Source organism: Phodopus roborovskii, unplaced genomic scaffold (assembly GCF_943737965.1).
Source record: "Phodopus roborovskii unplaced genomic scaffold, PHOROB, whole genome shotgun sequence".
NCBI lineage: Eukaryota > Metazoa > Chordata > Mammalia > Rodentia > Cricetidae > Phodopus > Phodopus roborovskii.
The window spans coordinates 2,802-74,890 of NW_026125846.1; positions in this window are offsets into that span (position 1 = coordinate 2,802).

Consider the following 72,089-nt stretch of genomic DNA (forward strand, 5'->3'; position numbering starts at 1 on the left):
ATAGGTTTAGGACTTTGGTGCCATCTCGTCAGTGTTACTATAAAAGGCCCACTAATTAATTATCAATTTAATTTTTTAAAAACATCATTATTCCAGGAAGAGATCATTCTGACTACTCCATGTGGGATTTAAGTGTGCACCACCATGTCATTTTTCAATCATTTTTTCATTATATATTAATTATTTCAATCGATGACGATGTTGTTCTTCTTGACGGGAGTCGGGCCATTCCTCCATGGGAGTTAATCACGTGGCATTATTTAATCATCTAAGTACTACTTCCTTGACAATCACTGGAGTATGGTTCCATCTTTTGAAAGTTAAGTATGGAGGACTATCCAATTTTTAACTTACTTGATTGTGTAAGTAATGATGGTGTCATCCCTCATGTGGCTGTTGTGGGATTGACAGAGCAGGAGATCGGTACCAGAAGCAGTGCCCAGAGAATGGGGGACACTGCCTTATGCAGTGATTACTGATTACGTAATAGTAGATTTTTAACAATCGAATGATTACACGATTTTAAAAAACTGTACTGTTTCGCATCATCAGTTTCTGAGAGGTTGCAACAGAACTGACCCATGAAGGACACAGTGACCACCTATTTTAAAAATGGAATAACTGAATAATCTCCTGATCAGGGAATCTCATCTAATGAACTCTGTCGGGCTGATAACATGACACACCACCAACAAATAATCACTCTAAATAACCATATTAGAAAGCAGGATACAGGACTTAATAGAGAAAAGTCAATTGAGGAATCCAAAATGACCGAAAGAAACATAAGACACTGCTCAAAATCCTTAATCATCAGCCTAATGCAAATCTACACAACTCTGAGAAACCATGGGGTCAAGCTCCTCTAATGGTAAGAGGATGAAGAGGAATTTATTTTATTTTCAAGAAAGGGAAAAGGATGATGGTAGAGGCGATTAACTGTATTGTTTCCATTTAGAAATTAGCAAATTGCAGCATAGAAAACAGGTTTAAAATACTCATCACTGTACTTGAATGGCACAATGATGCTTTCGTTTTCATGCTTATGTCACTATAGCCATGTTGTAGCTTGAGAGACGGGTAAATATGTAGAACTCAAAAGAAAGAGCCCTGCTTTGTTTTTGTGAGAAACTCAGTGAGGCTGTAAGGTTAGTTCATCGGTGCGTATACTCCTTTAAGCCTGTGGGAGGGGCACTAGAATGTGACAAAATGTTGGTTCATAAATGTAGCCTGGCAACCCTGCTTGCATTCTGTATCCTGGTATCATGGGCCAAGGACGAGAGAGCAGCTTCGAGAAAGAGTTATCTTGGGACATTACAGTCTCCCAAGATAACTATCTCCTAAAACTTTTCATGACAGCATTTGATTCGCCTAACCAAGTCATAGCCATACCTCTGGAAGTTTGCCTACGGCTTTTACTGGTTACCAAATGCAAGATTACCTCATCAGAGGACATAGGCTGTGGAGAAACAGTTCAGAGACTTCTGTTTATGAATACTCTCTCTCCTCAGAAGTAAAACTATGGAACAAAAGATAATAAGACTCACGATTATTCATCAAAAAGGTGAGTTTGACATTGTTGAATTCCTTCAGGAAGGTGATAATCCGTTTGTTAGAGTAGACTTAGCGATTGTTAGATTTCAGTCCATCTCTTTTGAGGCAGCCGTCCAACATTAAATATGTGATATCTTCTAAAAACCCTGCATACACAATGACAGTTCAGCATTTAAACATGTTACTACTCTGCTCTGCGATTAAATAAGGGATGAAACTTGGAATTTCCCACAATCATGTGGGAGTCAACTGAGACTCAATTGTGTGGAGCATGGCAGACCATTTCATCCTCTGGTTATGTTGTTATTTGTTTATTAAAATTGGACATTAGATAATCCATGATCAGTGGATTGTGGTGACGCGATGTGGGAGGCAATTATTATAGACCATCTTAATATCAATTATGTAGTTAAAATATTTAAATTAATCACGACAGCATCGTTCATGAGCCTGGTTTGGAGCCACCTTAGGGAAGTGGATGATGTTACATGAACTCATTATTTGATTATTTAGTTATATAAAACAATGATTTTATCGTCCATGACACCTGGAATCTGGTGCCACAGATCACCTAATTACGTAATTAATTACTTTAAACTGATAATCTGTGTTAATCCCCAGGATAATGTAAATATTTGTATAGTTATGTAAACAACAATCCTCCATTCCATGAAGAGTCCTGTAAAGCTCCCTCTTGTGGAGATAATGTGCAATATCTACACATATTATGATTCATTGACTCAATTGGTGATGATGACATCCTTCATGAATGGAGTCTGGCCATGCTTCCCTGCCAGTAAAATGCTACATCCCCTATTTATTGTGACAGTTAGCTATTACTAACTTATTTAATTCTTTTAAATTATGCAAACGAAGGACAGTGCCATCACCGATTACGGTTAGGGTGCAAATACCTGTCAGGGACAAGGTTAGGAAAGTTGTAGACATGGGCAGAGCGTTTTCTGAATGATCTATGCATCTCCCAGAGTACGAGGGATGCTGGGTGATTGAGTCCAGAATGTTGCACGGTGCCCTCCGAGAAGTACAAGGACTTCATCAAGGCCGGCACGGTGGTCTGGGTGTTGACTACCTGCTCTTCCTCCACATCTTCACACCGGTTGTGATCTGCCATGAGAAGAAGGAGTGGCACTAGGAGGTCGGCACCATCACCGAGACCTGGCAATAGGATGACGACTCAGAACACGGAGGAACATCTCTCTCTCTCAGCTATGCTGGTGATGCCCCTGCTGTAGCCATCTTTTCAGCTGTTATCAACATTGTGGCTACTACTGCTATGCCAGAATTGGGCCCATTATCTCACGTCCTGCCACAACACAACAGAGATTCAGGCGCTTGTGATGAGTTCAAGCCAATTCATCACGCAAGACAGTATGATTATCTGACGATTAACTGATGGCATTTTAAAATTGTGTGATGACAGCATACAGTTTCATACCTGGCAAGTCTGCCCAGGAATTGATGTTACAAAAAAAGGTCAACGGCTTACATATTTAAAGATGTAATTATTAAATTCTTTCATTATATAATCTGTGATCCCTGAAGTTTGGCGCCACCTTGTGTGACTCAAGTGTGACAGACTATCTAAATATCTGATTATTTCATTCTTCAAATCTGTCTATTTCTACTCCAGGAAGAGTGTAGTCTTGATCCACCATGTTGGTGTTAAATTGTATCTTGTGAATTCTTTCTTCCTTTCTTCCTTTCCTTATTTAAATCAATGTTGATATCATTTTGTTATCTCTCTAAGGGTGAATTATGAGAAACTTTCTCTTTATTCATTCATTTTTTGTTCAAATCTAAGATTAAGAACTCAATGTCTATTCAGTATTGAGCAATCATTTAGGCTTCACATATAAAACACCATCCACTTGTTTAATGTTTATTCATTTTATGATGAAAATCTGTCATTATGTATTCAGTGATCACTGGAGTTTTGAGCCTCCTTAGGGGAGACCATTGTACCAGACCATCACATAATCTAATACTACACTTGCTTCTTTAACTGTTAAACTAGGAAATTAGGTAATAATTCATCATTTAATTGACGTATTTACAAGACAGGTAATGTTATGGACCCTAAGTCCCTTTTGGAGTCAGATTGTGGGAGTTGATGATGTAATATCATCTCATTACTTCATCATTTAGCTGTGTAAATAGATCTTTACATCAGCGATAGGTTTAGGACTTTGGTGCCATCTCGTCAGTGTTACTATAAAAGGCCCACTAATTAATTATCAATTTAATTTTTTAAAAACATCATTATTCCAGGAAGAGATCATTCTGACTACTCCATGTGGGATTTAAGTGTGCACCACCATGTCATTTTTCAATCATTTTTTCATTATATATTAATTATTTCAATCGATGACGATGTTGTTCTTCTTGACGGGAGTCGGGCCATTCCTCCATGGGAGTTAATCACGTGCCATTATTTAATCATCTAAGTACTACTTCCTTGACAATCACTGGAGTATGGTTCCATCTTTTGAAAGTTAAGTATGGAGGACTATCCAATTTTTAACTTACTTGATTGTGTAAGTAATGATGGTGTCATCCCTCATGTGGCTGTTGTGGGATTGACAGAGCAGGAGATCGGTACCAGAAGCAGTGCCCAGAGAATGGGGGACACTGCCTTATGCAGTGATTACTGATTACGTAATAGTAGATTTTTAACAATCGAATGATTACACGATTTTAAAAAACTGTACTGTTTCGCATCATCAGTTTCTGAGAGGTTGCAACAGAACTGACCCATGAAGGACACAGTGACCACCTATTTTAAAAATGGAATAACTGAATAATCTCCTGATCAGGGAATCTCATCTAATGAACTCTGTCGGGCTGATAACATGACACACCACCAACAAATAATCACTCTAAATAACCATATTAGAAAGCAGGATACAGGACTTAATAGAGAAAAGTCAATTGAGGAATCCAAAATGACCGAAAGAAACATAAGACACTGCTCAAAATCCTTAATCATCAGCCTAATGCAAATCTACACAACTCTGAGAAACCATGGGGTCAAGCTCCTCTAATGGTAAGAGGATGAAGAGGAATTTATTTTATTTTCAAGAAAGGGAAAAGGATGATGGTAGAGGCGATTAACTGTATTGTTTCCATTTAGAAATTAGCAAATTGCAGCATAGAAAACAGGTTTAAAATACTCATCACTGTACTTGAATGGCACAATGATGCTTTCGTTTTCATGCTTATGTCACTATAGCCATGTTGTAGCTTGAGAGACGGGTAAATATGTAGAACTCAAAAGAAAGAGCCCTGCTTTGTTTTTGTGAGAAACTCAGTGAGGCTGTAAGGTTAGTTCATCGGTGCGTATACTCCTTTAAGCCTGTGGGAGGGGCACTAGAATGTGACAAAATGTTGGTTCATAAATGTAGCCTGGCAACCCTGCTTGCATTCTGTATCCTGGTATCATGGGCCAAGGACGAGAGAGCAGCTTCGAGAAAGAGTTATCTTGGGACATTACAGTCTCCCAAGATAACTATCTCCTAAAACTTTTCATGACAGCATTTGATTCGCCTAACCAAGTCATAGCCATACCTCTGGAAGTTTGCCTACGGCTTTTACTGGTTACCAAATGCAAGATTACCTCATCAGAGGACATAGGCTGTGGAGAAACAGTTCAGAGACTTCTGTTTATGAATACTCTCTCTCCTCAGAAGTAAAACTATGGAACAAAAGATAATAAGACTCACGATTATTCATCAAAAAGGTGAGTTTGACATTGTTGAATTCCTTCAGGAAGGTGATAATCCGTTTGTTAGAGTAGACTTAGCGATTGTTAGATTTCAGTCCATCTCTTTTGAGGCAGCCGTCCAACATTAAATATGTGATATCTTCTAAAAACCCTGCATACACAATGACAGTTCAGCATTTAAACATGTTACTACTCTGCTCTGCGATTAAATAAGGGATGAAACTTGGAATTTCCCACAATCATGTGGGAGTCAACTGAGACTCAATTGTGTGGAGCATGGCAGACCATTTCATCCTCTGGTTATGTTGTTATTTGTTTATTAAAATTGGACATTAGATAATCCATGATCAGTGGATTGTGGTGACGCGATGTGGGAGGCAATTATTATAGACCATCTTAATATCAATTATGTAGTTAAAATATTTAAATTAATCACGACAGCATCGTTCATGAGCCTGGTTTGGAGCCACCTTAGGGAAGTGGATGATGTTACATGAACTCATTATTTGATTATTTAGTTATATAAAACAATGATTTTATCGTCCATGACACCTGGAATCTGGTGCCACAGATCACCTAATTACGTAATTAATTACTTTAAACTGATAATCTGTGTTAATCCCCAGGATAATGTAAATATTTGTATAGTTATGTAAACAACAATCCTCCATTCCATGAAGAGTCCTGTAAAGCTCCCTCTTGTGGAGATAATGTGCAATATCTACACATATTATGATTCATTGACTCAATTGGTGATGATGACATCCTTCATGAATGGAGTCTGGCCATGCTTCCCTGCCAGTAAAATGCTACATCCCCTATTTATTGTGACAGTTAGCTATTACTAACTTATTTAATTCTTTTAAATTATGCAAACGAAGGACAGTGCCATCACCGATTACGGTTAGGGTGCAAATACCTGTCAGGGACAAGGTTAGGAAAGTTGTAGACATGGGCAGAGCGTTTTCTGAATGATCTATGCATCTCCCAGAGTACGAGGGATGCTGGGTGATTGAGTCCAGAATGTTGCACGGTGCCCTCCGAGAAGTACAAGGACTTCATCAAGGCCGGCACGGTGGTCTGGGTGTTGACTACCTGCTCTTCCTCCACATCTTCACACCGGTTGTGATCTGCCATGAGAAGAAGGAGTGGCACTAGGAGGTCGGCACCATCACCGAGACCTGGCAATAGGATGACGACTCAGAACACGGAGGAACATCTCTCTCTCTCAGCTATGCTGGTGATGCCCCTGCTGTAGCCATCTTTTCAGCTGTTATCAACATTGTGGCTACTACTGCTATGCCAGAATTGGGCCCATTATCTCACGTCCTGCCACAACACAACAGAGATTCAGGCGCTTGTGATGAGTTCAAGCCAATTCATCACGCAAGACAGTATGATTATCTGACGATTAACTGATGGCATTTTAAAATTGTGTGATGACAGCATACAGTTTCATACCTGGCAAGTCTGCCCAGGAATTGATGTTACAAAAAAAGGTCAACGGCTTACATATTTAAAGATGTAATTATTAAATTCTTTCATTATATAATCTGTGATCCCTGAAGTTTGGCGCCACCTTGTGTGACTCAAGTGTGACAGACTATCTAAATATCTGATTATTTCATTCTTCAAATCTGTCTATTTCTACTCCAGGAAGAGTGTAGTCTTGATCCACCATGTTGGTGTTAAATTGTATCTTGTGAATTCTTTCTTCCTTTCTTCCTTTCCTTATTTAAATCAATGTTGATATCATTTTGTTATCTCTCTAAGGGTGAATTATGAGAAACTTTCTCTTTATTCATTCATTTTTTGTTCAAATCTAAGATTAAGAACTCAATGTCTATTCAGTATTGAGCAATCATTTAGGCTTCACATATAAAACACCATCCACTTGTTTAATGTTTATTCATTTTATGATGAAAATCTGTCATTATGTATTCAGTGATCACTGGAGTTTTGAGCCTCCTTAGGGGAGACCATTGTACCAGACCATCACATAATCTAATACTACACTTGCTTCTTTAACTGTTAAACTAGGAAATTAGGTAATAATTCATCATTTAATTGACGTATTTACAAGACAGGTAATGTTATGGACCCTAAGTCCCTTTTGGAGTCAGATTGTGGGAGTTGATGATGTAATATCATCTCATTACTTCATCATTTAGCTGTGTAAATAGATCTTTACATCAGCGATAGGTTTAGGACTTTGGTGCCATCTCGTCAGTGTTACTATAAAAGGCCCACTAATTAATTATCAATTTAATTTTTTAAAAACATCATTATTCCAGGAAGAGATCATTCTGACTACTCCATGTGGGATTTAAGTGTGCACCACCATGTCATTTTTCAATCATTTTTTCATTATATATTAATTATTTCAATCGATGACGATGTTGTTCTTCTTGACGGGAGTCGGGCCATTCCTCCATGGGAGTTAATCACGTGGCATTATTTAATCATCTAAGTACTACTTCCTTGACAATCACTGGAGTATGGTTCCATCTTTTGAAAGTTAAGTATGGAGGACTATCCAATTTTTAACTTACTTGATTGTGTAAGTAATGATGGTGTCATCCCTCATGTGGCTGTTGTGGGATTGACAGAGCAGGAGATCGGTACCAGAAGCAGTGCCCAGAGAATGGGGGACACTGCCTTATGCAGTGATTACTGATTACGTAATAGTAGATTTTTAACAATCGAATGATTACACGATTTTAAAAAACTGTACTGTTTCGCATCATCAGTTTCTGAGAGGTTGCAACAGAACTGACCCATGAAGGACACAGTGACCACCTATTTTAAAAATGGAATAACTGAATAATCTCCTGATCAGGGAATCTCATCTAATGAACTCTGTCGGGCTGATAACATGACACACCACCAACAAATAATCACTCTAAATAACCATATTAGAAAGCAGGATACAGGACTTAATAGAGAAAAGTCAATTGAGGAATCCAAAATGACCGAAAGAAACATAAGACACTGCTCAAAATCCTTAATCATCAGCCTAATGCAAATCTACACAACTCTGAGAAACCATGGGGTCAAGCTCCTCTAATGGTAAGAGGATGAAGAGGAATTTATTTTATTTTCAAGAAAGGGAAAAGGATGATGGTAGAGGCGATTAACTGTATTGTTTCCATTTAGAAATTAGCAAATTGCAGCATAGAAAACAGGTTTAAAATACTCATCACTGTACTTGAATGGCACAATGATGCTTTCGTTTTCATGCTTATGTCACTATAGCCATGTTGTAGCTTGAGAGACGGGTAAATATGTAGAACTCAAAAGAAAGAGCCCTGCTTTGTTTTTGTGAGAAACTCAGTGAGGCTGTAAGGTTAGTTCATCGGTGCGTATACTCCTTTAAGCCTGTGGGAGGGGCACTAGAATGTGACAAAATGTTGGTTCATAAATGTAGCCTGGCAACCCTGCTTGCATTCTGTATCCTGGTATCATGGGCCAAGGACGAGAGAGCAGCTTCGAGAAAGAGTTATCTTGGGACATTACAGTCTCCCAAGATAACTATCTCCTAAAACTTTTCATGACAGCATTTGATTCGCCTAACCAAGTCATAGCCATACCTCTGGAAGTTTGCCTACGGCTTTTACTGGTTACCAAATGCAAGATTACCTCATCAGAGGACATAGGCTGTGGAGAAACAGTTCAGAGACTTCTGTTTATGAATACTCTCTCTCCTCAGAAGTAAAACTATGGAACAAAAGATAATAAGACTCACGATTATTCATCAAAAAGGTGAGTTTGACATTGTTGAATTCCTTCAGGAAGGTGATAATCCGTTTGTTAGAGTAGACTTAGCGATTGTTAGATTTCAGTCCATCTCTTTTGAGGCAGCCGTCCAACATTAAATATGTGATATCTTCTAAAAACCCTGCATACACAATGAGAGTTCAGCATTTAAACATGTTACTACTCTGCTCTGCGATTAAATAAGGGATGAAACTTGGAATTTCCCACAATCATGTGGGAGTCAACTGAGACTCAATTGTGTGGAGCATGGCAGACCATTTCATCCTCTGGTTATGTTGTTATTTGTTTATTAAAATTGGACATTAGATAATCCATGATCAGTGGATTGTGGTGACGCGATGTGGGAGGCAATTATTATAGACCATCTTAATATCAATTATGTAGTTAAAATATTTAAATTAATCACGACAGCATCGTTCATGAGCCTGGTTTGGAGCCACCTTAGGGAAGTGGATGATGTTACATGAACTCATTATTTGATTATTTAGTTATATAAAACAATGATTTTATCGTCCATGACACCTGGAATCTGGTGCCACAGATCACCTAATTACGTAATTAATTACTTTAAACTGACAATCTGTGTTAATCCCCAGGATAATGTAAATATTTGTATAGTTATGTAAACAACAATCCTCCATTCCATGAAGAGTCCTGTAAAGCTCCCTCTTGTGGAGATAATGTGCAATATCTACACATATTATGATTCATTGACTCAATTGGTGATGATGACATCCTTCATGAATGGAGTCTGGCCATGCTTCCCTGCCAGTAAAATGCTACATCCCCTATTTATTGTGACAGTTAGCTATTACTAACTTATTTAATTCTTTAAATTATGCAAACGAAGGACAGTGCCATCACCGATTACGGTTAGGGTGCAAATACCTGTCAGGGACAAGGTTAGGAAAGTTGTAGACATGGGCAGAGCGTTTTCTGAATGATCTATGCATCTCCCAGAGTACGAGGGATGCTGGGTGATTGAGTCCAGAATGTTGCACGGTGCCCTCCGAGAAGTACAAGGACTTCATCAAGGCCGGCACGGTGGTCTGGGTGTTGACTACCTGCTCTTCCTCCACATCTTCACACCGGTTGTGATCTGCCATGAGAAGAAGGAGTGGCACTAGGAGGTCGGCACCATCACCGAGACCTGGCAATAGGATGACGACTCAGAACACGGAGGAACATCTCTCTCTCTCAGCTATGCTGGTGATGCCCCTGCTGTAGCCATCTTTTCAGCTGTTATCAACATTGTGGCTACTACTGCTATGCCAGAATTGGGCCCATTATCTCACGTCCTGCCACAACACAACAGAGATTCAGGCGCTTGTGATGAGTTCAAGCCAATTCATCACGCAAGACAGTATGATTATCTGACGATTAACTGATGGCATTTTAAAATTGTGTGATGACAGCATACAGTTTCATACCTGGCAAGTCTGCCCAGGAATTGATGTTACAAAAAAAGGTCAACGGCTTACATATTTAAAGATGTAATTATTAAATTCTTTCATTATATAATCTGTGATCCCTGAAGTTTGGCGCCACCTTGTGTGACTCAAGTGTGACAGACTATCTAAATATCTGATTATTTCATTCTTCAAATCTGTCTATTTCTACTCCAGGAAGAGTGTAGTCTTGATCCACCATGTTGGTGTTAAATTGTATCTTGTGAATTCTTTCTTCCTTTCTTCCTTTCCTTATTTAAATCAATGTTGATATCATTTTGTTATCTCTCTAAGGGTGAATTATGAGAAACTTTCTCTTTATTCATTCATTTTTTGTTCAAATCTAAGATTAAGAACTCAATGTCTATTCAGTATTGAGCAATCATTTAGGCTTCACTCATAAAACACCATCCACTTGTTTAATGTTTATTCATTTTATGATGAAAATGTGTCATTATGTATTCAGTGATCACTGGAGTTTTGAGCCTCCTTTGGGGAGACCGTTGTACCAGACCATCACATAATCTAATACTACACTTGCTTCTTTAACTGTTAAACTAGGAAATTAGGTAATAATTCATCATTTAATTGACGTATTTACAAGACAGGTAATGTTATGGACCCTAAGTCCCTTTTGGAGTCAGATTGTGGGAGTTGATGATGTAATATCATCTCATTACTTCATCATTTAGCTGTGTAAATAGATCTTTACATCAGCGATAGGTTTAGGACTTTGGTGCCATCTCGTCAGTGTTACTATAAAAGGCCCACTAATTAATTATCAATTTAAATTTTTAAAAACATCATTATTCCAGGAAGAGATCATTCTGACTACTCCATGTGGGATTTAAGTGTGCACCACCATGTCATTTTTCAATCATTTTTTCATTATATATTAATTATTTCAATCGATGACGATGTTGTTCTTCTTGACGGGAGTCGGGCCATTCCTCCATGGGAGTTAATCACGTGGCATTATTTAATCATCTAAGTACTACTTCCTTGACAATCACTGGAGTATGGTTCCATCTTTTGAAAGTTAAGTATGGAGGACTATCCAATTTTTAACTTACTTGATTGCGTAAGTAATGATGGTGTCATCTGTCATGTGGCTTCTGTGGGATTGACAGAGCAGGAGATCGGTACCAGAAGCAGTGCCCAGAGAATGGGGGACACTGCCTTATGCAGTGATTACTGATTACGTAATAGTAGATTTTTAACAATCGAATGATTACACGATTTTAAAAAACTGTACTGTTTCGCATCATCAGTTTCTGAGAGGTTGCAACAGAACTGACCCATGAAGGACACAGTGACCACCTATTTTAAAAATGGAATAACTGAATAATCTCCTGATCAGGGAATCTCATCTAATGAACTCTGTCGGGCTGATAACATGACACACCACCAACAATTAATCACTCTAAATAACCATATTAGAAAGCAGGATACAGGACTTGATAGAGAAAAGTCAATTGAGGAATCCAAAATGACCGAAAGAAACATAAGACACTGCTCAAAATCCTTAATCATCAGCCTAATGCAAATCTACACAACTCTGAGAAACCATGGGGTCAAGCTCCTCTAATGGTAAGAGGATGAAGAGGAATTTATTTTATTTTCAAGAAAGGGAAAAGGATGATGGTAGAGGCGATTAACTGTATTGTTTCCATTTAGAAATTAGCAAATTGCAGCATAGAAAACAGGTTTAAAATACTCATAAATGTACTTGAATGGCATAATGATGCTTTTGTTTTCATGCTTTTGTCACTATAGTCATGTGGTAGCTTGAGAGACTGGTAAATATGTAGAACTGAAAAGAAAGAGCCCTGCTTTTTTTTTGTGAGAAAATCAGTGAGGCTGTAAGGTTAGTTCATCGGTGGGTATGCTCTTTTTAGCCTGTGGGAGAGGCACTAGAATGTGACAGAATGTTGGTTCATAAATGTTGCCTGGCAACCCTGCTTGCATTCTGTATCATGATATCATGGGCCAAGGGCCAGAGAGCATCATCCAGAAAGTGTTATCATGGGACATTACAGTGTCCCAAGATAAAGATCTCCTAAAACTATTTATGACAGCATGTGATTTGCCTAAACAAGTCATAGCCAAATCTCTGGAAGTTTGCCTACAACTTTTACTGGTTACCAAATTCAAGATTACCTAATTATCAGAGAACATAGTCTGTGGATAAACAGTTCCAAGGCTTCTGTTTATGGATGATCTCTCTCCTAAGAAGTACAACTATGGAACAAAAGATAATAAGACTCACAATTATTCATCAAAAGGTGAGTTTTCCATTGTTTACTTCCTTCAAGAAGGTGATAATCCATTTGTTCGATTAGACTTAGTGATTATTGGATTTCAGTCCATCTCTTTTGAGGCAGCTGTCCAACATTAAATATTTGCTATCTTCTAAAAACCCTGCATACAAAATGACATTTCAGCATTTAAACATTTTATTACTCAACTCTGAGATTAAATAAGGGATGAACCTGGGAGTTTCACACAATCATATGGGATTCAACTGAGAGCCAATTGTGTCGAGTATGGCAGACCATTTCATCCTCTAATTATGTTGTTATTTGATTATTAAAATAGGACATTAGATAATCCATGATCAGTGCATTGTGATTCCACGATATGGCAGGCAATTATTATAGACCATCTAATTATGAATTACATAGCTAAAATATTTAAATTAATCACAACAGCATCGTTCTCGAGTCTGGTACGGAGCCACCTTAGGGTACTGGATGATGCTACATGAACTCATTATTTGATTATTTAAATATATAAAACAATGTTTATATCATCCATAACACCTGGAATTTTGGAGCCAGAGATCATCTAATTACAGAATTAAAGTATAAAAATTGACAATTTGTGTTAATACCCCAGATAATGTAAATATCTCTATAGTTATGTAAACCAAAAATCCTCCATTAACTTCAAAAAAGCTCCCTCTTGTGGAGTTAATGTGCAATATCATCACATTTTAGGATTCATTGTTACAGTTGATGATGTTGGCATTCTTCATGACTACAGTCTGGCCATGCTTCCCTGCCAGTTATGTGCTACATCACCACTTTATTGAGACAGTTAGCTATTACTGACTTATTAATTCTTTCAATTATTTAAATGACAGTCATTGCCATCACTGATTACCATTAGGATGCAAATATCTGTCAGGGACAAAGTTAGGAATGTTGTAGACATGGGCAGAGCATTTTCTGAATGATCTATGCATCTCCTAGGGGACTAGGGATACTAAATGATTGAGTTCAGAAGATTGCATGGTGCCCTCCGAGAAATACCAGGACTTCACCAAGGCCGGCATGGTGGACTGGGTGTTGACTACCTGCTCTTCCTACACATCTTCATTCACATCAGTTGTGATCTATGATGATAAGAATTAGTGGCACAAGGAGATCGGCACCATCACCGAGACCTCGCGAAAGGATGACGACCCAGAACCCGGAATGGGCCAATTACCTCAGTTCCTACAGCAACACAATAGAGATTCAGGCACTGGTGAGTATACCAGGCAAACAGAATTCACCAGGCAAGACAGTATGATTATCTGAAGATTAACTTATGGAATTTTAAAATTCCCTGACTACACCATACTTTTTCATATCTGGCCAGTCTTCCCATGAATTGATGATACAAAAAGGTCAACGACTTACTACTTTAAAGATGTAATTATTAAATTGTTTCATTATATAATCTGTGAACTCTGAAGTTTGGGGCCACCTTGTGTGACTCAAGCGTGACAGATGATCAAACTATATGATTATTTCACTATTCAAATCTGTCTTTTTCTTCTCCAGGAAGAGTGGAGTCTGGATCCATCATGTTGGTGTTAAATTGTCTCTTGTGATTTCATTATTTATTGATTTATTTAAATCAATGTTGATATCATTTGTTATCTCTCCAGGGGTGAATTATGAGAAATTATGTATTTATTCATTCATTTTTTATTCAAATCTATGATTAAGAACTCAATGTCTTTTCAGTATTGAGCAATCTTTTAGGCTTTATGAATAAAACACTATCCACTTGTTTAGTATTTACTCATTTGATTATGAAAATCTGTCAGCATGTATTCAGTGATCACTGGAGTTTTGAGGCTCCTCATGGAGTCCATCTTGCCAGACCATCACATTATCTAATACTATAATTACTCATTTATCTGAGGAAATAGGAAATTAAATATTAATTCATCATTTAATTAACGTATTTAAATACAGGTAATGTTCTAGACCGTAAGTCCCTTTTGGACTTTGGATCTCTTCAGTTTTGATCAATATTGTAGGAGTCACGTACAAAACACCATCCACTTGTTTAATTTTTATTCATTTAATTATGAAGATCTGTCATTTTTTATTCAGTGATCACTCGAGATTTGAATCGCTTTGTGGGAGTCAGTCATGCCAGACCATCACATCATCAAATACTACACTTACTTATTTAACTGTAAAATAGGGAAAATAAATAATAATTCATCATTTAGTTAATGTGTTTAAGGTAAAGATGATGTTATGGACCATAAGTCCCTTCTGGAGTCAGATTTGGGAGTTGATGATGTAACACCATTTCATTTCTTGATTATTTAGCTATTTCAATAGATCCTTTGATCAGCCATAGTTTTACGAATTTGGTGCCATCATGTCAGAGTCAATATAAAACTTCTACTAATTAATTATCAATTTAATTTTTAAATAAATCATGATTCCAGCAAGAAATCAGTCTGACTTCTCCATGTGGGATTTAAGTATGCACCACCATGTCATTATTCAATTATTCTTCATTATATCTTAATTATTTAAATCTATGACTATTTCCTTTTCATGCTTATATAACTATAGGTTTGTTGTAGCTTGAGAGACTGGTAAATATGTATAACTCAAAAAAGAGCCCTGCATCGTTTTTGCGAGAAAATCAGTGAGGCTATAAATTTAGTCCATCTTTGGGTATGCTAAGTTTAGCATGTGGGAGGTGAACTAGAAAGTGACAGAATGTTGGATCATAAAGATTGCCTGGCAACAATGCTTGCATTCTGTATCCTGGTATCATGGGCCAAATACCAGAGAGCAGCTTCGATAAAGTGTTATAATTGGACATGAAAAGCTTCCAAGATAACTATCTCCTAAAACGTTTAATGTCAGCAACTCATTACCCTAACCAAGTCATAGCCAAATCTCTGGAAGCTTGCCTACAGCTATTACTGGTTACCCAATTCAAGATTACCTGATATCGGAGAATATAATCTGTGGAAAAACTGGTCAAAGACTTCTGTATATGAATGTTCTCTCTCCTAAGAAGTAACTATGGTTTAAAAGATAATGAGACTCACAATTATTCATCAAAAGTTGAGTTTTCCATTGTTAACTTCCTTCAAGAAGGCGAAAATCCATTTGTAAGTGTAGGCTTAGGGATCGTTAAAGATCTATTATTATGTGATCAATAATCAATTAATATCCCAGTGTCTGTCATTCTCTGTGCACTGCTTTTGATACCAATCTCCTATATGTGTCAATCACACAGCAGCCAAACCCATAATGGATGGTACCTGCATTATATAGGTAATCAAATAAGTAAATAATTTGAAAGTCATGCATACTCAACTTTCATAGGATGGAACCAAACTCCAGTGATTGTCCAGGAGTAATACTTAGATAATTAAATATGACACACATTTAACACCCAGGGAGGAATGGACAGACTCCAGTAATGAAGGACATCATTTTCATTGATTTTAATAATTAATATAAAATGAAATATTTGAATGATGACATGATAGTGCATAATTAAATCCCACATGGAGAAGTCAGACTGTTCTCTTCCTGGAATAATTATGTATATTAAAAACTTAAATTGCTAATTAATTAGTTGGAGTTTTATATTAACTCTGACAAGATGGCACCAACCTCGTAAAACTATTTCTGATGCAATGGTCTATTTAAATAGCTAAATAGTCAAGTACTGAGATGATGTCACATCATCAACTCCAAAAATCTGACTCCAAACTATCTTACGGTCCAAAACATCACCTTTATTTTAAATATGTTAATTAAATGATGAATTAAGATTTAATTTCCTAATTTCACAGTTAAGTAAGTTTAGTATTACATGTTGTGTTGGTCTGGCATGATTGACTCCCATAAGGAGCCCCAAATCTCATGTGATCCCTGAATAAATAATGCCAGATTTTAATAATTAAATGTAAAAATTAAACAAGTGGATGTTTTATATGTGACTTCTACAAGATTGCTCAAACCTGAAGAGATCATTGAGTTTTTAACCATAGATTTGAACAAAAAAAATGAATGAATGAGATAATTCCTCCTAATTCAGTCCTAGAGAGATAACAAATGATATCCCCATTTATTAAATAAATAAATAATGAAATCACAAGAGACAATTAAGACCAACAAGGTGGTTCCAGACTCCACTCTTCCTGGAGTAGTAAAAGACAGATTTGAATAATGTAATAATCAGATAGTTAAATCATGTGTCACAATTGAGTCACACAAGGTGGCACCAAACTTCAGGGTTCACAGATTATATAATGAAACAATTTAATAATAGCAATTTTAAATATGTAAGTAGTTGAACTTTTTGTATCATCAATTCCTGGGCAGATATGGGAGACATGATAAACTATGCTGTCATCACGGGTTTTTAGAATTCCATAAGTTAATAATCAGATAAACATACTGTCTTGCCTGGTGAACACTGTCAGCCTGACATCATCCCCAGTGCCTGAATCTCTTTTGGGGTGTTGCAGTACCTGAGATGATGGGCCTATACCTGGCATAGCAGTAGTTGCTAAAATGTTGCTATCAGCTATAAAGATGGCTGCAGGAAAGGCATCACCCGCAGAGCTGAGAGAGAGATGTTCTTTCATGTTCTGAGTCGTCATCCTATTGCCAGGTCTCGGTGATGGTGCCGACCTCCTAGTGCCACTCCTTCTTCTCATGGCAGATCACAACCGGTGTGAAGATGTGGAGGAAGAGCAGGTAGTCAACACCCAGACCACCGTGCCGGCCTTGATGAAGTCCTTGTACTTCTCGGAGGGCACCGTGCAACATTCTGGACTCAATCACCCAGCATCCCTCGTACTCTGGGAGATGCATAGATCATTCAGAAAACGCTCTGCCCATGTCTACAACTTTCCTAACCTTGTCCCTGACAGGTATTTGCACCCTAACCGTAATCGGTGATGGCACTGTCCTTCGTTTGCATAATTTAAAGAATTAAATAAGTTAGTAATAGCTAACTGTCACAATAAATAGGGGATGTAGCATTTTACTGGCAGGGAAGCATGGCCAGACTCCATTCATGAAGGATGTCATCATCACCAATTGAGTCAATGAATCATAATATGTGTAGATATTGCACATTATCTCCACAAGAGGGAGCTTTACAGGACTCTTCATGGAATGGAGGATTGTTGTTTACATAACTATACAAATATTTACATTATCCTGGGGATTAACACAGATTATCAGTTTAAAGTAATTAATTACGTAATTAGGTGATCTGTGGCACCAGATTCCAGGTGTCATGGACGATAAAATCATTGTTTTATATAACTAAATAATCAAATAATGAGTTCATGTAACATCATCCACTTCCCTAAGGTGGCTCCAAACCAGGCTCATGAACGATGCTGTCGTGATTAATTTAAATATTTTAACTACATAATTGATATTAAGATGGTCTATAATAATTGCCTCCCACATCGCGTCACCACAATCCACTGATCATGGATTATCTAATGTCCAATTTTAATAAACAAATAACAACATAACCAGAGGATGAAATGGTCTGCCATGCTCCACACAATTGAGTCTCAGTTGACTCCCACATGATTGTGGGAAATTCCAAGTTTCATCCCTTATTTAATCGCAGAGCAGAGTAGTAACATGTTTAAATGCTGAACTCTCATTGTGTATGCAGGGTTTTTAGAAGATATCACATATTTAATGTTGGACGGCTGCCTCAAAAGAGATGGACTGAAATCTAACAATCGCTAAGTCTACTCTAACAAACGGATTATCACCTTCCTGAAGGAATTCAACAATGTCAAACTCACCTTTTTGATGAATAATCGTGAGTCTTATTATCTTTTGTTCCATAGTTTTACTTCTGAGGAGAGAGAGTATTCATAAACAGAAGTCTCTGAACTGTTTCTCCACAGCCTATGTCCTCTGATGAGGTAATCTTGCATTTGGTAACCAGTAAAAGCCGTAGGCAAACTTCCAGAGGTATGGCTATGACTTGGTTAGGCGAATCAAATGCTGTCATGAAAAGTTTTAGGAGATAGTTATCTTGGGAGACTGTAATGTCCCAAGATAACTCTTTCTCGAAGCTGCTCTCTCGTCCTTGGCCCATGATACCAGGATACAGAATGCAAGCAGGGTTGCCAGGCTACATTTATGAACCAACATTTTGTCACATTCTAGTGCCCCTCCCACAGGCTTAAAGGAGTATACGCACCGATGAACTAACCTTACAGCCTCACTGAGTTTCTCACAAAAACAAAGCAGGGCTCTTTCTTTTGAGTTCTACATATTTACCCGTCTCTCAAGCTACAACATGGCTATAGTGACATAAGCATGAAAACGAAAGCATCATTGTGCCATTCAAGTACAGTGATGAGTATTTTAAACCTGTTTTCTATGCTGCAATTTGCTAATTTCTAAATGGAAACAATACAGTTAATCGCCTCTACCATCATCCTTTTCCCTTTCTTGAAAATAAAATAAATTCCTCTTCATCCTCTTACCATTAGAGGAGCTTGACCCCATGGTTTCTCAGAGTTGTGTAGATTTGCATTAGGCTGATGATTAAGGATTTTGAGCAGTGTCTTATGTTTCTTTCGGTCATTTTGGATTCCTCAATTGACTTTTCTCTATTAAGTCCTGTATCCTGCTTTCTAATATGGTTATTTAGAGTGATTATTTGTTGGTGGTGTGTCATGTTATCAGCCCGACAGAGTTCATTAGATGAGATTCCCTGATCAGGAGATTATTCAGTTATTCCATTTTTAAAATAGGTGGTCACTGTGTCCTTCATGGGTCAGTTCTGTTGCAACCTCTCAGAAACTGATGATGCGAAACAGTACAGTTTTTTAAAATCGTGTAATCATTCGATTGTTAAAAATCTACTATTACGTAATCAGTAATCACTGCATAAGGCAGTGTCCCCCATTCTCTGGGCACTGCTTCTGGTACCGATCTCCTGCTCTGTCAATCCCACAACAGCCACATGAGGGATGACACCATCATTACTTACACAATCAAGTAAGTTAAAAATTGGATAGTCCTCCATACTTAACTTTCAAAAGATGGAACCATACTCCAGTGATTGTCAAGGAAGTAGTACTTAGATGATTAAATAATGCCACGTGATTAACTCCCATGGAGGAATGGCCCGACTCCCGTCAAGAAGAACAACATCGTCATCGATTGAAATAATTAATATATAATGAAAAAATGATTGAAAAATGACATGGTGGTGCACACTTAAATCCCACATGGAGTAGTCAGAATGATCTCTTCCTGGAATAATGATGTTTTTAAAAAATTAAATTGATAATTAATTAGTGGGCCTTTTATAGTAACACTGACGAGATGGCACCAAAGTCCTAAACCTATCGCTGATGTAAAGATCTATTTACACAGCTAAATGATGAAGTAATGAGATGATATTACATCATCAACTCCCACAATCTGACTCCAAAAGGGACTTAGGGTCCATAACATTACCTGTCTTGTAAATACGTCAATTAAATGATGAATTATTACCTAATTTCCTAGTTTAACAGTTAAAGAAGCAAGTGTAGTATTAGATTATGTGATGGTCTGGTACAATGGTCTCCCCTAAGGAGGCTCAAAACTCCAGTGATCACTGAATACATAATGACAGATTTTCATCATAAAATGAATAAACATTAAACAAGTGGATGGTGTTTTATATGTGAAGCCTAAATGATTGCTCAATACTGAATAGACATTGAGTTCTTAATCTTAGATTTGAACAAAAAATGAATGAATAAAGAGAAAGTTTCTCATAATTCACCCTTAGAGAGATAACAAAATGATATCAACATTGATTTAAATAAGGAAAGGAAGAAAGAAAGAAAGAATTCACAAGATACAATTTAACACCAACATGGTGGATCAAGACTACACTCTTCCTGGAGTAGAAATAGACAGATTTGAAGAATGAAATAATCAGATATTTAGATAGTCTGTCACACTTGAGTCACACAAGGTGGCGCCAAACTTCAGGGATCACAGATTATATAATGAAAGAATTTAATAATTACATCTTTAAATATGTAAGCCGTTGACATCTTTTGTAACATCAATTCCTGGGCAGACTTTCCAGGTATGAAACTGTATGCTGTCATCACACAATTTTAAAATGCCATCAGTTAATCGTCAGATAATCATACTGTCTTGCGTGATGAATTGGCTTGAACTCATCACAAGCGCCTGAATCACTGTTGTGTTGTGGCAGGACATGAGATAATGGGCCCAATTCTAGCATAGCAGTAGTAGCCACAATGTTGATAACAGCTGAAAAGATGGCTACAGCAGGGGCATCACCAGCATAGCTGAGAGAGAGAGATGTTCCTCCGTGTTCTGAGTCGTCATCCTTTTGCCAGGTCTCGGTGATGGTGCCGACCTCCTAGTGCAACTCCTTCTTCTCATGGTAGAATACAACCAATGTGAAGATGTGGAGGAAGAGCAAGTAGTCAACACACAGACCACCATGCAGACCTTGGAAATGTTCTTGTACTTCTCGGAGGGCACCATGCAATCTTCTGGACTCTATTCTCCAGCATTCCTAGTGGTCTGGAAGACGCATAGGCATTCAGAAAATGCTCTGCCCATGTCTACAAGTTTCCTAATTTGTCGCTGACAGATATCTGCAACCTACTAATAATCGGTGTTGGCATTGTCTGTCGTTTAAGTAATTTAAAGAATTAAATAAGTCAGTGAATGCTAACTGTCCCAATAAAGAGGTGATGTAGCATTTAATTGGCTGGGAAGTATGGCCCGACTCCAGTCATGAAGAATGTCATCATCATCCATTGAAACCATGAATCATAAACTGTGATGATATTGAACATTAACGACACAAGAGGGAGCTTGACGGGTCTCTTCATGGAGTGGACAATTTTTGGTTTACATAATTACACGCAGATTTACATTATCTTGGGGATCAACACAGATTGTCAATTTAAATACATTAATTATTTAATTAGATGATCTGTGGCACTAGATTCCAGGTGTTATGGACGATATAATCATTGTTTTATATAACTAAATAATCAAATAATGAGTTCATGTAACATCATCCACTTCCCTAAGGTGGCTCCAAACCAGGCTCATGAACGATGCTGTCGTGATTAATTCAAATATTTTAACTACATAATTGTTATTAAGATGGTCTATAATAATTGCCTCCCACATCATGTCACCGCAATCCAGTGATCATGGATTATCTAATGTCCTATTTTAATAGACATATAACAACATAATCAGAGGATGAAATGATCTGCCATGCTCCACACAATTGAGTCTCAGTTGACTCCCAAATGATTGTGGGAAACTCCCAGATCCATCCCTTATTTAATCGCAGAGCACAGAAGGAACATGATTAAATGCTGAACTGTAATTTTGTATGCAGGGTTTTTAGAAGATATCACATATTTAATGTTGGACTGCTGCTTCAAAAGAAATGGACTGAAATCTAATAATCGCTAAGTCTACTCTAACAAACGGATTATCTCCTTCATGAAGGAAGTCAACAATGTCAAACTCACCTTTTTGATGAATAATCGTGAGTCTTATTATCTTTTGTACCATAGTATTACTTCTGAGGAAAGAGAGTATTCATAAACAGAAGACTCTGAACTGTTTCTCCACAGACTATGTCCTCTGATGATTAGGTAATCTTGCATTTGGTAAACAGTAAATGCTGTAGGCATCTTCCAGCGGTATGGCTATGACTTGGTTAGGCGAATCAAATGCTATCATGAATAGATTTAGGAGATAGATATCTTGGCAGACTGTAATGTCCCATGATAACACTTTCTCGAAGCTGCTCTCTCGTTCTTGGCCCATGATACCAGAATACAGAATGCAAGGAAGTTTGCCAGGCAACATTTATGAACCAACGTTCTTTCACATTCTAGTGCCCCCTCCCACAGGATTAAACGAGTATACCCAACGATGAAGTAACCCTACAGCCTCACTGAGTTTCTCACAAAAATGAAGCAGGGCTCTTTCTTTTGAGTTCTACATATTTACCTGTCTCTCAAGCTACAACTAGCCTATAGTGACATAAGTATGAAAACGAAAGCATCATTGTGCGATTCAATTACAATGATGAGTATTTTAAACCTGTTTTCTATGCTTCAATTTGCTAATTTCTAGAATGGAAACAATGCAGTTAATCGCCTCTATCATAATCCTTTTCTCTTTATTGAAAATAAAATAAACTCCTCTTCATCCTCTTACCATTAGAGGAGCTTGATCCCATGGTTTCTCAGAGTTGTGTAGATTTGCATTAGGCTGATGATTAAGGATTTTGAGCACTGACTTATGTTTCTTTCAGTCATTTGGAATCCTCATTTGACTGCTCTCTATTAATTCCTGTACCTCGCTTTCTAAGATAGTTATTTAGAGTTATTTATTGTTGGTGGTGTGTCATGTTATCAGCCCGACATTTCATTAGATGAGATTCCCTGATCAGGAGATTATACAGTTATTCCATTTTTAAAATCGGTGGTCACTGTGTCCTTCATGGGACAGTTCTGTTGCAACCTCGCAGAAACTGATGATGCGAAACAGTACAGTTTTTTAAAATCGTGTAATCATTCGATTGTTAAAAATGTACAACTGCGTAATCAGTAATCACTGTATGAGGCCGTGTCCCCCATTCTCTGGGCACTGCTTCTGGTACTGATCTCCTCCTGTGTCAATCCCACAGCAGCCACATGACGGATGACACCATCATTACTTATGCAATCAAGTAAGTTAATAATTAAATAGTCCTCCATACTCAACATTCATAAGATGGAACCAAACCCCAGTGATTGTCAAAGAAGGAGTACTTAGATGATTAAATACTGCCACGTGATTAACTCCCATGCAGGAATGGCCCTACTCCAGTCAAGAAGAACAACATCTTCATGGATTCAAATAATTAATATGTAATGAAAAATAATAGAATAATGTCATAGTGGTGCATACTTAAATCCCACTGGAGTAGTCAGACTGACCTCTTCCTGGAATAATGATTTATTTATAAAATTAAATTGATAATTAATTAGCTGGAGTTTTAAATTAACACTGACGAGATGGCTCCAAAGTCCTAAAACTATCGCTGATGTAAAGACCTACTTACAGAGCTAAATGATGAAGTAATGAAATGATGTTACATCGTCTACTCACAAAATCTGATTCCAAAAGGGACTTAGGGTCCACAACATTACTGTATTTCAAATACGTTAATGAAATGATGAATTATTATTTAATTTCCTAGTTTAACAGGTAAATAAGTAAGTGTACTATTAGATGATGCTATGTTCTGGCACGATGGACTCCCCTAAGGAGGCTAAAATCTTCACTGGTCACTGAATACGTAAAGACAGATTTTCATAATTCAATGAATAAACATAAAAATAGTACACTTACTTATATACCTGTTAAACTAGGAAATTAAATAATTCATCATTTAATTAACGTATTTGAAATACAAGTAATGTTATGGACCCTAATTCCCTTTTGGAGTCAGATTTTGTGAGTAGACGATGTAACATCATCTCAATACTTCATCATTTAGCTCTGGAAATAGGTCATTACATCAGCGATAGTTTTAGGACTTTGGTGCCTTCTCGTCAGTGTTAATATAAAATTCCGGCTAATTAATTATCAATTTAATTTTATAAATAAAACATTAATCCAGGAAGAGATCAGTCTGACTACTCCATATGGGATTTAAGTATGCACCACCATAACATTATTCAATCATTTTTCCTTTTATATCAATTATTTGAACCAATGAAAATGTTGTTCTTCTTCACTGGAGTAGGGCCATTCCTCCATGGCAGTTAATCATGTGGCAGTGTTTATTCATCTAAGTACTCCTTCCTTGACAATCACTGGAGTTTGGTTCCATCTTATGAAAGTTAAGTATGGAGGACTATCCAATTTTGAACTTATTTGATTGCATAAGTAATGATGGTGTTATCCTTCATTTGGCTGCTGTGAGATTGACACAGCAGGAGATTGGTACCAGAAGCAGTGCCCAGAGAATGGGGGACATGGCCTTATACAGTGATTACCTATTACGTAGTAGTACATTTTAACAATCGAATGATCACATGATTTTTTTAAAAAACTGTACTGTTTCACATCATCAGTTTCTGAGAGGTTGCAACAGAACTGACCCTTGAAGGACACAGTTACCACCGATTTTAAAAACGGAATAACTGAATAATCTCCTGATCAGGGAACTCAACTAATGAACTCTGTCGGGCTGATAACATGACACACCACAAACAATAAATATCTCTAAATAACCATATTAGAAAGCAGGATACAGGAATGAATAGAGAACAGTCCATTGAGGAATCCAAAATGACTGAAAGAAACATAAGACACTGCTCAAAATCCTTAATCATCAGCCTAATGCAAATCTAAACAACTCTGAGAAACCATGGGATCAAGCTCCTCTAAAGGTAAGAGGATGAAGACGAGTTTATTTTATTTTCAATAAAGAGAAAAGGACTATGGTAGAGGCGATTAATTGTATTGTTTCCGTTCTAGAAATTAGAAAACTGAAGCATAGAAAACAGGTTTAAAATACTCATCATTGTACTTGAATGGCACAATGATGCTTTCGTTTTAATGCTTATGTCACTATAGGCAAGTTGTAGCTTGAGAGACTGGTAAATATGAAGAACTGAAAGGAAAGAGCCCGGTTTTTTTGTGAGAAACTCAGTGAGGCTGTAAGGTTAGTTCATCGGTGGGTATACTCCTTTAAGCATGTGGGAGGGGCACTAGAGTGTGACAGAATGTTGGTTCATAAATGTTGCCTGGCAACTCTGTTGCATTCTGTATCCTGGTATCATGGGCCAAGGACTAGACAGCAGCTTCGAGAAAGTGTTATCGTGGGACAGTACAGTCTCCCAAGATAACTATCTCCTAAAACTTTTAATGGCAGCATTTGATTCGCCTAAATAAGTCATAGCCACACCTCTGGAAGTGTGCCAATAGCTTTTACTGACTACCATATTCACGATTACCTAATCATCAGAGAACATAGTCTGTGGAGAAACAGTTCAAATTCTTCTGTTTATGAATACTCTCTCTCCTAAGAAGTCACACTATGGAACAAAAGACAAATAAGACTCACAATTATTCATCAAAAGGTGAGTTTGCCATTGATGATTTCCGTTAGGATGGTGGTAATCTATTTGTTAGTGTAGACTTTGTGATTATTGGATTTCAATACATCTCTTTTGAGGCAGATGCCCAACATTAAATATGTGATATCTTCTAAAAACCCTGCATCCACAATGACAGTTCAGCATTTAAACATGTTACTACTCTGCACTGCGATTAAATAACTGTTGAAACTGCGAGTTTCCCACAATCATGTGGGAGTCAACTGAGACTCCATTGTGTGGAGCATGGCAGACCATTTCATCCTCTGATTATGTTGTTATTTGATTATTAAATTAGGAAATTAGATAATCCATGATCAGTGGGTTGTGGTGACGCGATGTAGCAGGCGATTATCATAGACCATCTTAATATCAATTATGTAGTTAAAATATTTCAATTTATCACGACAGCATTGTTCATAAGCCTGGTTTGGAACCACCTTAGTGAAGAGGATGATGTTACATGAACTCATTATTTGATTATATAATTATATAAAACAATGATTATATCGTCCATGACATCTGGAATCTGGTGCCACAGATCATCTAATTACATAATTAATGAATTTAAATTGACAATCTGTGTTAATCCCCAAGATAATGTAAATAGTTGTATAGTTATGTAATCAACAATCCTCCATTCCAAAAATAGACCTGTAAAGCTCCCTTTTGTGGAGTTAATGGGCAATATCATCACATTTTAAGATTCATTTTTTCAATTGATGATGATGACATCCTTCATGCCTGGATTCTGACCATGCTTCCCTGCCAGCAAAATGCTACATCACCTATTTATTGTGACAGTTAGGTATTGCTGAAATATTAAATTCTTTAAATTATATAAATGACCGACAATGACATCACCGTTTCCTGTTAGGGTGCAAATATCATTCAGGGACAAGATTAGGAAAGATGTAGACATGGGCAGAGCATTTTCTGAATGATCTATGCATCTCCCAGAGTACGAGGGATGCTGGATGTTTGAGTCCAAAAGGTTGCACGGTGCCGACCGAGAAGTACAAGGACTTCACCAAGGCCGGCACGGTGGTCTGGGTATTGACTACCTGCTCTTCCTCCACATCTTCATATCGGTTGTGATCTACCATGAGAAGAAGGAGTGGCACTAGGAGGTCGGCACCATCACCGAGACCTGGCTAAAAGATGACAACTCAGAACACGGAAGAATATCACTATCTCAGCTATGCTGGTGATGCCCCTGCTGCACCCACCTTTTCAGCTGATATCAACATTTTGGCTACTAATGGTATGCCAGGAATGGGCCAATTACCTTAGGTCCTGCCGCAACACAACAGAGATTCAGGCACCGTTGAGGATGTCAGGCCAACAGAATTCACCAGGCAAGAAAGTATGATTATCTGACGATTAAGTCATGGAATATTTAAAAATCTGAGATGACAGCATCCGTTTTCATATCTGGCAAATCTGCCCAGGAATTGATTATACGACAAATTTCAACGACGTAGTTATGTAAAGATGTAATTATTAAATTGTTTCATTATATAATCTGTGAACCCTGAAGTGTGGTGCCACCTTGTGTGACTCAAGTGTGACAGACGATCTAACAATCTTATGCTGTCATTATTTAAATCTGTGTTTTTCTACTCCAGGAAGAGTGGAGTCTGGAGCCCCCTTGTTGGTGTTAAAATGTCTCTTGTGATTTCAATATTTATGTATTTAAATCAATGTTGATCTCATTTTCTTATCAGTCTAGGGGTGAATTCTGAGAAATTATCTCTCCATTCATTCATTTTATTGTTCAAATCTATGATTAAGAACTCAATGACTCTTCAGTATTGGTCAATCTTTAGGTTTCGAGCATATAACACCATCCACTAGTGTAAAATTTTTCATTGAATTATGAAAATCTGTCATTATGTATTCAGTGACCACTAAAGTTTTTAGCCTCCTTAGGGGAGTCCATCGTGCCTGAACATCGCATCATCTACTAGTACACTTACTTATTTATCGGTTAAACTAGGAAATTAAATAATAATTCATCACTTAATTAACGTGTTTGAAATACAGGTAATGTTATGAACCCTAAGTCCATTTTGGAGCCAGATTTTGTGAGTAGACGATGTAACATCATCTCATTACTTCATCATTTAGCTCGGTAAGTAGGTCATTATATCAACGATAGTTTTAGGACTTTGGTGCCATCTCGTCAGTGTTAATATAAAAGGCCAGCTAATTAATTATCAATTTGATTTTATAAATAATTATTCCAGGAAGACGTCAGTCTGACTACTCCATGTGGGATTGAAGTATGCACCACCATGTCATTATGCAATCATTTTTCATTATATATTAATTATTTGAATCGATGAAGATATTGTTCTTCTTGACTGGAGTAGGGCCATTCCTCCATGGGAGTTATTCAATTGGCAGTATTTCATCATCTAAGTACTCCTTCCTTGACAATCACTGGGTTTTGGTTCCATCTTATAAATGTTGAGTATGGAGGACTATTCACTTATTAACTTACTTGATTGTGTAAGTAATGATGGTAACGTGGGATTGACAGAGCAGGAGATCGTTACCAGAAGCAGTGCCCAGAGAATGGGGGACACTGCCTTGTAGAGTGATTACTGATTACGTAGTAGTACATTTTTAACAATCAAATGATTACACGATTTTAAAAAACTGTACTGTTTCGCATCATCAGTTTCTGAGAGATTGCAATAGAAATGACCCATGAAGGACACAGTGACCAGCGATTTTAAAAATGGAATAACTGTATAATCTCCTGATCAGGGAATCTCATCTAATGAACTCTGTCGGGCTGATAACATGACACACCACCATCAATAAATAACTCTAAATAACCATCTTAGAAAGAGGGGTACAGGACTTAATAGAGTACAGTCAATTGAGGAATCCAAAATGACTGAAAGAAAAATAAGACACTGCTCATAATCCTTAATCATCAGCCTAATGCAAATCTACACAACTCTGAGAAACCATGGGATCAAGCTCCTCTAATGGTAAGAGGATGAAGAGGAGTTTATTTTATTTTCAATAAAGAGAAAAGGATTATGGTAGAGGCGATTAACTGTATTGTTTCCATTCTAGAAATTAGCAAATTGAAGCATAGAAAACAGGTTTAAAATACTCATCATTGTCCTTGAATGGCACAATGATGCTTTCGTTTTCATGCTTATGTCACTATAGGCATGTTGTACCTTGAGAGACGTGTAAATATGTAGAACTCAAAAGAAAGAGCCCTGCTTTGTTTTTGTGAGAAACTCAGTGAGGCTGTAAGGTTAGTGCATTGGTGGGTATACTCCTTTAAGCCTATGGGAGGGGCACTAGAATGTGACAGAATGTTGGTTCATAAATGTAGCCTGGCAACCCTGCTTGCATTCTGTATCCTGGTATCATGGGCCAAGGACGAGAGAGCAGCTTCGAGAAAGAGTTATCTGGGGACATTACAGTCTCCCTAGATAACTATCTCCTAAAACTTTTCATGACAGCATTTGATTCTCCTAACCAAGTCATAGCCATACCTCTGGAAGTTTGCCTACAGCTTTTACTGGTTACCAAATGCAAGATTACCTCATCAGAGGACATAGGCTGTGGAGAAACAGTTCAGAGACTTCTGTTTATGAATACTCTCTCTCCTCAGAAGTAAAACTATGGAACAAAAGATAATAAGACTCACGATTATTCATCAAAAAGGTGAGTTTGACATTGTTGAATTCCTTCAGGAAGGTGATAATCCGTTTGTTAGAGTAGACTTAGCGATTGTTAGATTTCAGTCCATCTCTTTTGAGGCAGCCGTCCAACATTAAATATGTGATATCTTCTAAAAACCCTGCATACACAATGAGAGTTCAGCATTTAAATATGTTACTACTCTGCTCTGCGATTAAATAAGGGATGAAACTTGGAATTTCCCACAATCATGTGGGAGTCAACTGAGACTCAAATGTGTGGAGCATGGCAGACCATTTCATCCTCTGATTATGTTGTTATTTGTTTATTAAAATTGGACATTAGATAATCCATGATCAGTGGATTGTGGTGATGCGATGTGGGAGGCAATTATTATAGACCATCTTAATATCAATTATGTAGTTAAAATATTTACATTAATCATGACAGCATCGTTCATGAGCCTGGTTTGGAGCCACCTTAGTGAAGTGGATGATGTTACATGAACTCATTATTTGATTATTTAGTTATATAAAACAATGATTTTATCGTCCATGACACCTGGAATCTGGTGCCACAGATCACCTAATTACATAATTAATTACTTTAAACTGACAATCTGTGTTAATCCCCAGGATAATGTAAATATTTGTATAGTTATGTAAACAACAATCCTCCATTCCATGAAGAGACCTGTAAAGCTCCCTCTTTTGGAGATAATGTGCAATATCATCACAGTTTATGATTCATGGTTTCAATGGATGATGATGATATTCTTCATGAATTGAGTCTGGCCATGCTTCCCTGCCAGCAAAATGCTACATCCCCTATTTATTGTGACAGTTAGCTATTACTAACTTATTTAATTCTTTAAATTATGCAAACGACAGACATTGCCATCACCGATTATGGTTATGGTGCAAATACCTGTCAGGGACAAGGTTAGGAAAGTTGTAGACATGGGCAGAGCGTTTTCTGAATGATCTATGCATCTCCCAGAGTACAAGCGATGCTGGGTGATTGAGTCCAGAATGTTGCACGGTGCCCTCCGAGAAGTACAAGGACTTCATCATGGCCGGCTCGGTGGTCTGGGTGTTGACTACCTGCTCTTACTCCACATCTTCACATCGGTTGTGATCTGCCATGAGAAGAAGGAGTGGCACTAGGAGGTCGGCACCATCACCGAGACCTGGCAAAAGGATGATGACTCAGAACACGGAGGAACATCTCTCTCTCTCAGCTATGCTGGTGATGCCCCTGCTGTAGCCATCTTTTCAGCAGTTATCAACATTGTGGCTACTACTGCTATGCCAGAATTGGGCCCATTATCTCACGTCCTGCCACAACACAACAGAGATTCAGGTGTTTGTGATGATATCAGGCAACAGAATTCATCAGGCGAGACAGTATGATTATCTGACGATTAACTGATGGCATTTTAAAATTGTGTGATGACAACATACAGTTTCATACCTGGCAAGTCTGCCCAGGAATTGATGTTACAAAACAAGGTCAACGGCTTACATATTTAAAGATGTAATTATTAAATTCTTTCATTATATAATCTGTGATCCCTGAAGTTTGGTGCCACCTTGTGTGACACAAGTGTGACAGACTATCTAAATATCTCATTATTTTATTCTTCAAATCTCTCTTTTTCTGCTCCAGGAAGAGTGTAGTCTTGATCCACCATGTTGGTGTTAAATTGTATCTTGTGAATTCTTTCTTTCTTTCTTCCTTTCCTTATTTATATCAATGTTGATATATTGTTGATATAAGGGTGAATTATGAACAACTTTCTCTTTATTCATTCATTTTTTGTTCAAATCTAAGATTAAGAACTCAATGTCTATTCATTATTGAGCAATCATTTAGGCTTCACGCATAAAACACCATCCACTTGTTTAATGTTTATTCATTTCATTATGAAAATCTGTCATTATGTATTCAGTGATCACTGGAGTTTTGAGCCTCCTTAGGGGAGACCATTGTACCAGACCATCACATAATCTAATACTACACTTGCTTCTTTAACTGTTAAACTAGGAAATTAGGTAATAATTCATCATTTAATTGACATATTTACAATACAGGTAATGTTATGGACCATAAGTCCCTTTTGGAGTCAGATTGTGGGAGTTGATGATGTAATATCATCTCATTACTTCATCATTTAGCTGTGTAAATAGATCTTTACATCAGCGATAGGTTTAGGACTTTGGTGCCATCTCGTCAGTGTTAATATAATAGGCCCACTAATTAATTATCAATTCAATTTTTTTAAAAACATCATTATTCCAGGAAGAGATCATTCTGACTACTCCAGGTGGGATTTAAGTGTGTACCACCATGTCATTTTTCAATCATTTTTCATTATATATTAATTATTTAAATCGATGAAGATGTTGTTCTTCTTGACGGCAGTCGGGTCATTCCTCCATGGGAGTTAATCACGTGGCATTATTTAATCATCTAAGTACTACTTCCTTGACAATCACTGGAGTATGGTTCCATCTTTTGAAAGTTAAGTATGGAGGACTATCCAATTTTTAACTTACTTGATTGCATAAGTAATGATGGTGTCATCCCTCATGTGGCTGTTGTTGGATTGACAGAGCAGGAGATCGGTACCAGAATTAGGGCCCAGAGAATGGGGGACACTGCCTTATGCAGTGATTACTGATTATGTAATAGTAGATTTTTAACAATCGAATATTACACGAAACTGTACTGTTTCGCATCATCAGTTTCTGAGAGGTTGCAAAAGAACTGACCCATGAAGGACACAGTGACCACCGATTTTAAAATAGGAACAACTGAATAATCTCCTGATCAGGGGATCTCATCTCATGAACTCTGTCAGGCTGATAACATGACACACCACCAACAATAAATAACTCTAAATAACCATCTCAGAAAGCGGGGTACAGGACTTAATAGAGAACAGTCAATTGAGGAATCCAAAAATGACTGAAAGAAACATAAGACACTGCTCAAAATCCTTAATCATCAGCCTAATGCAAATCTAAACAACTCTGAGAAACCATGGGTTCAAGCTCCTCTAATGGTTAGAGGATGAAGAGGAGTTAATTTTATTTTCAATAAAGAGAAAAGGATTATGGTAGAGGTGATTCGTTGTATTGTTTCCATTCTAGAAATTAGCAAATTGAAGAATTGAAAACAAGAGTAAAATTCTCATCATTGTAATTGAATGGCACAATGATTCTTTCGTTTTCATGCTTATGTCACTATAGGCATGTTGTAGCTTGAGAGACTGGTAAATATGTAGAACTCAAAAGAAAGAGCCGTGCTTGGTATTTGTGAGAAACTCAGTGAGGCTGTAGGGTTATTTCCCCGGTGGGTATACTCCTTTAAGCATGGGGAAGGGCACTAGAATGTGACAGAATGTTGGTTCATAAATGTAGCCTGGCAACCCTGCTTGCATTCTGTATCCTGGTAGCTTGGGCCAAGAACGAGAGAGCAGCTTCGAGAAAGTTTTATCATGGGACATTACAGTCTGCCAAGATAACTATCTCCTAAACCTTTTCATGACAGCATTTGATTCGCCTAACCAAGTCAGAGCCACACCTCTGGAAGTGTGCCTAGAGCTTTTCCTGGTTGCCAAATTCAAGATTACCTAATCATCAGAGAACATAGTCTGTGGAGAAACAGTTCAGAGTCTTCTGTTTATGAATACTCTCTCTCCTCAGAAGTAAAACTATGGAGCAAAAGATAATAAGACTACGATTATTCATCAAAAAGGTGAGTTTGACATTGTTGACTTCCTTCAGTAAGGTGATAATCCGTTTGTTAGAGTAGACTTAGGGATTCTTAGATTTCAGTCCATCTATTTTGAGGCAGCCTTCCAACATTAAATATGTGATATCTTCTAAAAACCCTGCATACAGAATGACAGTTCAGCATTTAAACATGTTACTCCTGTACTCTGCGATGAAATAAGGGGTGAACCTGGGAGTTTCCCACAATCATGTGGGAGGCAACTGAGAGAAAATTGTGTGGAGAATGGCAGACCATTTCATCCTCTGCTTATGTTGTTATTCAATTATTAAAATAGGACATTAGATAATCCATGATCAGTGGATTGTGGTTATGCGATGTGGGAGGCAAGTATCATAGACCATCTTGATATCAATTATATAGTTAAAATATTTACATTAATCACGACAGCATCGTTCATGAGCCTGGTTTGGAGCCACCTTAGGGAAGTGGATGATGTTACATGAACTCATTATTTGATTATTTAATTATACAAAACAATGATTATATCGTCCATGACACCTGGAATCTGGTGCCACAGATCATCTAATTACATAATTAATGTATTTAAATTGACAATCTGTGTGAATCCCCCAGATAATGTAAATATTTGTATAGTAATGTAAACAACAATCCACCATTCCACGAAGAGACTGTCAAGCTCCCACTTGTGGCGTTAATGTGCAATATCATCACAGTTTATGATTCATGGTTTCAATGGATGATGATGATATTCTTCATGACTGGAGTCTGGCCATACTTCCCAGCCAATTAAATGCTACATCACCTCTTTATTGGGACAGTTAGCTATCACTGACTTATTTAATTCTTTAAATTACTTAAACGACAGACAATGCCAACACCGATTATTAGTAGGCTGCAGATATCTGTCAGCGACAAATTAGGAAACTTGTAGACATGGGCAGAGCATTTTCTGAATGTGTATGCGTCTTCCAGACCACTAGGAATGCTGGAGAATAGAGTCCAGAAGATTGCATGGTGCCTTCCGAGAAGTACAAGTACTTTTCCAAAGTCTGCTTGGTGGTCTGGGTGTTGACTACTTGCTCTTCCTCCACATCTTCCCATCGGTTGTGGTCTACGTCTAAAAGATGTAGCAGCACTAGGAGGTCGGCACCATCACCGAGACCTGGCAAAAGGATGACGACTCAGAACACGGAAGAACATCTCTCTCTCAGCTATGCTGTTGATGCCCCTTCTGCAGCCAATTTTTCAGCTGATATCAACATTTTGGCTACTACTGGTATGCCAGGAATGGGCCAATTACCTCAGGTCCTGCCGCAACACAACAGAGATTCAGGCACCGGTGAGGATGTCAGGCCAACAGAATTCACCAGGCAAGAAAGTATTATTATCTGACGATTAACTGATGGAATATTAAAAATCCGTGATGACAGCATCTGTTTTCATATCTGGCAATTCTGCCCAGGTATTGATGATACGAAAATGTTCAACGACTTAGATATGTAAAGATGTAAACATTAAATTGTTTCATTATATAATCTGTGAACCCTGAAGTGTGGTGCCACCTTGTGTGACTCAAGTGTGACAGACGATCAAACAATCTGATGCTTTCATTGTTTAAATCTGTCTTTTCTACTCCCGGAAGAGTGGAGTCTTGAGACCCCTTGTTTGTGTTAAAATGTCTCTTGTGATTTCATTATTTATTTATTTAAATCAATGTTGATCTCATTTGTTATCTGTCTAGGGGTGGATTATGAGAAATTATCTCTTCATTCATTCACTTTATTGATCAAATCTATGATTAAGAACTCAATGACTCTTCAGTATTGGTCAATCTTTAGGTTTCGTGCATATAACACCATCCACTAGATTAATATTTATTCATTGAATTATGAAAATCTGTCATTATGTATTCAGTGACCACTGAAGTTTTTAGGCTCCTTAGGGGAGTCCATCGTGCCAGAACATAGCATCATCTAATAGTACACTTACTTATCTACCTGTTAATCTAGGAAAGTAAATAATAATTCATCACTTAATTAAAGTATTTGAAATACAGGTAATGTTATGGACCCTAAGTCCCTTTGGAGTCAGATTTTGTTAATAGACGATGTAATATCAGCTCATTACTTCATCATTTAGCTCTGTAAATAGGTCATTACATCAGCGATAGTTTTAGGACTTTGGTGCCATCTCGTCAGTGTTAGTATAAAACACCAGCTAATTAATTATCAATTTAATTTTATAAATAAATCATTATTCCAGGAAGAGACCAGTCTGACTACTCCATGTGGGATTTAAGTATGCACCACCATGACATTACTCAATCGTTTTTCATTATATATTCCTTATTTGAATCGATGAAGATGTTTTTCTTCTTGACTGGAGTAGGGCCATTCCTCCATGGGAGTTAATCACGTGGCAGTATTTAATCATCTAAGTACTCCTTCCTGGACAATCACTGGAGTTTGGTTCCATCTTATGAAAGTTAAGTATGGAGGACCATCCCATTATTAACTTACTTGATTGCGTAAGTAATGATGGTGTCATCCGTCATGTGGCTGCTGTGGGATTGACACAGCAGCAGATCGGTACCAGAAGCAGTGCCCAGAGAATGGGGGACACGGCCTCACACAGTGAATACTGATTACGTAGTAGTACGTTTTTAACAATCGAATGATTACATGATTTTAAAAAACTGTACTGTTTCGCGTCATCAGTTTCTGCGAGGTTGCAACGGAACTGACCCATGAAGGACACAGTGACCACCGAATTTAAAAAAGGAATAACTGAATAATCTCCTGATCAGGGGATCTCATCTCATGAACTCTGTCGGGCTGATAACATGACACACTACCAACAATAAATAACTCTAAATAACCATCTCAGAAAGTGGGGTACAGGACTTAATAGAGAACAGTCAATTGAGGAATCCAACATGACTGAAAGAAACATAAGACACTGCTCAAAATCCTTAATCATCAGCCTAATGCAAATCTAAACAACTCTGAGAAACCGTGGGATCAAGATCCTCTAATGGTAAGAGGATGAAGAGGAGTTTATTTTATTTTCAATAAAGAGAAAAGGATTATGGTATAGGCGATTAACTGTATTGTTTCCATTCTAGAAATTAGCAAATTGAAGAATTGAAAACAAGAGTAAAATTCTCATCATTGTGCAAGAATGGCACAATGATTCTTTCGTTTTCATGCTTATGTCACTATAGGCATGTTGTAGCTTGAGAGACGGGTAAATATGTAGAACTCAAAAGAAAGAGCCCTGCTTGGTATTTGTGATAAACTCAGTGAGGCTCTAGGGTTAGTTCACCGGTGGATATACTCCTTTTAGCCTGTGGGAGGGGCACTAGAATGTGACAGAATGTTGGTTCATAAATGTTGCCTGGCAACCCTCCTTGCATTCTGTATCCTGGTATCGTGGGCCAAGGACGAGAGAGCAGCTTCGAGAAAGTGTTATCATGGGACATTACAGTCTGCCAAGATAACTATCTCCTAAACCTTTTTCATGACAGCATTTGATTCGCCTAACCAAGTCAAAGCCACACCTCTGGAAGTGTGCCTACAGCTTTTCCTGGTTACCAAATTCAAGATTACCTAATCATCAGAGAACATAGTCTGTGGAGAAACAGTTCAGAGTCTTCTGTTTATGAATACTCTCTCTCCTCAGAAGTAAAACTATGGAGCAAAAGATAATAAGACTACGATTATTCATCAAAAAGGTGAGTTTGACATTGTTGACTTCCTTCAGGAAGGTGATAATCCGTTTGTTAGAGTAGACTTAGGGATTCTTAGATTTCAGTCCATCTATTTTGAGGCAGCCTTCCAACATTAAATATGTGATATCTTCTAAAAACCCTGCATACAGAATGACAGTTCAGCATTTAAACATGTTACTCCTGTACTCTGCGATGAAATAAGGGGTGAACCTGGGAGTTTCCCACAATCATGTGGGAGGCAACTGAGAGAAAATTGTGTGGAGAATGGCAGACCATTTCATCCTCTGCTTATGTTGTTATTCAATTATTAAAATAGGACATTAGATAATCCATGATCAGTGGATTGTGGTTATGCGATGTGGGAGGCAAGTATCATAGACCATCTTGATATCAATTATATAGTTAAAATATTTACATTAATCACGACAGCATCGTTCATGAGCCTGGTTTGGAGCCACCTTAGGGAAGTGGATGATGTTACATGAACTCATTATTTGATTATTTAATTATACAAAACAATGATTATATCGTCCATGACACCTGGAATCTGGTGCCACAGATCATCTAATTACATAATTAATGTATTTAAATTGACAATCTGTGTGAATCCCCCAGATAATGTAAATATTTGTATAGTAATGTAAACAACAATCCACCATTCCACGAAGAGACTGTCAAGCTCCCACTTGTGGCGTTAATGTGCAATATCATCACAGTTTATGATTCATGGTTTCAATGGATGATGATGATATTCTTCATGACTGGAGTCTGGCCATACTTCCCAGCCAATTAAATGCTACATCACCTCTTTATTGGGACAGTTAGCTATCACTGACTTATTTAATTCTTTAAATTACTTAAACGACAGACAATGCCAACACCGATTATTAGTAGGCTGCAGATATCTGTCAGCGACAAATTAGGAAACTTGTAGACATGGGCAGAGCATTTTCTGAATGTGTATGCGTCTTCCAGACCACTAGGAATGCTGGAGAATAGAGTCCAGAAGATTGCATGGTGCCTTCCGAGAAGTACAAGTACTTTTCCAAAGTCTGCTTGGTGGTCTGGGTGTTGACTACTTGCTCTTCCTCCACATCTTCCCATCGGTTGTGGTCTACGTCTAAAAGATGTAGCAGCACTAGGAGGTCGGCACCATCACCGAGACCTGGCAAAAGGATGACGACTCAGAACACGGAAGAACATCTCTCTCTCAGCTATGCTGTTGATGCCCCTTCTGCAGCCAATTTTTCAGCTGATATCAACATTTTGGCTACTACTGGTATGCCAGGAATGGGCCAATTACCTCAGGTCCTGCCGCAACACAACAGAGATTCAGGCACCGGTGAGGATGTCAGGCCAACAGAATTCACCAGGCAAGAAAGTATTATTATCTGACGATTAACTGATGGAATATTAAAAATCCGTGATGACAGCATCTGTTTTCATATCTGGCAATTCTGCCCAGGTATTGATGATACGAAAATGTTCAACGACTTAGATATGTAAAGATGTAAACATTAAATTGTTTCATTATATAATCTGTGAACCCTGAAGTGTGGTGCCACCTTGTGTGACTCAAGTGTGACAGACGATCAAACAATCTGATGCTTTCATTGTTTAAATCTGTCTTTTCTACTCCCGGAAGAGTGGAGTCTTGAGACCCCTTGTTTGTGTTAAAATGTCTCTTGTGATTTCATTATTTATTTATTTAAATCAATGTTGATCTCATTTGTTATCTGTCTAGGGGTGGATTATGAGAAATTATCTCTTCATTCATTCACTTTATTGATCAAATCTATGATTAAGAACTCAATGACTCTTCAGTATTGGTCAATCTTTAGGTTTCGTGCATATAACACCATCCACTAGATTAATATTTATTCATTGAATTATGAAAATCTGTCATTATGTATTCAGTGACCACTGAAGTTTTTAGGCTCCTTAGGGGAGTCCATCGTGCCAGAACATAGCATCATCTAATAGTACACTTACTTATCTACCTGTTAATCTAGGAAAGTAAATAATAATTCATCACTTAATTAAAGTATTTGAAATACAGGTAATGTTATGGACCCTAAGTCCCTTTGGAGTCAGATTTTGTTAATAGACGATGTAATATCAGCTCATTACTTCATCATTTAGCTCTGTAAATAGGTCATTACATCAGCGATAGTTTTAGGACTTTGGTGCCATCTCGTCAGTGTTAGTATAAAACACCAGCTAATTAATTATCAATTTAATTTTATAAATAAATCATTATTCCAGGAAGAGACCAGTCTGACTACTCCATGTGGGATTTAAGTATGCACCACCATGACATTACTCAATCGTTTTTCATTATATATTCCTTATTTGAATCGATGAAGATGTTTTTCTTCTTGACTGGAGTAGGGCCATTCCTCCATGGGAGTTAATCACGTGGCAGTATTTAATCATCTAAGTACTCCTTCCTGGACAATCACTGGAGTTTGGTTCCATCTTATGAAAGTTAAGTATGGAGGACCATCCCATTATTAACTTACTTGATTGCGTAAGTAATGATGGTGTCTTCCGTCATGTGGCTGCTGTGGGATTGACACAGCAGCAGATCGGTACCAGAAGCAGTGCCCAGAGAATGGGGGACACGGCCTCACACAGTGAATACTGATTACGTAGTAGTACGTTTTTAACAATCGAATGATTACATGATTTTAAAAAACTGTACTGTTTCGCGTCATCAGTTTCTGCGAGGTTGCAACGGAACTGACCCATGAAGGACACAGTGACCACCGAATTTAAAAAAGGAATAACTGAATAATCTCCTGATCAGGGGATCTCATCTCATGAACTCTGTCGGGCTGATAACATGACACACTACCAACAATAAATAACTCTAAATAACCATCTCAGAAAGTGGGGTACAGGACTTAATAGAGAACAGTCAATTGAGGAATCCAACATGACTGAAAGAAACATAAGACACTGCTCAAAATCCTTAATCATCAGCCTAATGCAAATCTAAACAACTCTGAGAAACCGTGGGATCAAGATCCTCTAATGGTAAGAGGATGAAGAGGAGTTTATTTTATTTTCAATAAAGAGAAAAGGATTATGGTATAGGCGATTAACTGTATTGTTTCCATTCTAGAAATTAGCAAATTGAAGAATTGAAAACAAGAGTAAAATTCTCATCATTGTGCAAGAATGGCACAATGATTCTTTCGTTTTCATGCTTATGTCACTATAGGCATGTTGTAGCTTGAGAGACGGGTAAATATGTAGAACTCAAAAGAAAGAGCCCTGCTTGGTATTTGTGATAAACTCAGTGAGGCTCTAGGGTTAGTTCACCGGTGGATATACTCCTTTTAGCCTGTGGGAGGGGCACTAGAATGTGACAGAATGTTGGTTCATAAATGTTGCCTGGCAACCCTCCTTGCATTCTGTATCCTGGTATCGTGGGCCAAGGACGAGAGAGCAGCTTCGAGAAAGTGTTATCATGGGACATTACAGTCTGCCAAGATAACTATCTCCTAAACCTTTTTCATGACAGCATTTGATTCGCCTAACCAAGTCAAAGCCACACCTCTGGAAGTGTGCCTACAGCTTTTCCTGGTTACCAAATTCAAGATTACCTAATCATCAGAGAACATAGTCTGTGGAGAAACAGTTCAGAGTCTTCTGTTTATGAATACTCTCTCTCCTCAGAAGTAAAACTATGGAGCAAAAGATAATAAGACTACGATTATTCATCAAAAAGGTGAGTTTGACATTGTTGACTTCCTTCAGGAAGGTGATAATCCGTTTGTAGAGTAGACTTAGCGATTATTAGAATTCAGTCCATCTCTTTTGAGGCAGCCGTCCAACATTAAATATGTGATATCTTCTAAAAACCCTGCATACAGAATGACAGATCAGCATTTAAACATGTTACCACTGTGCTCTGCGATGAAATAAGGGGTGAACCTGGGAGTTTCCCGCAATCATGTGGGAGGCAACTGAGAGAAAATTGTGTGGAGAATGGCAGACCATTTCATCCTCTGCTTATGTTGTTATTTGATTATTAAAATAGGACATTAGATAATCCATGGTCAGTGGATTGTGGTGACACGATGTGGGAGGCAAGTATCACAGACCATCTTAATATCAATTATATAGTTAAAATATTTACATTAATCACGACAGCATCGTTCATGAGCCTGGTTTGGAGCCACCTTAGGGAAGTGGATGATGTTACATGAACTCATTATTTGATTATTTAATTATACAAAACAATGATTATATCGTCCATGACACCTGGAATCTGGTGCCACAGATCATCTAATTACATAATTAATATATTTAAATTGACAATCTGTGTTAATCCCCAAGATAATGTAAATCTGTGTGTAATTATTTAATTGTCCACTCCATGAAGAGACTCGTCAAGCTCCCTCTTGTGGCGTTAATGTGCAATATCATCACAGTTTATGATTCATGGTTTCAATGGATGATGATGACATTCTTCATGACTGGAGTCTGGCCATACTTCCCAGCCAATTAAATGCTACATCACCTCTTTATTGGGACAGTTAGCTATCACTGACTTATTTAATTCTTTAAATTACTTAAACGACAGACAATGCCAACACCGATTATTAGTAGGTTGCAGATATCTGTCAGCGACAAATTAGGAAGCTTGTAGACATGGGCAGAGCATTTTCTGAATGTCTATGCGTCTTCCAGACCACTAGGAATGCTGGAGAATAGAGTCCAGAGGATTGCATGGTGCTCTCCGAGAAGTACAAGAACTTTTCCAAAGTCTGCATGGTGGTCTGGGTGTTGACTACTTGCTCTTCCTCCACATCTTCACATTGGTTGTGGTCTACGTCTAGAAGATGTAGCGGCACTAGGAGGTCGGCACCATCACCGAGACCCGGCAAAAGGATGACGACTCAGAACACGGAAGAACATCTCACTCTCAGCTATGCTGTTGATGCCCCTTCTACAGCCACCTTTTCAGCTGATAGCAACATTTTGGCTACTACTGGTATGCCAGGAATGGGCCAATTACCTTAGGTCCTGCCACAACACAACAGAGATTCAGGCACTGGTGAGGATGTCAGGCCAACAGAATTCACCAGGCAAGAAAGTATGATTATCTGACGATTAACTGATGGAATATTAAAAAAAAAAATCCGTGATGACAGCATCCGTTTTCATATCTGGCAAATCTGCCCAGGAATTGATGATACGAAAAATTTCAACGACTTAGCTATGTAAAGATGTAATTATTAAATTGTTTCATTATATAATCTGTGAACCCTGAAGTGTGGTGCCACCTTGTATGACTCAAGTGTGACAGACGATCTAACAATCTTATGCTTTCATTATTTAAATCTGTCTTTTTCTACTCCAGGAAGAGTGGAGTCTGGAGCCCCCTTGTTGATGTTAAAATGTTTCTTGCGATTTCATTATTTAATTATTTAAATCAATGTTGAAATCATTTTGTTATCTGTCTAGGGGTGAATTATGAGAAATTATCTCTCCATTCATTCATTTTATTGTTCAAATCTATGATTAAGAACTCAATGACTCTTCAGTATTGGTCAATCTTTAGGTTTCGTGCATATAACACCATCCACTAGTTTAATATTTATTCATTGATTTATGAAAATCTGTCATTATGTATTCAGTGACCACTAAAGTTTTTAGCCTCCTTAGGGGAGTCCATCGTGCAAGAACATCGCATCATCTACTAGTAAACTTACTTATTTACCGGTTAAACTAGGAAATTAAATAATAATTCATCACTTAATTACCGTGTTTGAAATACAGGTAATGTTATGGACCCTAAATCCCTTTTGGAGTCAGATTTTGTGAGTAGACGAAGTAACATCATCTCATTACTTCATCATTTAGCTCTGTAAGTAGGTCATTACATCAGCGATAGTTTTAGGACTTTCGTGCCATCTCGTCAGTGTTAATATAAAACGCCAGCTAATTAATTATCAATTTAATTTTATAAATAAATCATTATTCCAGGAAGAGACCAGTCTGACTACTCCATGTGGGATTTAAGTATGCACCACCATGACATTACTCAATCATTTTTCATTATATATTAATTATTTGAATCGATGAAGATGTTGTTCTTCTTGACTGGAGTAGGGCCATTCCTCCATGGGAGTTAATCACGTGGCAGTATTTAATCATCTAAGTACTCCTTCCTTGACAATCACTGGAGTTTGGTTCCATCTTATGAAAGTTAAGTATGGAGGACCATCCAATTATTAACTTACTTGATTGATTTTGTAAGTAATGATGGCTGCTGTGGGATTGACAGAGCAGGAGATCGGTACCAGAAGCAGTGCCCAGAGAATGGGGGACACTGCCTCACACAGTGATTACTGATTACGTAGTAGTACATTTTTAACAATCGAATGATTACACGATTTTAAAAAACTGTACTGTTTCGCATCATCAGTTTCTGCGAGGTTGCAACGGAACTGACCCATGAAGGACACAGTGACCACCGATTTTAAAAATGGAATAACTGAATAATCTCCTGATCAGGGAATCTCATCTCATGAACTCTGTCGGGCTGATAACATGACACACCACCAACAATAAATAACTCTAAATAACCATCTTAGAAAGAGGGGTACAGGACTTAATAGAGAACAGTCAATTGAGGAATCCAAAATGACTGAAAGAAACATAAGACACTGCTCAAAATCCTTAATCATCAGCCTAATGCAAATCTAAACAACTCTGAGAAACCATGGGATCAAGCTCCTCTAATGGTAAGAGGATGAAGAGGAGTTTATTTTATTTTCAATAAAGAGAAAAGGATTATGGTATAGGCGATTAACTGTATTGTTTCCATTCTAGAAATTAGCAAATTGAAGAATTGAAAACAGGTGTAAAATTCTCATCATTGTACTTGAATGGCACAATGATTCTTTCGTTTTCATGCTTATGTCACTATAGGCATGTTGTAGCTTGAGAAACGGGTAAATATGTAGAACTCAAAAGAAAGAGCCCTGCTTGGTATTTGTGAGAAACTCAGTGAGGCTCTAGGGTTAGTTCACCGGTGGGTATACTCCTTTAAGCCTGTGGGAGGGGCACTAGAATGTGACAGAATGTTGGTTCATAAATGTTGCCTGGCAACCCTCCTTGCATTCTGTATCCTGGTAGCGTGGGCCAAGGACTAGAGAGCAGCTTCGAGAAAGAGTTATCTTGGGACATTACAGTCTCCCAAGATAACTATCTCCTAAACCTTTTTCATGACAGCATTTGATTCACCTAACCAAGTCAAAGCCACACCTCTGGAAGTGTGCCTACAGCTTTTCCTGGTTACCAAATGCAAGATCACCTAATCATCAGAGAACATAGTCTGTGGAGAAACAGTTCAGAGTCTTCTGTTTATGAATACTCTCTCTCCTCAGAAGTAAAAATATGGAACAAAAGATAATAAGACTCACGATTATTCATCAAAAAGGTGAGTTTGACATTGTTGAATTCCTTCAGGAAGGTGATAATCCGTTTGTTAGAGTAGACTTAGCGATTCTTAGATTTCAGTCCATCTCTTTTGAGGCAGCCGTCCAACATTAAATATGTGATATCTTCTAAAAACCCTGCATACAGAATGACAGTTCAGCATTTAAACATGTTACTACTGTGCTCTGCGATGAAATAAGGGGTGAACCTGGGAGTTTCCCACAATCATGTGGGAGGCAACTGAGAGAAAATTGTGTGGAGAATGGCAGACCATTTCATCCTCTGCTTATGTTGTTATTTGATTATTAAAATAGGACATTAGATAATCCATGATCAGTGGATTGTGGTTACGCGATATGGGAGGCAATTATCATAGACCATCTTAATATCAATTATATAGTTAAAATATTTACATTAATCACGACAGCATCGTTCATGAGCCTGGTTTGGAGCCACCTTAGGGAAGTGGATGATGTTACATGAACTCATTATTTGATTATTTAATTATACAAAACAATGATTATATCGTCCATGACACCTGGAATCTGGTGCCACAGATCATCTAATTACATAATTAATGTATTTAAATTGACAATCTGTGTTAATCCCCAAGATAATGTAAATATGATTGTATAGTTATGTAAACCAAAAATCCTCCATTCCATGAAGAGACCCGTCAAGCTCCCACTTGTGGCGTTAATGTGCAATATCATCACAGTTTATGATTCATGGTTTCAATGGATGATGATGATATTCTTCATGACTGGAGTCTGGCCATACTTCCCAGCCAATTAAATGCTACATCACCTCTTTATTGGGACAGTTAGCTATCACTGACTTATTTAATTCTTTAAATTACTTAAACGACAGACAATGCCAACACCGATTATTAGTAGGTTGCAGATATCTGTCAGCGACAAATTAGGAAACTTGTAGACATGGGCAGAGCATTTTCTGAATGTCTATGCGTCTTCCAGACCACTAGGAATGCTGGAGAATAGAGTCCAGAAGATTGCATGGTGCCCTCCGAGAAGTACAAGAACTTTTCCAAAGTCTGCATGGTGGTCTGGGTGTTGACTACTTGCTCTTCCTCCACATCTTCCCATCGGTTGTGGTCTACGTCTAGAAGATGTAGCGGCACTAGGAGGTCGGCACCATCACCGAGACCTGGCAAAAGGATGACAACTCAGAACACGGAAGAACATCTCTCTCTCAGCTATGCTGTTGATGCCCCTTCTGCAGCCACCTTTTCAGCTGATATCAACATTTTGGCTACTACTGGTATGCCAGGAATGGGCCAATTACCTCAGGTCCTGCCGCAACACAACAGAGATTCAGGCACCGGTGAGGATGTCAGGCCAACAGAATTCACCAGGCAAGAAAGTATGATTATCTGACGATTAACTGATGGAATATTAAAAATCCGTGATGACAGCATCCGTTTTCATATCTGGCAATGTCTGCCCAGGAATTGATGATACGAAAAAGTTCAACGACTTAGATATGTAAAGATGTAATCATTAAATTGTTTCATTATATAATCTGTGAACCCTGAAGTGTGGTGCCACCTTGTGTGACTCAAGTGTGACAGACGATCATAACAATCTGATGCTTTCATTATTTAAATCTGTCTTTTTCTACTCCAGGAAGAGTGGAGTCTGGAGCCCCCTTGTTGGTGTTAAAATGTCTCTTGTGATTTCATTATTTATTTATTTAAATCAATGTTGATCTCATTTTGTTATCTGTCTAGGGGTGAATTATGAGAAATTATCTCTTCATTCATTCATTTTATTGTTCAAATCTATGATTAAGAACTCAATGACTCTTCAGTATTGGTCAATCTTTAGGTTTCATGCATATAACACCATCCACTAGTTTAATGTTTATTCATTGAATTATGAAAATCTGTCATTATGTATTCAGTGACCACTGAAGTTTTTAGCCTCCTTAGGGGAGTCCATCGTGCCAGAACATAGCATCATCTAATAGTACACTTACTTATTTACCTGTTAAACTAGGAAATTAAATAATAATTCATCACTTAATTAACGTATTTGAAATACAGGTAATGTTATGGACCCTAAGTCCCTTTTGGAGTCAGATTTTGTGAGTAGACGATGTAATATCATCTCATTACTTCATCATTTAGCTCTGTAAATAGGTCATTACATCAGCGATAGTTTTAGGACTTTGGTGCCATCTCGTCAGTGTTAGTATAAAACGCCAGCTAATTAATTATCAATTTAATTTTATAAATAAATCATTATTCCAGGAAGAGACCAGTCTGACTACTCCATGTGGGATTTAAATATGCACCACCATGACATTACTCAATCGTTTTTCATTATATATTCATTATTTGAATCGATGAAGATGTTGTTCTTCTTGACTGGAGTAGGGCCATTCCTCCATGGGAGTTAATCACGTGGCAGTATTTAATCATCTAAGTACTCCTTCCTGGACAATCACTGGAGTTTGGTTCCATCTTATGAAAGTTAAGTATGGAGGACCATCCCATTATTAACTTACTTGATTTCGTAAGTAATGATGGTGTCATCCGTCATGTGGCTGCTGTGGGATTGACAGAGCAGGAGATCGGTACCAGAAGCAGTGCCCAGAGAATGGGGGACACGGCCTCATACAGTGATTACTGATTACGTAGTAGTACGTTTTTAACAATCGAATGATTACATGATTTTAAAAAACTGTACTGTTTCGCATCATCAGTTTCTGCGAGGTTGCAACGGAACTGACCCATGAAGGACACAGTGACCACCGATTTTAAAAAAGGAATAACTGAATAATCTCCTGATCAGGGAATCTCATCTCATGAACTCTGTCGGGCTGATAACATGACACACCACCAACAATAAATAACTCTAAATAACCATCTCAGAAAGTGGGGTACAGGACTTAATAGAGAACAGTCAATTGAGGAATCCAAAATGACTGAAAGAAACATAAGACACTGCTCAAAATCCTTAATCATCAGCCTAATGCAAATCTAAACAACTCTGAGAAACCATGGGATCAAGCTCCTCTAATGGTAAGAGGATGAAGAGGAGTTTATTTTATTTTCAATAAAGAGAAAAGGATTATGGTAGAGGCGATTAACTGTATTGTTTCCATTCTAGAAATTAGCAAATTGAAGAATTGAAAACAAGAGTTTAAAATTCTCATCATTGTACTTGAATGGCACAATGATTCTTTCGTTTTCATGCTTATGTCACTATAGGCATGTTGTAGCTTGAGAGACGGGTAAATATGTAGAACTCAAAAGAAAGAGCCCTGCTTTGTATTTGTGAGAAACTCAGTGAGGCTGTAGGGTTAGTTCACCGGTGGGTATACTCCTTTTAGCCTGTGGGAGGGGCACTAGAATGTGACAGAATGTTGGTTCATAAATGTTGCCTGGCAACCCTCCTTGCATTCTGTATCCTGGTATCGTGGGCCAAGGACGAGAGAGCAGCTTCGAGAAAGTGTTATCATGGGACATTACAGTCTGCCAAGATAACTATCTCCTAAACCTTTTCATGACAGCATTTGATTCGCCTAACCAAGTCAAAGCCACACCTCTGGAAGTGTGCCTACAGCTTTTCCTGGTTACCAAATTCAAGATTACCTAATCATCAGAGAACATAGTCTGTGGAGAAACAGTTCAGAGTCTTCTGTTTATGAATACTCTCTCTCCTCAGAAGTAAAACTATGGAGCAAAAGATAATAAGACTCACGATTATTCATCAAAAAGGTGAGTTTGACATTGTTGACTTCCTTCAGGAAGGTGATAATCCGTTTGTTAGAGTAGACTTAGTGATTATTAGATTTCAGTCCATCTCTTTTGAGGCAGCCCTCCAACATTAAATATGTGATATCTTCTAAAAACCCTGCATACAGAATGACAGTTCAGCATTTAAACATGTTACTACTGTGCTCTGCGATGAAATAAGGGGTGAACCTGGGAGTTTCCCACAATCATGTGGGAGGCAACTGAGAGAAAATTGTGTGGAGAATGGCAGACCATTTCATCCTCTGCTTATGTTGTTATTTGATTGATTAAAATAGGACATTAGATAATCCATGATCAGTGGATTGTGGTGACACGATGTGGGAGGCAAGTATCATAGACCATCTTAATATCAATTATATAGTTAAAATATTTACATTAATCACGACAGCATCGTTCATGAGCCTGGTTTGGAGCCACCTTAGGGAAGTGGATGATGTTACATGAACTCATTATTTGATTATTTAATTATACAAAACAATGATTATATCGTCCATGACACCTGGAATCTGGTGCCACAGATCATCTAATTACATAATTAATGTATTTAAATTGACAATCTGTGTTAATCCCCAAGATAATGTAAATATATGTGTAGTAATATGTAAACCAAAAATTGTCCATTCCATGAAGAGACCTGTCAAGCTCCCTCTTGTGGCGTTAATGTGCAATATCATCACAGTTTATGATTCATGGTTTCAATGGATGATGATGACATTCTTCATGACTGGAGTCTGGCCATACTTCCCAGCCAATTAAATGCTACATCACCTCTTTATTGGGACAGTTAGCTATCACTGACTTATTTAATTCTTTAAATTACTTAAACGACAGACAATGCCAACACCGATTATTAGTAGGTTGCAGATATCTGTCAGCGACAAATTAGGAAACTTGTAGACATGGGCAGAGCATTTTCTGAATGTCTATGCGTCTTCCAGACCACTAGGAATGCTGGAGAATAGAGTCCAGAAGATTGCATGGTGCCTTCCGAGAAGTACAAGTACTTTTCCAAAGTCTGCTTGGTGGTCTGGGTGTTGACTACTTGCTCTTCCTCCACATCTTCCCATCGGTTGTGGTCTACGTCTAGAAGATGTAGCGGCACTAGGAGGTCGGCACCATCACCGAGACCTGGCAAAAGGATGACGACTCAGAACACGGAAGAACATCTCTCTCTCAGCTATGCTGTTGATGCCCCTTCTGCAGCCACTTTTTCAGCTGATATCAACATTTTGGCTACTACTGGTATGCCAGGAATGGGCCAATTACCTCAGGTCCTGCCGCAACACAACAGAGATTCAGGCACCGGTGAGGATGTCAGGCCAACAGAATTCACCAGGCAAGAAAGTATGATTATCTGACGATTAACTGATGGAATATTAAAAAAAATCCGTGATGACAGCATAAGTTTTCATATCTGGCAAATCTGCCCAGGAATTGATGATACGAAAATGTTCAACGACTTAGATATGTAAAGATGTAATCATTAAATTGTTTCATTATATAATCTGTGAACCCTGAAGTGTGGTGCCACCTTGTGTGACTCAAGTGTGACAGACGATCTAACAATCTGATGCTTTCATTATTTAAATCTGTCTTTTTCTACTCCAGGAAGAGTGGAGTCTGGAGACCCCTTGTTGGTGTTAAAATGTCTCTTGTGATTTCATTATTTATTTATTTAAATCAATGTTGATCTCATTTTGTTATCTGTCTAGGGGTGGATTATGAGAAATTATCTCTTCATTCATTCATTTTATTGTTCAAATGTATGATTAAGAACTCAATGTCTCTTCAGTATTGGTCAATCTTTAGGTTTCGTGCATATAACACCATCCACTAGATTAATATTTATTCATTGAATTATGAAAATCTGTCATTATGTATTCAGTGACCACTGAAGTTTTTAGCCTCCTTAGGGGAGTCCATCGTGCCAGAACATAGCATCATCTAATAGTACACTTACTTATTTACCTGTTAAACTAGGAAATTAAATAATAATTCATCACTTAATTAAAGTATTTGAAATACAGGTAATGTTATGGACCCTAAGTCCCTTTTGGAGTCAGATTTTGTGAGTAGACGATGTAATATCATCTCATTACTTCATCATTTAGCTCTGTAAATAGGTCATTACATCAGCGATAGTTTTAGGACTTTGGTGCCATCTCGTCAGTGTTAGTATAAAACACCAGCTAATTAATTATCAATTTAATTTTATAAATAAATCATTATTCCAGGAAGAGACCAGTCTGACTACTCCATGTGGGATTTAAGTATGCACCACCATGACATTACTCAATCGTTTTTCATTATATATTCCTTATTTGAATCGATGAAGATGTTTTTCTTCTTGACTGGAGTAGGGCCATTCCTCCATGGGAGTTAATCACGTGGCAGTATTTAATCATCTAAGTACTCCTTCCTGGACAATCACTGGAGTTTGGTTCCATCTTATGAAAGTTAAGTATGGAGGACCATCCCATTATTAACTTACTTGATTGCGTAAGTAATGATGGTGTCATCCGTCATGTGGCTGCTGTGGGATTGACACAGCAGCAGATCGGTACCAGAAGCAGTGCCCAGAGAATGGGGGACACGGCCTCACACAGTGAATACTGATTACGTAGTAGTACGTTTTTAACAATCGAATGATTACATGATTTTAAAAAACTGTACTGTTTCGCGTCATCAGTTTCTGCGAGGTTGCAACGGAACTGACCCATGAAGGACACAGTGACCACCGAATTTAAAAAAGGAATAACTGAATAATCTCCTGATCAGGGGATCTCATCTCATGAACTCTGTCGGGCTGATAACATGACACACTACCAACAATAAATAACTCTAAATAACCATCTCAGAAAGTGGGGTACAGGACTTAATAGAGAACAGTCAATTGAGGAATCCAACATGACTGAAAGAAACATAAGACACTGCTCAAAATCCTTAATCATCAGCCTAATGCAAATCTAAACAACTCTGAGAAACCGTGGGATCAAGATCCTCTAATGGTAAGAGGATGAAGAGGAGTTTATTTTATTTTCAATAAAGAGAAAAGGATTATGGTATAGGCGATTAACTGTATTGTTTCCATTCTAGAAATTAGCAAATTGAAGAATTGAAAACAAGAGTAAAATTCTCATCATTGTGCAAGAATGGCACAATGATTCTTTCGTTTTCATGCTTATGTCACTATAGGCATGTTGTAGCTTGAGAGACGGGTAAATATGTAGAACTCAAAAGAAAGAGCCCTGCTTGGTATTTGTGATAAACTCAGTGAGGCTCTAGGGTTAGTTCACCGGTGGATATACTCCTTTTAGCCTGTGGGAGGGGCACTAGAATGTGACAGAATGTTGGTTCATAAATGTTGCCTGGCAACCCTCCTTGCATTCTGTATCCTGGTATCGTGGGCCAAGGACGAGAGAGCAGCTTCGAGAAAGTGTTATCATGGGACATTACAGTCTGCCAAGATAACTATCTCCTAAACCTTTTTCATGACAGCATTTGATTCGCCTAACCAAGTCAAAGCCACACCTCTGGAAGTGTGCCTACAGCTTTTCCTGGTTACCAAATTCAAGATTACCTAATCATCAGAGAACATAGTCTGTGGAGAAACAGTTCAGAGTCTTCTGTTTATGAATACTCTCTCTCCTCAGAAGTAAAACTATGGAGCAAAAGATAATAAGACTACGATTATTCATCAAAAAGGTGAGTTTGACATTGTTGACTTCCTTCAGGAAGGTGATAATCCGTTTGTTAGAGTAGACTTAGGGATTCTTAGATTTCAGTCCATCTATTTTGAGGCAGCCTTCCAACATTAAATATGTGATATCTTCTAAAAACCCTGCATACAGAATGACAGTTCAGCATTTAAACATGTTACTCCTGTACTCTGCGATGAAATAAGGGGTGAACCTGGGAGTTTCCCACAATCATGTGGGAGGCAACTGAGAGAAAATTGTGTGGAGAATGGCAGACCATTTCATCCTCTGCTTATGTTGTTATTCAATTATTAAAATAGGACATTAGATAATCCATGATCAGTGGATTGTGGTTATGCGATGTGGGAGGCAAGTATCATAGACCATCTTGATATCAATTATATAGTTAAAATATTTACATTAATCACGACAGCATCGTTCATGAGCCTGGTTTGGAGCCACCTTAGGGAAGTGGATGATGTTACATGAACTCATTATTTGATTATTTAATTATACAAAACAATGATTATATCGTCCATGACACCTGGAATCTGGTGCCACAGATCATCTAATTACATAATTAATGTATTTAAATTGACAATCTGTGTTAATCCCCAAGATAATGTAAATATTTGTATAGTAATGTAAACAACAATCCACCATTCCACGAAGAGACTGTCAAGCTCCCACTTGTGGCGTTAATGTGCAATATCATCACAGTTTATGATTCATGGTTTCAATGGATGATGATGATATTCTTCATGACTGGAGTCTGGCCATACTTCCCAGCCAATTAAATGCTACATCACCTCTTTATTGGGACAGTTAGCTATCACTGACTTATTTAATTCTTTAAATTACTTAAACGACAGACAATGCCAACACCGATTATTAGTAGGCTGCAGATATCTGTCAGCGACAAATTAGGAAACTTGTAGACATGGGCAGAGCATTTTCTGAATGTGTATGCGTCTTCCAGACCACTAGGAATGCTGGAGAATAGAGTCCAGAAGATTGCATGGTGCCTTCCGAGAAGTACAAGTACTTTTCCAAAGTCTGCTTGGTGGTCTGGGTGTTGACTACTTGCTCTTCCTCCACATCTTCCCATCGGTTGTGGTCTACGTCTAAAAGATGTAGCAGCACTAGGAGGTCGGCACCATCACCGAGACCTGGCAAAAGGATGACGACTCAGAACACGGAAGAACATCTCTCTCTCAGCTATGCTGTTGATGCCCCTTCTGCAGCCAATTTTTCAGCTGATATCAACATTTTGGCTACTACTGGTATGCCAGGAATGGGCCAATTACCTCAGGTCCTGCCGCAACACAACAGAGATTCAGGCACCGGTGAGGATGTCAGGCCAACAGAATTCACCAGGCAAGAAAGTATTATTATCTGACGATTAACTGATGGAATATTAAAAATCCGTGATGACAGCATCTGTTTTCATATCTGGCAATTCTGCCCAGGTATTGATGATACGAAAATGTTCAACGACTTAGATATGTAAAGATGTAAACATTAAATTGTTTCATTATATAATCTGTGAACCCTGAAGTGTGGTGCCACCTTGTGTGACTCAAGTGTGACAGACGATCAAACAATCTGATGCTTTCATTGTTTAAATCTGTCTTTTCTACTCCCGGAAGAGTGGAGTCTTGAGACCCCTTGTTTGTGTTAAAATGTCTCTTGTGATTTCATTATTTATTTATTTAAATCAATGTTGATCTCATTTGTTATCTGTCTAGGGGTGGATTATGAGAAATTATCTCTTCATTCATTCACTTTATTGATCAAATCTATGATTAAGAACTCAATGACTCTTCAGTATTGGTCAATCTTTAGGTTTCGTGCATATAACACCATCCACTAGATTAATATTTATTCATTGAATTATGAAAATCTGTCATTATGTATTCAGTGACCACTGAAGTTTTTAGGCTCCTTAGGGGAGTCCATCGTGCCAGAACATAGCATCATCTAATAGTACACTTACTTATCTACCTGTTAATCTAGGAAAGTAAATAATAATTCATCACTTAATTAAAGTATTTGAAATACAGGTAATGTTATGGACCCTAAGTCCCTTTGGAGTCAGATTTTGTTAATAGACGATGTAATATCAGCTCATTACTTCATCATTTAGCTCTGTAAATAGGTCATTACATCAGCGATAGTTTTAGGACTTTGGTGCCATCTCGTCAGTGTTAGTATAAAACACCAGCTAATTAATTATCAATTTAATTTTATAAATAAATCATTATTCCAGGAAGAGACCAGTCTGACTACTCCATGTGGGATTTAAGTATGCACCACCATGACATTACTCAATCGTTTTTCATTATATATTCCTTATTTGAATCGATGAAGATGTTTTTCTTCTTGACTGGAGTAGGGCCATTCCTCCATGGGAGTTAATCACGTGGCAGTATTTAATCATCTAAGTACTCCTTCCTGGACAATCACTGGAGTTTGGTTCCATCTTATGAAAGTTAAGTATGGAGGACCATCCCATTATTAACTTACTTGATTGCGTAAGTAATGATGGTGTCTTCCGTCATGTGGCTGCTGTGGGATTGACACAGCAGCAGATCGGTACCAGAAGCAGTGCCCAGAGAATGGGGGACACGGCCTCACACAGTGAATACTGATTACGTAGTAGTACGTTTTTAACAATCGAATGATTACATGATTTTAAAAAACTGTACTGTTTCGCGTCATCAGTTTCTGCGAGGTTGCAACGGAACTGACCCATGAAGGACACAGTGACCACCGAATTTAAAAAAGGAATAACTGAATAATCTCCTGATCAGGGGATCTCATCTCATGAACTCTGTCGGGCTGATAACATGACACACTACCAACAATAAATAACTCTAAATAACCATCTCAGAAAGTGGGGTACAGGACTTAATAGAGAACAGTCAATTGAGGAATCCAACATGACTGAAAGAAACATAAGACACTGCTCAAAATCCTTAATCATCAGCCTAATGCAAATCTAAACAACTCTGAGAAACCGTGGGATCAAGATCCTCTAATGGTAAGAGGATGAAGAGGAGTTTATTTTATTTTCAATAAAGAGAAAAGGATTATGGTATAGGCGATTAACTGTATTGTTTCCATTCTAGAAATTAGCAAATTGAAGAATTGAAAACAAGAGTAAAATTCTCATCATTGTGCAAGAATGGCACAATGATTCTTTCGTTTTCATGCTTATGTCACTATAGGCATGTTGTAGCTTGAGAGACGGGTAAATATGTAGAACTCAAAAGAAAGAGCCCTGCTTGGTATTTGTGATAAACTCAGTGAGGCTCTAGGGTTAGTTCACCGGTGGGTATACTCCTTTTAGCCTGTGGGAGGGGCACTAGAATGTGACAGAATGTTGGTTCATAAATGTTGCCTGGCAACCCTCCTTGCATTCTGTATCCTGGTATCGTGGGCCAAGGACGAGAGAGCAGCTTCGAGAAAGTGTTATCATGGGACATTACAGTCTGCCAAGATAACTATCTCCTAAACCTTTTTCATGACAGCATTTGATTCGCCTAACCAAGTCAAAGCCACACCTCTGGAAGTGTGCCTACAGCTTTTCCTGGTTACCAAATTCAAGATTACCTAATCATCAGAGAACATAGTCTGTGGAGAAACAGTTCAGAGTCTTCTGTTTATGAATACTCTCTCTCCTCAGAAGTAAAACTATGGAGCAAAAGATAATAAGACTACGATTATTCATCAAAAAGGTGAGTTTGACATTGTTGACTTCCTTCAGGAAGGTGATAATCCGTTTGTTAGAGTAGACTTAGCGATTATTAGATTTCAGTCCATCTCTTTTGAGGCAGCCGTCCAACATTAAATATGTGATATCTTCTAAAAACCCTGCATACAGAATGACAGTTCAGCATTTAAACATGTTACCACTGTGCTCTGCGATGAAATAAGGGGTGAACCTGGGAGTTTCCCACAATCATGTGGGAGGCAACTGAGAGAAAATTGTGTGGAGAATGGCAGACCATTTCATCCTCTGCTTATGTTGTTATTTGATTATTAAAATAGGACATTAGATAATCCATGATCAGTGGATTGTGGTTACGCGATGTGGGAGGCAAGTATCATAGACCATCTTAATATCAATTATATAGTTAAAATATTTACATTAATCACGACAGCATCGTTCATGAGCCTGGTTTGGAGCCACCTTAGGGAAGTGGATGATGTTACATGAACTCATTATTTGATTATTTAATTATACAAAACAATGATTATATCGTCCATGACACCTGGAATCTGGTGCCACAGATCATCTAATTACATAATTAATGTATTTAAATTGACAATCTGTGTTAATCCCCAAGATAATGTAAATCTGTGTGTAATTATTTAAACCAAAATTGTCCACCATCCATGAAGAGACTCGTCAAGCTCCCTCTTGTGGCGTTAATGTGCAATATCATCACAGTTTATGATTCATGGTTTCAATGGATGATGATGACATTCTTCATGACTGGAGTCTGGCCATACTTCCCAGCCAATTAAATGCTACATCACCTCTTTATTGGGACAGTTAGCTATCACTGACTTATTTAATTCTTTAAATTACTTAAACGACAGACAATGCCAACACCGATTATTAGTAGGTTGCAGATATCTGTCAGCGACAAATTAGGAAACTTGTAGACATGGGCAGAGCATTTTCTGAATGTCTATGCGTCTTCCAGACCACTAGGAATGCTGGAGAATAGAGTCCAGAAGATTGCATGGTGCTCTCCGAGAAGTACAAGAACTTTTCCAAAGTCTGCATGGTGGTCTGGGTGTTGACTACTTGCTCTTCCTCCACATCTTCACATCGGTTGTGGTCTACGTCTAGAAGATGTAGCGGCACTAGGAGGTCGGCACCATCACCGAGACCCGGCAAAAGGATGACGACTCAGAACACGGAAGAACATCTCTCTCTCAGCTATGCTGTTGATGCCCCTTCTGCAGCCACCTTTTCAGCTGATATCAACATTTTGGCTACTACTGGTATGCCAGGAATGGGCCAATTACCTCAGGTCCTGCCGCAACACAACAGAGATTCAGGCACCGGTGAGGATGTCAGGCCAACAGAATTCACCAGGCAAGAAAGTATGATTATCTGACGATTAACTGATGGAATATTAAAAAAAAATCCGTGATGACAGCATCCGTTTTCATATCTGGCAAATCTGCCCAGGAATTGATGATACGAAAAATGTTCAACGACTTAGATATGTAAAGATGTAATTATTAAATTGTTTCATTATATAATCTGTGAACCCTGAAGTGTGGTGCCACCTTGTGTGACTCAAGTGTGACAGACGATCTAACAATCTTATGCTTTCATTATTTAAATCTGTCTTTTTCTACTCCAGGAAGAGTGGAGTCTGGAGCCCCCTTGTTGGTGTTAAAATGTCTCTTGTGATTTCATTATTTATTTATTTAAATCAATGTTGATCTCATTTTGTTATCTGTCTAGGGGTGGATTATGAGAAATTATCTCTCCATTCATTCATTTTATTGTTCAAATCTATGATTAAGAACTCAATGACTCTTCAGTATTGGTCAATCTTTAGGTTTCGTGCATATAACACCATCCACTAGTTTAATATTTATTCATTGAATTATGAAAATCTGTCATTATGTATTCAGTGACCACTAAAGTTTTTAGCCTCCTTAGGGGAGTCCATCGTGCCAGAACATAGCATCATCTACTAGTACACTTACTTATTTACCGGTTAAACTAGGAAATTAAATAATAATTCATCACTTAATTAACGTATTTGAAATACAGGTAATGTTATGGACCCTAAGTCCCTTTTGGAGTCAGATTTTGTGAGTAGACGATGTAACATCATCTCATTACTTCATCATTTAGCTCTGTAAATAGGTCATTACATCAGCGATAGTTTTAGGACTTTGGTGCCATCTCGTCAGTGTTAGTATAAAACACCAGCTAATTAATTATCAATTTAATTTTATAAATAAATCATTATTCCAGGAAGAGACCAGTCTGACTACTCCATGTGGGATTTAAGTATGCACCACCATGACATTACTCAATCGTTTTTCATTATATATTCCTTATTTGAATCGATGAAGATGTTTTTCTTCTTGACTGGAGTAGGGCCATTCCTCCATGGGAGTTAATCACGTGGCAGTATTTAATCATCTAAGTACTCCTTCCTGGACAATCACTGGAGTTTGGTTCCATCTTATGAAAGTTAAGTATGGAGGACCATCCCATTATTAACTTACTTGATTGCGTAAGTAATGATGGTGTCATCCGTCATGTGGCTGCTGTGGGATTGACACAGCAGCAGATCGGTACCAGAAGCAGTGCCCAGAGAATGGGGGACACGGCCTCACACAGTGAATACTGATTACGTAGTAGTACGTTTTTAACAATCGAATGATTACATGATTTTAAAAAACTGTACTGTTTCGCGTCATCAGTTTCTGCGAGGTTGCAACGGAACTGACCCATGAAGGACACAGTGACCACCGAATTTAAAAAAAGGAATAACTGAATAATCTCCTGATCAGGGGATCTCATCTCATGAACTCTGTCGGGCTGATAACATGACACACTACCAACAATAAATAACTCTAAATAACCATCTCAGAAAGTGGGGTACAGGACTTAATAGAGAACAGTCAATTGAGGAATCCAACATGACTGAAAGAAACATAAGACACTGCTCAAAATCCTTAATCATCAGCCTAATGCAAATCTAAACAACTCTGAGAAACCGTGGGATCAAGCTCCTCTAATGGTAAGAGGATGAAGAGGAGTTTATTTTATTTTCAATAAAGAGAAAAGGATTATGGTATAGGCGATTAACTGTATTGTTTCCATTCTAGAAATTAGCAAATTGAAGAATTGAAAACAAGAGTAAAATTCTCATCATTGTGCATGAATGGCACAATGATTCTTTCGTTTTCATGCTTATGTCACTATAGGCATGTTGTAGCTTGAGAGACGGGTAAATATGTAGAACTCAAAAGAAAGAGCCCTGCTTGGTATTTGTGATAAACTCAGTGAGGCTCTAGGGTTAGTTCACCGGTGGATATACTCCTTTTAGCCTGTGGGAGGGGCACTAGAATGTGACAGAATGTTGGTTCATAAATGTTGCCTGGCAACCCTCCTTGCATTCTGTATCCTGGTATCGTGGGCCAAGGACGAGAGAGCAGCTTCGAGAAAGTGTTATCATGGGACATTACAGTCTGCCAAGATAACTATCTCCTAAACCTTTTTCATGACAGCATTTGATTCGCCTAACCAAGTCAAAGCCACACCTCTGGAAGTGTGCCTACAGCTTTTCCTGGTTACCAAATTCAAGATTACCTAATCATCAGAGAACATAGTCTGTGGAGAAACAGTTCAGAGTCTTCTGTTTATGAATACTCTCTCTCCTCAGAAGTAAAACTATGGAGCAAAAGATAATAAGACTACGATTATTCATCAAAAAGGTGAGTTTGACATTGTTGACTTCCTTCAGGAAGGTGATAATCCGTTTGTTAGAGTAGACTTAGGCGATTCTTAGATTTCAGTCCATCTATTTTGAGGCAGCCTTCCAACATTAAATATGTGATATCTTCTAAAAACCCTGCATACAGAATGACAGTTCAGCATTTAAACATGTTACTCCTGTGCTCTGCGATGAAATAAGGGGTGAACCTGGGAGTTTCCCACAATCATGTGGGAGGCAACTGAGAGAAAATTGTGTGGAGAATGGCAGACCATTTCATCCTCTGCTTATGTTGTTATTTGATTATTAAAATAGGACATTAGATAATCCATGATCAGTGGATTGTGGTTATGCGATGTGGGAGGCAAGTATCATAGACCATCTTAATATCAATTATATAGTTAAAATATTTACATTAATCACGACAGCATCGTTCATGAGCCTGGTTTGGAGCCACCTTAGGGAAGTGGATGATGTTACATGAACTCATTATTTGATTATTTAATTATACAAAACAATGATTATATCGTCCATGACACCTGGAATCTGGTGCCACAGATCATCTAATTACATAATTAATGTATTTAAATTGACAATCTGTGTTAATCCCCAAGATAATGTAAATATTTGTATAGTTATGTAAACAACAATCCACCATTCCACGAAGAGACTGTCAAGCTCCCACTTGTGGCGTTAATGTGCAATATCATCACAGTTTATGATTCATGGTTTCAATGGATGATGATGATATTCTTCATGACTGGAGTCTGGCCATACTTCCCAGCCAATTAAATGCTACATCACCTCTTTATTGGGACAGTTAGCTATCACTGACTTATTTAATTCTTTAAATTACTTAAACGACAGACAATGCCAACACCGATTATTAGTAGGCTGCAGATATCTGTCAGCGACAAATTAGGAAACTTGTAGACATGGGCAGAGCATTTTCTGAATGTGTATGCGTCTTCCAGACCACTAGGAATGCTGGAGAATAGAGTCCAGAAGATTGCATGGTGCCTTCCGAGAAGTACAAGTACTTTTCCAAAGTCTGCTTGGTGGTCTGGGTGTTGACTACTTGCTCTTCCTCCACATCTTCCCATCGGTTGTGGTCTACGTCTAGAAGATGTAGCAGCACTAGGAGGTCGGCACCATCACCGAGACCTGGCAAAAGGATGACGACTCAGAACACGGAAGAACATCTCTCTCTCAGCTATGCTGTTGATGCCCCTTCTGCAGCCAATTTTTCAGCTGATATCAACATTTTGGCTACTACTGGTATGCCAGGAATGGGCCAATTACCTCAGGTCCTGCCGCAACACAACAGAGATTCAGGCACCGGTGAGGATGTCAGGCCAACAGAATTCACCAGGCAAGAAAGTATTATTATCTGACGATTAACTGATGGAATATTAAAAAATCCGTGATGACAGCATCTGTTTTCATATCTGGCAATTCTGCCCAGGTATTGATGATACGAAAATGTTCAACGACTTAGATATGTAAAGATGTAAACATTAAATTGTTTCATTATATAATCTGTGAACCCTGAAGTGTGGTGCCACCTTGTGTGACTCAAGTGTGACAGACGATCAAACAATCTGATGCTTTCATTGTTTAAATCTGTCTTTTTCTACTCCCGGAAGAGTGGAGTCTTGAGACCCCTTGTTTGTGTTAAAATGTCTCTTGTGATTTCATTATTTATTTATTTAAATCAATGTTGATCTCATTTTGTTATCTGTCTAGGGGTGGATTATGAGAAATTATCTCTTCATTCATTCACTTTATTGATCAAATCTATGATTAAGAACTCAATGACTCTTCAGTATTGGTCAATCTTTAGGTTTCGTGCATATAACACCATCCACTAGATTAATATTTATTCATTGAATTATGAAAATCTGTCATTATGTATTCAGTGACCACTGAAGTTTTTAGCCTCCTTAGGGGAGTCCATCGTGCCAGAACATAGCATCATCTAATAGTACACTTACTTATCTACCTGTTAATCTAGGAAAGTAAATAATAATTCATCACTTAATTAAAGTATTTGAAATACAGGTAATGTTATGGACCCTAAGTCCCTTTGGAGTCAGATTTTGTTAGTAGACGATGTAATATCATCTCATTACTTCATCATTTAGCTCTGTAAATAGGTCATTACATCAGCGATAGTTTTAGGACTTTGGTGCCATCTCGTCAGTGTTAGTATAAAACACCAGCTAATTAATTATCAATTTAATTTTATAAATAAATCATTATTCCAGGAAGAGACCAGTCTGACTACTCCATGTGGGATTTAAGTATGCACCACCATGACATTACTCAATCATTTTTCATTATATATTCCTTATTTGAATCGATGAAGATGTTTTTCTTCTTGACTGGAGTAGGGCCATTCCTCCATGGGAGTTAATCACGTGGCAGTATTTAATCATCTAAGTACTCCTTCCTGGACAATCACTGGAGTTTGGTTCCATCTTATGAAAGTTAAGTATGGAGGACCATCCCATTATTAACTTACTTGATTGCGTAAGTAATGATGGTGTCATCCGTCATGTGGCTGCTGTGGGATTGACACAGCAGCAGATCGGTACCAGAAGCAGTGCCCAGAGAATGGGGGACACGGCCTCACACAGTGAATACTGATTACGTAGTAGTACGTTTTTAACAATCGAATGATTACATGATTTTAAAAAACTGTACTGTTTCGCGTCATCAGTTTCTGCGAGGTTGCAACGGAACTGACCCATGAAGGACACAGTGACCACCGATTTTAAAAAGGAATAACTGAATAATCTCCTGATCAGGGGATCTCATCTCATGAACTCTGTCGGGCTGATAACATGACACACCACCAACAATAAATAACTCTAAATAACCATCTCAGAAAGTGGGGTACAGGACTTAATAGAGAACAGTCAATTGAGGAATCCAAAATGACTGAAAGAAACATAAGACACTGCTCAAAATCCTTAATCATCAGCCTAATGCAAATCTAAACAACTCTGAGAAACCATGGGATCAAGCTCCTCTAATGGTAAGAGGATGAAGAGGAGTTTATTTTATTTTCAATAAAGAGAAAAGGATTATGGTAGAGGCGATTAACTGTATTGTTTCCATTCTAGAAATTAGCAAATTGAAGAATTGAAAACAAGAGTAAAATTCTCATCATTGTGCTTGAATGGCACAATGATTCTTTCGTTTTCATGCTTATGTCACTATAGGCATGTTGTAGCTTGAGAGACGGGTAAATATGTAGAACTCAAAAGAAAGAGCCCTGCTTGGTATTTGTGATAAACTCAGTGAGGCTCTAGGGTTAGTTCACCGGTGGGTATACTCCTTTTAGCCTGTGGGAGGGGCACTAGAATGTGACAGAATGTTGGTTCATAAATGTTGCCTGGCAACCCTCCTTGCATTCTGTATCCTGGTATCGTGGGCCAAGGACGAGAGAGCAGCTTCGAGAAAGTGTTATCATGGGACATTACAGTCTGCCAAGATAACTATCTCCTAAACCTTTTTCATGACAGCATTTGATTCGCCTAACCAAGTCAAAGCCACACCTCTGGAAGTGTGCCTACAGCTTTTCCTGGTTACCAAATTCAAGATTACCTAATCATCAGAGAACATAGTCTGTGGAGAAACAGTTCAGAGTCTTCTGTTTATGAATACTCTCTCTCCTCAGAAGTAAAACTATGGAGCAAAAGATAATAAGACTACGATTATTCATCAAAAAGGTGAGTTTGACATTGTTGACTTCCTTCAGGAAGGTGATAATCCGTTTGTTAGAGTAGACTTAGCGATTATTAGATTTCAGTCCATCTCTTTTGAGGCAGCCGTCCAACATTAAATATGTGATATCTTCTAAAAACCCTGCATACAGAATGACAGTTCAGCATTTAAACATGTTACCACTGTGCTCTGCGATGAAATAAGGGGTGAACCTGGGAGTTTCCCACAATCATGTGGGAGGCAACTGAGAGAAAATTGTGTGGAGAATGGCAGACCATTTCATCCTCTGCTTATGTTGTTATTTGATTATTAAAATAGGACATTAGATAATCCATGATCAGTGGATTGTGGTGACGCGATGTGGGAGGCAAGTATCATAGACCATCTTAATATCAATTATATAGTTAAAATATTTACATTAATCACGACAGCATCGTTCATGAGCCTGGTTTGGAGCCACCTTAGGGAAGTGGATGATGTTACATGAACTCATTATTTGATTATTTAATTATACAAAACAATGATTATATCGTCCATGACACCTGGAATCTGGTGCCACAGATCATCTAATTACATAATTAATGTATTTAAATTGACAATCTGTGTTAATCCCCAAGATAATGTAAATCTGTGTGTAATTATTTAATCCAAAAATGTCCATTCCATGAAGAGACCCGTCAAGCTCCCTCTTGTGGCGTTAATGTGCAATATCATCACAGTTTATGATTCATGGTTTCAATGGATGATGATGACATTCTTCATGACTGGAGTCTGGCCATACTTCCCAGCCAATTAAATGCTACATCACCTCTTTATTGGGACAGTTAGCTATCACTGACTTATTTAATTCTTTAAATTACTTAAACGACAGACAATGCCAACACCGATTATTAGTAGGTTGCAGATATCTGTCAGCGACAAATTAGGAAACTTGTAGACATGGGCAGAGCATTTTCTGAATGTCTATGCGTCTTCCAGACCACTAGGAATGCTGGAGAATAGAGTCCAGAGGATTGCATGGTGCCCTCCGAGAAGTACAAGAACTTTTCCAAAGTCTGCATGGTGGTCTGGGTGTTGACTACTTGCTCTTCCTCCACATCTTCACATCGGTTGTGGTCTACGTCTAGAAGATGTAGCGGCACTAGGAGGTCGGCACCATCACCGAGACCTGGCAAAAGGATGACGACTCAGAACACGGAAGAACATCTCTCTCTCAGCTATGCTGTTGATGCCCCTTCTGCAGCCACCTTTTCAGCTGATATCAACATTTTGGCTACTACTGGTATGCCAGGAATGGGCCAATTACCTCAGGTCCTGCCGCAACACAACAGAGATTCAGGCACCGGTGAGGATGTCAGGCCAACAGAATTCACCAGGCAAGAAAGTATGATTATCTGACGATTAACTGATGGAATATTAAAAAAAAAATCCGTGATGACAGCATCCGTTTTCATATCTGGCAAATCTGCCCAGGAATTGATGATACGAAAAAGTTCAACGACTTAGATATGTAAAGATGTAATTATTAAATTGTTTCATTATATAATCTGTGAACCCTGAAGTGTGGTGCCACCTTGTGTGACTCAAGTGTGACAGACGATCTAACAATCTTATGCTTTCATTATTTAAATCTGTCTTTTTCTACTCCAGGAAGAGTGGAGTCTGGAGCCCCCTTGTTGGTGTTAAAATGTCTCTTGTGATTTCATTATTTATTTATTTAAATCAATGTTGATATCATTTTGTTATCTGTCTAGGGGTGAATTATGAGAAATTATCTCTTCATTCATTCATTTTATTGTTCAAATCTATGATTAAGAACTCAATGACTCTTCAGTATTGGTCAATCTTTAGGTTTCGTGCATATAACACCATCCACTAGTTTAATATTTATTCATTGAATTATGAAAATCTGTCATTATGTATTCAGTGACCACTAAAGTTTTTAGCCTCCTTAGGGGAGTCCATCGTGCCAGAACATCGCATCATCTAATAGTACACTTACTTATTTACCGGTTAAACTAGGAAATTAAATAATAATTCATCACTTAATTAACGTATTTGAAATACAGGTAATGTTATGGACCCTAAGTCCCTTTTGGAGTCAGATTTTGTGAGTAGACGATGTAATATCATCTCATTACTTCATCATTTAGCTCTGTAAATAGGTCATTACATCAGCGATAGTTTTAGGACTTTGGTGCCATCTCGTCAGTGTTAGTATAAAACGCCAGCTAATTAATTATCAATTTAATTTTATAAATAAATCATTATTCCAGGAAGAGACCAGTCTGACTACTCCATGTGGGATTTAAGTATGCACCACCATGACATTACTCAATCATTTTTCATTATATATTCCTTATTTGAATCGATGAAGATGTTTTTCTTCTTGACTGGAGTAGGGCCATTCCTCCATGGGAGTTAATCACGTGGCAGTATTTAATCATCTAAGTACTCCTTCCTGGACAATCACTGGAGTTTGGTTCCATCTTATGAAAGTTAAGTATGGAGGACCATCCCATTATTAACTTACTTGATTGCGTAAGTAATGATGGTGTCATCCGTCATGTGGCTGCTGTGGGATTGACACAGCAGCAGATCGGTACCAGAAGCAGTGCCCAGAGAATGGGGGACACGGCCTCACACAGTGATTACTGATTACGTAGTAGTACGTTTTTAACAATCGAATGATTACACGATTTTAAAAAACTGTACTGTTTCGCGTCATCAGTTTCTGCGAGGTTGCAACGGAACTGACCCATGAAGGACACAGTGACCACCAATTTTAAAAAAGGAATAACTGAATAATCTCCTGATCAGGGGATCTCATCTCATGAACTCTGTCGGGCTGATAACATGACACACCACCAACAATAAATAACTCTAAATAACCATCTCAGAAAGTGGGGTACAGGACTTAATAGAGAACAGTCAATTGAGGAATCCAAAATGACTGAAAGAAACATAAGACACTGCTCAAAATCCTTAATCATCAGCCTAATGCAAATCTAAACAACTCTGAGAAACCATGGGATCAAGCTCCTCTAATGGTAAGAGGATGAAGAGGAGTTTATTTTATTTTCAATAAAGAGAAAAGGATTATGGTATAGGCGATTAACTGTATTGTTTCCATTCTAGAAATTAGCAAATTGAAGAATTGAAAACAAGAGTAAAATTCTCATCATTGTGCTAGAATGGCACAATGATTCTTTCGTTTTCATGCTTATGTCACTATAGGCATGTTGTAGCTTGAGAGACGGGTAAATATGTAGAACTCAAAAGAAAGAGCCCTGCTTGGTATTTGTGAGAAACTCAGTGAGGCTCTAGGGTTAGTTCACCGGTGGGTATACTCCTTTTAGCCTGTGGGAGGGGCACTAGAATGTGACAGAATGTTGGTTCATAAATGTTGCCTGGCAACCCTCCTTGCATTCTGTATCCTGGTATCGTGGGCCAAGGACGAGAGAGCAGCTTCGAGAAAGTGTTATCATGGGACATTACAGTCTGCCAAGATAACTATCTCCTAAACCTTTTTCATGACAGCATTTGATTCGCCTAACCAAGTCAAAGCCACACCTCTGGAAGTGTGCCTACAGCTTTTCCTGGTTACCAAATTCAAGATTACCTAATCATCAGAGAACATAGTCTGTGGAGAAACAGTTCAGAGTCTTCTGTTTATGAATACTCTCTCTCCTCAGAAGTAAAACTATGGAGCAAAAGATAATAAGACTACGATTATTCATCAAAAAGGTGAGTTTGACATTGTTGACTTCCTTCAGGAAGGTGATAATCCGTTTGTTAGAGTAGACTTAGGGATTCTTAGATTTCAGTCCATCTCTTTTGAGGCAGCCTTCCAACATTAAATATGTGATATCTTCTAAAAACCCTGCATACAGAATGACAGTTCAGCATTTAAACATGTTACTCCTGTGCTCTGCGATGAAATAAGGGGTGAACCTGGGAGTTTCCCACAATCATGTGGGAGGCAACTGAGAGAAAATTGTGTGGAGAATGGCAGACCATTTCATCCTCTGCTTATGTTGTTATTCAATTATTAAAATAGGACATTAGATAATCCATGATCAGTGGATTGTGGTTATGCGATGTGGGAGGCAAGTATCATAGACCATCTTAATATCAATTATATAGTTAAAATATTTACATTAATCACGACAGCATCGTTCATGAGCCTGGTTTGGAGCCACCTTAGGGAAGTGGATGATGTTACATGAACTCATTATTTGATTATTTAATTATACAAAACAATGATTATATCGTCCATGACACCTGGAATCTGGTGCCACAGATCATCTAATTACATAATTAATGTATTTAAATTGACAATCTGTGTGAATCCCCAAGATAATGTAAATATTTGTATAGTAATGTAAACAACAATCCACCATTCCACGAAGAGACCTGTCAAGCTCCCACTTGTGGCGTTAATGTGCAATATCATCACAGTTTATGATTCATGGTTTCAATGGATGATGATGATATTCTTCATGACTGGAGTCTGGCCATACTTCCCAGCCAATTAAATGCTACATCACCTCTTTATTGGGACAGTTAGCTATCACTGACTTATTTAATTCTTTAAATTACTTAAACGACAGACAATGCCAACACCGATTATTAGTAGGCTGCAGATATCTGTCAGCGACAAATTAGGAAACTTGTAGACATGGGCAGAGCATTTTCTGAATGTGTATGCGTCTTCCAGACCACTAGGAATGCTGGAGAATAGAGTCCAGAAGATTGCATGGTGCTCTCCGAGAAGTACAAGTACTTTTCCAAAGTCTGCATGGTGGTCTGGGTGTTGACTACTTGCTCTTCCTCCACATCTTCACATCGGTTGTGGTCTACGTCTAGAAGATGTAGCAGCACTAGGAGGTCGGCACCATCACCGAGACCTGGCAAAAGGATGACGACTCAGAACACGGAAGAACATCTCTCTCTCAGCTATGCTGTTGATGCCCCTTCTGCAGCCAACTTTTTCAGCTGATATCAACATTTTGGCTACTACTGGTATGCCAGGAATGGGCCAATTACCTCAGGTCCTGCCGCAACACAACAGAGATTCAGGCACCGGTGAGGATGTCAGGCCAACAGAATTCACCAGGCAAGAAAGTATGATTATCTGACGATTAACTGATGGAATATTAAAAATCCGTGATGACAGCATCTGTTTTCATATCTGGCAATTCTGCCCAGGTATTGATGATACGAAAATGTTCAACGACTTAGATATGTAAAGATGTAAACATTAAATTGTTTCATTATATAATCTGTGAACCCTGAAGTGTGGTGCCACCTTGTGTGACTCAAGTGTGACAGACGATCAAACAATCTGATGCTTTCATTATTTAAATCTGTCTTTTCTACTCCCGGAAGAGTGGAGTCTTGAGCCCCCTTGTTGGTGTTAAAATGTCTCTTGTGATTTCATTATTTATTTATTTAAATCAATGTTGATCTCATTTTGTTATCTGTCTAGGGGTGGATTATGAGAAATTATCTCTTCATTCATTCATTTTATTGATCAAATCTATGATTAAGAACTCAATGACTCTTCAGTATTGGTCAATCTTTAGGTTTCGTGCATATAACACCATCCACTAGATTAATATTTATTCATTGAATTATGAAAATCTGTCATTATGTATTCAGTGACCACTGAAGTTTTTAGCCTCCTTAGGGGAGTCCATCGTGCCAGAACATAGCATCATCTAATAGTACACTTACTTATCTACCTGTTAATCTAGGAAAGTAAATAATAATTCATCACTTAATTAAAGTATTTGAAATACAGGTAATGTTATGGACCCTAAGTCCCTTTTGGAGTCAGATTTTGTTAATAGACGATGTAATATCAGCTCATTACTTCATCATTTAGCTCTGTAAATAGGTCATTACATCAGCGATAGTTTTAGGACTTTGGTGCCATCTCGTCAGTGTTAGTATAAAACGCCAGCTAATTAATTATCAATTTAATTTTATAAATAAATCATTATTCCAGGAAGAGACCAGTCTGACTACTCCATGTGGGATTTAAGTATGCACCACCATGACATTACTCAATCATTTTTCATTATATATTCCTTATTTGAATCGATGAAGATGTTTTTCTTCTTGACTGGAGTAGGGCCATTCCTCCATGGGAGTTAATCACGTGGCAGTATTTAATCATCTAAGTACTCCTTCCTGGACAATCACTGGAGTTTGGTTCCATCTTATGAAAGTTAAGTATGGAGGACCATCCCATTATTAACTTACTTGATTGCGTAAGTAATGATGGTGTCATCCGTCATGTGGCTGCTGTGGGATTGACACAGCAGCAGATCGGTACCAGAAGCAGTGCCCAGAGAATGGGGGACACGGCCTCACACAGTGAATACTGATTACGTAGTAGTACGTTTTTAACAATCGAATGATTACATGATTTTAAAAAACTGTACTGTTTCGCATCATCAGTTTCTGCGAGGTTGCAACGGAACTGACCCATGAAGGACACAGTGACCACCGACTTTAAAAAAGGAATAACTGAATAATCTCCTGATCAGGGGATCTCATCTCATGAACTCTGTCGGGCTGATAACATGACACACCACCAACAATAAATAACTCTAAATAACCATCTCAGAAAGTGGGGTACAGGACTTAATAGAGAACAGTCAATTGAGGAATCCAAAATGACTGAAAGAAACATAAGACACTGCTCAAAATCCTTAATCATCAGCCTAATGCAAATCTAAACAACTCTGAGAAACCATGGGATCAAGCTCCTCTAATGGTAAGAGGATGAAGAGGAGTTTATTTTATTTTCAATAAAGAGAAAAGGATTATGGTAGAGGCGATTAACTGTATTGTTTCCATTCTAGAAATTAGCAAATTGAAGAATTGAAAACAAGAGTAAAATACTCATCATTGTGCTTGAATGGCAAAATGATTCTTTCGTTTTCATGCTTATGTCACTATAGGCATGTTGTAGCTTGAGAGACGGGTAAATATGTAGAACTCAAAAGAAAGAGCCCTGCTTGGTATTTGTGATAAACTCAGTGAGGCTCTAGGGTTAGTTCACCGGTGGGTATACTCCTTTTAGCCTGTGGGAGGGGCACTAGAATGTGACAGAATGTTGGTTCATAAATGTTGCCTGGCAACCCTCCTTGCATTCTGTATCCTGGTATCGTGGGCCAAGGACGAGAGAGCAGCTTCGAGAAAGTGTTATCATGGGACATTACAGTCTGCCAAGATAACTATCTCCTAAACCTTTTTCATGACAGCATTTGATTCGCCTAACCAAGTCAAAGCCACACCTCTGGAAGTGTGCCTACAGCTTTTCCTGGTTACCAAATTCAAGATTACCTAATCATCAGAGAACATAGTCTGTGGAGAAACAGTTCAGAGTCTTCTGTTTATGAATACTCTCTCTCCTCAGAAGTAAAACTATGGAGCAAAAGATAATAAGACTACGATTATTCATCAAAAAGGTGAGTTTGACATTGTTGACTTCCTTCAGGAAGGTGATAATCCGTTTGTTAGAGTAGACTTAGCGATTATTAGATTTCAGTCCATCTCTTTTGAGGCAGCCGTCCAACATTAAATATGTGATATCTTCTAAAAACCCTGCATACAGAATGACAGTTCAGCATTTAAACATGTTACCACTGTGCTCTGCGATGAAATAAGGGGTGAACCTGGGAGTTTCCCACAATCATGTGGGAGGCAACTGAGAGAAAATTGTGTGGAGAATGGCAGACCATTTCATCCTCTGCTTATGTTGTTATTTGATTATTAAAATAGGACATTAGATAATCCATGATCAGTGGATTGTGGTGACGCGATGTGGGAGGCAAGTATCATAGACCATCTTAATATCAATTATATAGTTAAAATATTTACATTAATCACGACAGCATCGTTCATGAGCCTGGTTTGGAGCCACCTTAGGGAAGTGGATGATGTTACATGAACTCATTATTTGATTATTTAATTATACAAAACAATGATTATATCGTCCATGACACCTGGAATCTGGTGCCACAGATCATCTAATTACATAATTAATGTATTTAAATTGACAATCTGTGTTAATCCCCAAGATAATGTAAATATTTGTGTAATTATGTAAACCCAACAATTGTCCATTCCATGAAGAGACCCGTCAAGCTCCCTCTTGTGGCGTTAATGTGCAATATCATCACAGTTTATGATTCATGGTTTCAATGGATGATGATGACATTCTTCATGACTGGAGTCTGGCCATACTTCCCAGCCAATTAAATGCTACATCACCTCTTTATTGGGACAGTTAGCTATCACTGACTTATTTAATTCTTTAAATTACTTAAACGACAGACAATGCCAACACCGATTATTAGTAGGTTGCAGATATCTGTCAGCGACAAATTAGGAAACTTGTAGACATGGGCAGAGCATTTTCTGAATGTCTATGCGTCTTCCAGACCACTAGGAATGCTGGAGAATAGAGTCCAGAAGATTGCATGGTGCCCTCCGAGAAGTACAAGTACTTTTCCAAAGTCTGCATGGTGGTCTGGGTGTTGACTACTTGCTCTTCCTCCACATCTTCCCATCGGTTGTGGTCTACGTCTAGAAGATGTAGCGGCACTAGGAGGTCGGCACCATCACCGAGACCTGGCAAAAGGATGACGACTCAGAACACGGAAGAACATCTCTCTCTCAGCTATGCTGTTGATGCCCCTTCTGCAGCCACCTTTTCAGCTGATATCAACATTTTGGCTACTACTGGTATGCC